The 72,089-nt window shown below is 41.7% G+C and overlaps 1 protein-coding gene across 2 annotated transcripts; it reads left to right on the forward strand.

The window, feature by feature from the left end:
* Positions 1-11,829: 11,829 nt before the first annotated feature.
* LOC147439673 (uncharacterized) lies at positions 11,830-46,611 on the forward strand. Of its 2 annotated transcripts, XR_015184627.1 has the most exons (3): positions 11,830-12,734; positions 14,951-15,738; positions 46,329-46,611. XR_015184627.1 is itself a non-coding variant. In XM_086485493.1 (2 exons), exons 1-2 carry the CDS (start codon positions 11,930-11,932, stop codon positions 15,592-15,594), a joined length of 1,449 nt encoding a protein of 482 aa, XP_086341619.1. In that variant the 5' UTR covers positions 11,830-11,929; the 3' UTR covers positions 15,595-16,015. The 2 variants fall into 2 exon arrangements, 1 of the variants encoding a protein (XP_086341619.1); XM_086485493.1 differs by lacking the exon at positions 46,329-46,611 and having other exon boundaries at positions 14,951-16,015.
* The last annotated feature ends 25,478 nt before the right edge of the window (positions 46,612-72,089 follow it).

Raw genomic sequence — 72,089 nt, forward strand, 5'->3', positions numbered from 1 at the left:
TAACTCCACACACAATGAATATCTCTCACAATTTAAAGATTGTTTCATGCATGATCTGCCACTTGGAATTCCACCATCACGCCCAGAAGACCACAAAATTGACATTTATACCGGGTAGTGAACCTCCTTGTAGAGCACCTTATCGTGTAAATCCAACCGCACACAGGGAGATACAAACTCAAATCACTGATTTACTTGACCGAGGCCTAATCCGACCTTATGAATGGACTGATTTACAAGAAAGCTCATTTAATGCACTTAAACATGCTTTGACTAATTCACCTGTATTGCAATTGCCTGATTTTGAAAGACCGTTCTTTGTGGTAGTCACTGATGCTAGTGGAAAAGGTACCGGTGCAGTCCTTATGCAATATAACCATCCAATTGCTTTTGAAAACCGTAAATTCAAACCTTCTGAAACAAAGTTCAGTACTTATGATAAAGAGTTGATTGTTGTGGTACACGCATTGAAATTTGGAAACACTATGTAATGGGTACTAACTTGATCATTAAAACTGATCAACAAAGTATCAAATACTTACTTTCTTAGCCCTTAATACATGATAGACATATTAAGTGGGCCCAAATTTTTCAGCCCAACAATCAATACCAACCTGGTAAAGATAGCGTTGTAACTGATGCGAACTTCATTTGACACTATGCCTGACACTTATGCACATGATGATGACTTCAAAACGACATGGTTGCATATGCTTGATAATTCAGTGCACACATTTCTCGAATACACTATTCAAGAAAACTTTTATTTCAAACAAAAATTGTGTGTGACTAAACCTTTTGTACATTAATTATTGAAGAATTGCACAAACCACACTATGCTGGACATAGAGGATTTGCTGTAACTTTTTAAAATTTATGTCGTGATTTCTATTGGCCTACTATGAGAATGGATGTTAAACAGTATGTTTCAACTTGTTTAATTTGTCAAAAAATCAAAGCAGCTCTACAGGTAAGAAATTGGGACTTTTACATCCTCTCCCCATTCCTGAAAGACCTTGGGAACACATTTCAATGGATTTTATTACTGGTTTCCCACTCACACTGCACAAACATGACATGATTTGGACTGTTATTGACCGTTTTTCTAAACAAGCATATTTCATTCCTTGTAAGAAAACACTCACAGCACATCAAGCTGCACTTTTGTTTCTTAAAACTATTTTCCCACATCATGGTTTGCCTAAAGTGATTATTTCTAATCGAGATTCAAAATTTTGTAGTGCTTTTTAAATTAATGTGTTTAAAAATCTTGGCACTACACTTGACTTCACTCCTGCCATGGAGTTTGGGGCTAGATTTAGGCCTTTCTCTTACAGATTCTCTCCTCTACTCTCTTATGCTATGTTCTATTTGCAGTGTACTCTCTAATCTAGTCTCCATCTCTTACACATCTCTTACACTCTCTTACAAGCATGTCTATGTCAATTCTATGTTCTCTGTGTGTGTGTGTGTGTGTGTGTGTGTGTGTGCGTGCTTGGAAATTGGGAAAAGAGGTGGACAGGTTGATGGTGATGTTTGGGAGCATGTGTTGAATAGTTGAAGCAATCGATCTCCCCCTCTTGTCCCAACACCTTCAATAATCGAGCTTTTGACAAGGACGAGATGAACGCAGATCACGCCGAAGGAGCCACACTGTATCCCCCTCTTTGTATTTTGGATGCTGCAGGCGATGTAGATCTGCAGTTTCCTTATACTTGGATTGAGCTTCTTTGATATGAATTGTAAGTTCTTTGTGAATTGTAGATAATTGTTGTGCAAGATTAATAGTAGCTGGATTCTCGACTTAATGGTGCCTGTGGATATCCTGTTTGGGATGTAAACCAGAATAGAGTGTGATGATTAGAGGCATGAAAACTGTTATTGTAGGAGAATTTCGCTAGAAATAGGAGCTCAACCCAGTTATCCTGGTGATAATTGATAGTACAATGGAGATACTATTCCAAAACTTGATTACTCTCTCTGTTTGTCCATCACTTTGTGGGTGATCGACTAAGGAGAGGTTGATTTGTACTCCGAGTAGCTTAAATAAGCTTTTTCAAAAGCTAGAGGTGAATTGTGGGTCTTGATAAAAAAAACTATTCATCCGGTGATCCGTGATAATGATAGATATGTTGTAGAAAGATTTTGGCAATACCTTCGTCGGTGATGGTTTTAGTGGTTGGAATGAAGTGTGCCATTTTTGTAAACCGATCCACGACTACTAAAATGGAGTCAAATCCTTGTGACAAGGGTAGCCCTACAATGAAATCCATGGAGATGGATGACCATGGTTTGCTTGGAATGGGCAAGGGATGAAGTAAACCATGAGGACGATGACGAGGGGCCTTTCATCTATTGCAAGTGTCACAAGTGCCTACATACTCCTTGAAAAGCTTCCACATTTGAGGCCACCAAAAGTCACGAGAGAGAAGCTCAATTGTCTTATTAACCCCAAAATGCCCTGCTGATGGAAGATCATGCCATTGTTGAAGTACCTCCAAGCGTGTCGGTCCTGGCGGAATATAGAGAAGACCCTTATAGTAAATTAGTCCATCAATTTCTTGAAAGTTCTCATTAACCCCTTGTCCTTGTAGTTGTTGTCTAATATTCTGAGCAAGTGGGTCCTTAGCAATTAGCGTCTTCACCTTAGAAATAAAAGTAGAATCTTCAGGAGCTTGGCTTATGGTGGCATTTAGCTTAAGTTGCTCATATTTCAAAATCATTGTCTCTTATTTGATCAAATGCTGCGTCGCCTTCTCTAGATGCAAGGTAGGATCTTCTTGATAAGGCATCTGGCTTACCTTGTTGACGGCTAGGCCTATAAGAGATAAAATCAAACTTTGATAGGATACCACTCCACCTGGCTTGGCGACAATTCAAGACACGGGATGCCATGAAGTATTCCAAATTCTTGTGATCTGTATAGACAGTGATCTTATGAGGAGCTCCTTCAAGTAGGTGACGCCAAGTGTTGAAGGAGTCGATGATTGCTAAGAGCTCTTTGTCATGGATTTCATAATTGATTTCTGCAGCTGAGAACTTGCGGGAATGAAAAGCCACTGGATGTACTCGACCATCCTCACCTACTTGGGATAGAATTGCATCAAGGGCAAAATCTGAAGCGTCTGTTTCTAGGACAAAAGGCTTTGTAGGATCTGTGTGAATTAGAATGGGTGCGGTCGTGAAAGCTTGCTTGAGAGTCTGAAAGGCTTTTGCGGTCTTTGAGTCCCAAAAAAACTTATTATGGCATGTCAACCTTGTGAGTGCTATAACCACCTTGGAGTATCCCTGGATAAAGATACAATAGAAATTTGCAAATCCGAGGAAACATTGGACATCTCTTACCGAGGTGGGTGTCTCCCAATCAAGGATGGTTTGAACCTTCTTTGGATCCATGGAGAGTCCCTTTTCAGAGATAACATAACCAAGAAATTCCACCTTAAATTGATGAAAAGAGCACTTCTCCAACTTTGCATATAACCCTGATGCACAAAGCTTTTCAAGCACTAACCGTACATGGTGCTCATGCTCTTCTTGATCCTTGGAAAATATCAAGATATCATCCAATTATATTACCACAAAATAATCCAAATACTGTCGAAAGATGTCATTCATTAAATGTTGAAAAACTGATGGGGCATTTGTGAGACCAAATGGCATGACGATATATTCAAAGTGACCATACCTTGTGCGAAAGGCTGTCTTCCATTCATCACCTTCTTTGATTTTGACTAGGTTGTAAGCACCACGAAGGTTATTTTTGTAAATATTCTTGCCTTGCCAAGGTGCTCAGGAAGCTCTGGGATCAAAGGAAGGGGATAGCGATTCTTGACAGTGATCTTGTTCAGGCCCCTATAATTCATGCACATCCGGAGAGTTCCGTCCTTCTTTTTTACAAAGAGTATTGGAGCTCCTGCTGGGGACTTTGAACGCCGTATGAACCCCTTAGCAACATTCTCATCAATATTTTTTTGTAATTCTACCAATTCATCTTGAGATAGCTTGTATATTGGGCCAAAAGGGGGTTGGGTTCCATCCTGAAGCTCTATAGCACAATCATAGGGTCGATGCTCCGGTAAGAGGTTTGCGTTTTTCTTCTCAAAAACATCATTGTGTAATCTTGATATTGATGTCGCAATGCCTCCATGATTTTTGTTGTTGACGTGTCGGTTAGTGTTGCAAATATCAGGAAAGTTGGATACTTTTTGGTTGCACACATGAAGACCTTGGATCCAAGATATATATGCCTATTATGCCTTCCCTTCTTCTTTTGGACTTTTCGTGGTTCAATTCTCTGAGCCCTCCAATCGATGTTAGGATTATGTAATTCAAGCCATAGTAGCCCAATAACAATTGGATTGCTTGGGCTTTGTATGATATTGAACGCTATTCTTGAAACATGCTCCTTTTATGTTACTTATATGGGGCGAGTTTCATACCTAACATCCCCTGAAAGCGAGGTAGGACGACCATCGATGACTTCTACAGTCGTTGGATTAGACTTCTCCACAAGTGGTATGCCTTGTCTCTTTGCAAATTCTTTGTCCATGAAGCACGCCGTTGCACCTGAATCTAGTAATGCTTCACAATCCATGTGCCTACTCTGCATATAGATCTTGACTGGTAGCATAAAACTTGAAGTGGACTCGGCGAGAAGAAAGAGACCTTCTTTTGCTTGTCTTTTGTCCAACTGGACGGTCTCTGTTGAGGTTGGACGTCCATGTTTTTCGAACACGTTGAGGCCATTGCACCATGAACCTTCATCCTTCTCTTCCTTGGACACTATTGAACAATGTGCCCCTGCTCTCCACGATACATACGTAAGCCATTAATGTGTCACCTTTGCTTCTTCTGTACTGAGAGAGGTTGAAACCGTGCTGAATCAGTTTGCATGGGCTCAATGCTTGATTCATGGCCCTATTGAGGTGTGTAGCCATCATGTGTCACTTCTGTTTGGGATCGCAATGGTGCCCCAAGAAGCCTCTCCTATCGTCTCTCAAATAGTCAATTATCACATTCTATTGCTTGAGAGATGAACTCGCTTAGTGTGTGAACCTTTGGCATAGTCAATAAAAGATCTTTTACGTCATCCTTTAATCCCTAGCAAAATTGGCTATGAAATATTCCTCATGCCAAGTTAAATCATAGGTGAGCTATCGAAATTCGGATGCATAGGCGAAAGCAGGTCTTGATCCTTGGCGGAGATTTCTAAATTTGGTTTCAGCAACCTTGCTCTATCAGTATCCCCAAAGGTTGCAGAGAACTCCCGCACAAAATCTTCAAAGTCATGAAGGAGAGGAGATTCTTTTTCAAGCAAGGGAGCAAAAGAAGAGAGAGCCGTACCCGAGAGGAGGGTCCCAATAAGGCCTACTTGAGAGTCATCATCTGGATAACGCTCTCGTTGCATTCGAATGAAGAGACACACTTGTTGGAGAAAACCTCTAAACTTTAATCTAGTCCCATCAAATTTTTCAGGCATGCTGACCTTCGGCTCCTTCTTCTGTTGTTGAGAATAGCTGGATCTTGCAGCTTGTGCTTGATGTGTGCTTGTCTCTTGAAGCTCTTGAATTTGACATTGAAGATCTTGCAACGCTGGTCCCAAGATTAGGGGTTGCCCTGCTTGAAGTTGAGCATTACTCTCGCGGAGTTCTTGTAATTGAGCTTGGATGCTTTACAATGTGTTGATAATACCTTCCATCGTCGGCTCCATGGTGGCTTGAGAAGATTGAGAGATGCCAAGTCTTGCCAAACTGTTATGAGCGCGTATAGAGCTAGAAGAGAGCAAGAGGAGGCGCTCACAGTGTAGAGGAACTTGGGACTTGATGATAAGATTAATCTTGATTATAAGACTTAATACTTTATTAAGAGAGCTAGATATAAGACTTGGTTTACATGACTTGAGTACAAGACAAGGCTTGATTGCAAGGACAAGACTTGAACATAAGACAAGAACTAGAAGAGGGCTTTCCTCATAGGAGCCTCACAACTGATGTTGGCAAGATTGAGGGGCTTGTTTATATTAGTGCTTGAGGAGGTTAGAACTTTCTAGGTTCTTCTTGAGGAGGTTAGAATCTTCTAGAACCTTCTTGTTCCTTCTAGTTCTTCTAGAACCTTCTTCAACTTTCTAGAGCTTTCCAAAAACCTCTAGATTCTTTTGGAATCTTCTCCAAGCTTCTAGAACCTTCTTGTTCCTTCTAGTTCTTCTAGAACCTTCTAGATTCTTCTAGAGTCTTCTACTGACGATGCGGGCGATGACATAGGCAATGATGCAAGCGATGACATCAACGATGATTCTCAAGCATCCATGAAAACGACCAGACATTGCATTTACAATGGAGTGGCCAATAGGTATATGGCAAACCAAGGTAAAAATCATTGGGAGGTAGTGAAGCATATCTTGCGATACATTAAGGCTTTAGATAGCATTTTGGGAACATTGATACATCCATAGTTGGATACACTGATTCTGATTATGCGGGTTGTGTGGACACTAGGAGACCCACGCCTAGCTACATTTTCTTGCTTGCTGGAGTGACAGTCTCTTGGAGATTGTGTCTTCAAAATTGCACTTCGTCTTCCAGCATTGACGCTGAGTATGTTGCAATGTCCAGTGCCAGGAAGTTGTGTGGTTATCTCGTCTAGTGGGAGAGCTTGGTATACACCAGACTCTAGTGTTACATTGTGACAGCCAGAGTGTGATTGTGCTAGCAAAGAACATGTGTTTCATTCCAAATCAAAACACATTGAGGTTAAGTATCATGTGGTATGGGATATTTTGGCTAGCAAACGCATTGAGTTAGCCAAAGTCCACACGGATGAGAACCCAGCGGTTACTCTGACAAAGAGGCTATCTTCAAAGTAGTTTGCACATTGCATCGAGATGATGGGCATAGGGTGAAGCTACAATCATGCTTCACACTTGCTTCTATAGTTGTACATACTAATCCTTACACTTATAGCCACTTAGGCCACATTGGCCTTCGAGTGGGAGATTGTTAGGGTTCAGGCCAACTAGCCGACCTTCCATCTCTAACTCACTTCATTTCTCTTATACAAAATTAATAAAGAGACACACACAAGAGGCTTCTTCTTGATGATGTGTGTGTGTTCCCCAATAGTGTCTTCTCCCCTCTTCTCCTTCCTTCTTCCTACACACACGTGCACAAGGATTCCTCCCCACATAAGTTCAAGACCCTATAGCTTCTCATGGATTTGATTGCTTTGCATATGCTATCCCCACAACAAATCTATGAACATTTCTACAGGTGAACTTGGTAGTTTCAACTTGTCTCCTTCTATAGTTGTACAACACCAAAGAGAAAGTCATAGTATAGAGCCATGAGCTGTCATTATGTTGGGAAATATCCTTGTTGGGACAACATAAGTTCACAAGAACAACGATTCCTCCCCACATAAAGCCATGATTCACCATCATGTTGAGCAATGATTCCTCCCCACAACAATGAAATTTCCCAACAAGCTATAGGGTCTTGAAATTATGTTGTCCCAACAAGGATATTTCCCGAATTTCCATTAGGTCCCCCAAAACAAATTTTAACCTCATGAGTGGGAGGAAAGTGTTAAAACACAACCCTTTGTTCCAAAGAGTCTTGATCGAGAACGGGAGTTAGTTTTTTGAATTTGGCAAGAATGTTGTGCATGGCCTTGTCTTGAAGATATAGCTTGGGATCAATACCTTGCAAAGAATGATGATTGGGATTGGTTTGATCTTTAGGAAATCCCTATGAGAGTTCATTTGGATAGTCCCATTTCTGCTCAACATTTAGGACCAAAAGAGGTCCGAGACCAGTCAAAGTACATGGAGTCAAATGATGACAAGTTGAGAAGGAAGAATTGTAGGAGCACATCAGGTCCATTCGAAATGAGGATATGCTTTTTATTGTTATTAATGAACCATTTAGCATCACACTTTGAGATCAAGAGGATAGATGATCTATTGACACTTGTTGTGTTGCCAAGTATGAGTTCAAGGGGGCACTATTTCCCACCTTGATGGAATGAGCAACACATGTTGGAGGTCTATAAACAATGCAAAATGCTTATGGTGGGTATGTTTGATAATTTTTACATGCAATAGTCCAAGAAGTGAAGGTCAGGATATGGTTACCTACACAAGAAGATTTTTGACTATATACGAAACCCTCTCCCCCTCTTGTGTTGCACACACTTTTTGCTAAGAAAAACTGAGTGTTGGAAAGTTTTTCTAAATATTTTTGCCACCTTCAGTGTTATGCAAGCCTACACAATCCTTGTAACCCAAGATTCAATATCTGTATCCACGCACCATTTGCAGCAAGATATCACCATTATTTTTGTAGACTTGAAGATAATGATTTCCTCCCCATGCATTGCAAATCCCAAAAAACCCTCCAATAGTTGAGGAGAAGCATCTCGTAACCTTATACTGGAAAAAAAAACAAGTATACAAGAGAAGGGCATGTTCCCTTTGTTTTATAATAGCTAGGTGAGGATGGTGCCACCACCCTGCCATACATACATATGTTTTTTTTTTGTGGCCTTGACATTCCAGCACGTAATGCATTGATCATTATCTTTTCAACCCATGTCTCTAAATTTTTATTACTATTACTTTAATTTTCCCTTCTTGAGAGGTTTAAATGATTGATAACTTGTATACACGTGCTTTGGGATCTTTTTTTTTTGTTTTGTTGGGAAAAAAGTATGAATATATTAGAAAAAGAAAATAATTACTTCATCACAAGATGAAGGTTGTTCCAAAAGAGAGGGCAAATTGCATCTAAAAAGGCACCTTCGTAAATATGTCCATCTCAAATATATATATATATATATATATATATATATATATATATATATATATATATAAAATCATCATCATCCTTTTAAATTTGAAACACCTAAACACTTGCAAACAATTGGGCATAACCATCAAAGATTTTCGGTAGTGTTCTTGATAAATGTCATGTTCCATAAGCAAGGCTCTACAACATCCACAAGTTCACCTTCCCAGTCATGCACCGGCTTGAGGAAAGCATCCACATGGTCCACAAGATGTTCATTACACCTTTTCTCTTCTATCTTCACATATCTTTGCAAATGACGTTGACATGTGAGCATCTGGTTGTGAAGCCGATTCTTTACTTTGGTCGACAATATCAATATAGAAAGAAGCCAATCACTATTGGCTGGCTATTTAATGGCAAAAATTTTATTACACCTTTGAATCCAAATATGCCATAATCATTAAGCATGAATAACATTCTAAAGGGTGGTTGTGAAGCCCATAAAATTACCGAGAAGAGTCAACTACCATGTTAAGTTTTTACATCTAATGTTTGCAAAGTGACTTTGAATTTGTAAATCCTACTTATTAGTTTTACAAAAAATAAATAAATTCAAAATATATTCTCTTGCATAGTTGCACCATTGGCATATCCCATTCCCAATTCCTATCCCTTGAGCTTTATCCCTCGTCCACGTGCTTTGTGGAGGATAAGTTAGAGAAGGGACTAACCCATAGCATGGCGAATTTCCAAGGCTATTGTTGTCTGTCCCTATCTAGGCCCCATTTTTTGTTTAGCTTGAAGTGAAGAGAATTTTTTACAGAGAATACATGTACATCACTACCCTTCCATTGGAGCATATTCAATGGTGATTTACTACATGAGTGTGACTTGAATTGAGCCGTTTATTGCAAAGCAATCATGACACACTAGTTTAGAATAGGTTCACATTGCACAAGAATTTCCCGTTTTCCCATTGCAAGGACCAATGAGTCTAGTTGCCCATGCAAGTGTGGTTCACAATTAGTCTTGTCCACCTACCAACAAACCTGAATTGGCATGGATGGTGACTCATGGAACACCCCCTTCAAAAGTATTCTCCCCTAGTAAGCCCATCCATTTAGTGGGACAAAGTGATTCAAATAATCAACAACATCGGCTTTCTGAACAGCATGAGTAGTTCCAAGGTGTGAGTGCAAACAATGTGTTGGTTACCTTTAGAAAGGCTCTCACTATTTAAGCATAAAAGAGTGCTAGCTTAGTTGATAGAGCAAGAGCCTCTTGAGTCCAGGTCTTGGGTTCAAACCTCCTTATCTTGTGTGACATGTAGCCCTTAGGGGTTGTTCCCCAAGTCTATACGATGGGTTGGCCAAGTTTATCTGGCTCAGCTACTCCAGCTCACAGAGTCAAGTGTGTGAGTTGTAATTTCAAGTTGTAAGTATTTCTCTTTAAAAAAAAAAAACATACCCCCTTAATGCTTGCACCTATTGGCAGACTCAATGCAGTGACTCCCTTAAGACATGGCACTTGCCACACTTTCTACTTAAGGTAAGTTCAGATTGGAAGGGAGGAAGAAAAACACCCTTCTACCACTTCCAGACGGAACAAAGGGGAGCTCAGCTCTTTTGCTACCCTAGTATTCACACCAGGCAAGCAATAGCCATATGTGCTCCCTGTTCTTGCATGGTAATGTGCCATAGGCCGGAGAAGAAATGTGTCAGGGTGGAAGTGCTCAGGAGTGAGGGTTGGGGGGTTGGAAGAGAAACAGGGAAGGGTGGAAGAGAAAAAGCTTTTCTCTTCCTTGACGTGGCTGCCCCGTCACCACCTCCCTATGTGAACAGGCCCCAAGGCAGGGACATAAACGATTTTTGATTGGCTTGCAACAAAAGCACCCTCTTCCTACACGCACTGCGAACCTTAGAGGGCGTTCAAACCGCACAAAAAATGCAACATGTGACCGGCGTGGCGAAGGATTATTTGCTCAAAAGTTTGTGCGCGTTCTTTCGGACCTATGAAGTAGCGGGTGGTCTCAACCCCCCAGAACAGAGACAAGGAGCCCCTGACCGCAACACTTTTAGAGTGCCGGTTGCAAAGAAGCATCGATCTCTAAGTAGAGTCATAGGAGCTAGCCACAAAGGTATACTTGATTTGATGCCTGACTGTTCTCAGATTACAACATGAAGTGCTGCACACACAGTGTGAACATCGCGGTGGAAAAAAATCTTTGATGCCTCTGTGCAGTCTAAACGAAGCCTTAGATCCCCCCCCCCCCCCTTTGCACTATAGAACAAGGGGTAGTAAATGAAGCTAAAGAGCGGTGGGATCAACGACGGAGAAACTCGGGCACAAAACCAGAGGCGTACGCAGACGCTGGATGTTGAAAAGCAAACAAGGTCATGAAAAGTAAAGAAGGAGATGGGGGGAGTAAACATGAACTAACTTTTATAACAATGCGAACTCACAATGGTTTCAACAAACCACACGCACTTGCGTGATTAGCTCGTTGAGCTTCCATGTGAGGCCGTGGTTTCAAATCCTTGATTGCGGACCAACCGTTGACTTTTTTCAGGCATATCCCCACCTTGAGATTTGTCCACTTCAACCCCCACCACCCTCAGGACTATATGGCACGGGCATGGGATCTATGGTGAGAGCATCGAGCGCCATAGATCTTGTCGGCACCACAAAAAGCAATCTCGGGTATAGTACCCGAGATCATTTTCGTGACGCCGACTCACACTTGGTATAAGAGTAATCTCGGTCCCACATCACAAAAAACACGCGGGTGCTCGTGAATAAGGCATGGGAGTCTCAAAGGTGAGGTCAGGGGCTCGAGGCCTTGGTACGAAGTAATCTTGGGTACCCGATATTACTTTGCCATGATCTACGGCTCTCCTACTTCCCACCGTAGATCCCACCCCCTCAATGCCCGTGTCACTTAGTTCCCTGGTCCCACCACCGATCCCACCGCCTTGGGGTCATTAAGACCCGTATTATATAGTGCTGAGTTACCCCCCTCTTCCCCTTTTTCACACACACACGAAAGACAATTTGAGCTTTCTTCGTAACTTTTGAATGGGGGCCCTTATGCTTGGGCAGTTGAAAGATCAAGACGCACCCAACGTCACAAGAGAGTACCTCTCGCCATGGCTATGAATTCTGCTGCTGCAGCAGCAATAACGGCGGTGGCAGCCAAGAAGCCTTCTCCAGAGGAGCAATCAGAGAATATAACCGCGATTTCGAATGCTAGCCCCAATCCTAATCTTAACCCTAGCACGAGACCTTCCCGATGGAGTGATGCGCCCCCAAGCAATGATGCCAATCCTACTGTCGAGCCTCCTCAGAAAAAGGTAAAGAATGATGTGTCCTCTGTTCCCGGTGCAGGTGAGGGGGTAGCCGGCGTGAATGAAACCCCTCCAGGCTTGATGTACATGCAAATTGCATCAGCAACGTCAGCTGCTCCAAGCTTCGCGGGATCTTTGGACCAAGCAACCACTGGTTTTACTGCACTGCAGCAAAACACTAATTATCAAAGCTATGGATCTCAGTATCAAACTCTTCCTCCTGTTCATGGCAGCTTCGCCCCAGGCTCAGCAAAGGGCACAGGAGCCCTCTTTTACAAAACAAAGCTATGCACAAAATTCAAGATTGGGGCCTGCACTTTCAATGAGCGATGCCACTTTGCACATGGTGTTGAGGATCTTCGCAAGCCGCCACCTCTCTGGGAAACAATGGCTGCTGCTGGCTCTGGGACCACAGGGACACCTGGAGGATCATTCATGAGGCCCAAAACCAGGCCTTGCAGGTACTTTGCAGAGGGGAATTGTCCGTACAATGAGCGTTGCAATTTTTTGCATGGGAATGAGGACCCACAAAGAATGCAGGGACCAACTTATGGTGCTTCTGGTCCTTATGCTCCCTCTGGAATGCAGCAATCAGTTATTACACCAGGTAAATTCACTGAAGCTTTTTAGTTGTTTGTGATTTCTAACGATCCCTTTGCATGCATGGGTTCCGTACAATATGTTCTTGAGCTGCGTTGATAATTTGGATAAATACTTCTATGCATTATTAAGATTACAATAGGCGATGCCACTATTGATGTCAAATGTACATATGCTGTAGCCTGTTATCCTACAGTTGAAGCATATTTTGTTGGGGAGTGGGAAATTTTTATTAATTTATATTGGAACTAACATTATGCTATGCATATTGCGTTGGGTAGTGTCACGCAGCGTCACCACGAAACGTGGAGTTTTGGCGTGAAATGTTTCAGCCCCGAAACGTTTCACTCCGAAACGTGGAGTTTTGGTGTGAAACATTTCAGCTGGTAGGAAGAAAAATATGAAACGTTGCCCCAAAACGCACATATATTAAAGTTGAGGGAAGGCAGGAAGCTAGAAGCCAGTGAAAGAACTAGCAAATCCTTCCAATTTGGAGTTTTGACGAGTTGACACTTTGTACTTTGTAGTGTGCATTATGGGACGTGTGGGCACACACAGAGGTACTCCTATTGTGTGTGTGCATGCATGCTAAGGTACTAAACCTTCTCTTGATATGTGTGTGTGTGACCCCAGGTCATAGTAGCCATGGAATTTTGAAACGGGAAGTTTTTGAACAGTTTTAGAGGTTTCAAGAATTTTTGTCAGTGTCTGAAAAGTTTTCCTCCAGGTTTTGTAAAAAATTTCAAGATATATGTTGACATACAAAGATGAAACTCATGGCTTACTTGAAACTTGACATTTCACATTAGAATAGATGGGAGGAACACTAGCAATTTTTTTTTCTTCAAAGAAATGTGAGTTTCGGAAAGGTGAGGTTTCAAAACATTTGTTCGATTAATTTTATCAAAGAAATGGGTTTCTCGGTAAAAGGTGTGTGTGAGAGATAGACAGATAGAGAGAGTGTATGCGAGACAGAGAGAGAGGAAAAACAACAAATCCTTTTTTCAGACGTTTCAACCCACGTTTCAGTTGGGGCATTTCACCCCCTTCTGAAACGTTTCAAGCATTTCGTTGTTTTTGTCCTGTCGAAAGGCGTTTCATGATGGTGACACTGGTACTAGTGTGAAGATTTTATATGTATACTGACACTCACATTATGCTATGCTTAGTGCGAGTGTGAGGAAAACATAACCACAAAGGTGCATGTTTATTATTGTGTAAAGTTTGCACTATCCCCTTTGGTAGTGTCCTAGATTCCCTAAACTTTCACGCCTCAACAAGTGCAGACCTGCATAAGCTATCTACCTACCTCGTTGCACACTACATTTGATTGTTCATTGCTTAGAAAGGTAATAAAGTGTCATAAGTTTCTCGTAAGTGTCTGTGTTTCTCTTTGGTACAAGAAAGTGCAGTTTGTACAAATTTCATAAATCACATCTCGACTAACTAAAATTGTGCACAATCTGAGGGAATCGAGAGTTTGCTCAGTGCTGGTGTTGAGCAGAGCTAAGTAGCTGGTTCAGTTTTCACATATCATGTCTGCCGCCCCTTGAAGGGGCCCTTATTAAGGACACAGCACATGATCTTGCCTGTTGCTATTTTACATGAAAGTGTCCAGTCAATGCTGTACATTTCTCTGTGCTCTTGTTAACCACTGACCTCGGTAGCCTAGGACTTGAATTTCTGATGGTAAGATCACTTGCAACTGGAGTTTATCTTGCTAACAAGCATATTGACCATGTGCCATTCGAACTTTGAGAATAAGTTTTTTGCACTGAATGTTAATGTTGCTGACCATTCCAGAATCTAAGAAGGGAATACAGTTAAAATGCAGAAGTTTATGATGTATGAAATGAATAGAGTGAGCCTCTGTTTGTTTACCAAAGCACAATGGCCCACCAAGAAGCTTCTACCTACCCTTTTTGATTGCTAACTTTTTCTAAAATACAGAGTACAATGGGCTTCTTGAAATGGATTGTGCATTAAAGGTTGCTTGTGTTGAGACCAATAATATTGAGGTAATTTTGGGAGGAAGGTCGTTTTTTTTGAACTGGTTATATGTCTTGAGCACATTTTCTTGACGGGCTACCTGTTTGCGTTCGTAAAATTTGGCAGACAAAGCGCTTTTGACATGCAAGCTAACTGTTGCTACTGTTTCAGTTCTGTGGACATGCAAGTTACTGTTGCTACTAATTTTTTCTTCTTGGAATTGGTTGTATACAGCACAACCTCAAGCATACAGTGGAGTTTCGACCTATCCTAATGGCTCGAGTGTTTCTAATAGCCATCAATATGCCAGTCCAAACCAGGGGTATACAACAGCAACCCAATATGCAAATCCAACTACGGTACCTTCCACTCTACCTGCGCCGTATGGGACTCAGACTGACTATTCATCATCAGGATCTGTGGCACCAAACATGACCCCATATGGTAGTACGCCAGCTACTACAAATCAAATTAATCCTTATCCGAGTGCACAGGAAGGCACAAATGGGGCATCTGCAAATTATAACTCTTGGAATGGTCCTGGCATCTCTTCTAATCCTACTCCTGCGTATATGCAGACAAACCAACAGATGACTAATCAAGGGTACCAGACTGCATCTTGGATGCATAATTATGCTGCAGGTGCCTATCCTAAAGTGGAAAGTTCAACTGTGATGCCTCAGTATTCTCAAGACCAAGCACAACACAATCAGGCTGTGAGCTCAGCACCCTATGTGCAGGGTGCATCTCAACAGACGATGCATTCAGATGCAAGCCATTATCAGAATACATACAGTGGGGCTGTCTATCAAAACCAGCAAGCAGATTATACTGCAAGATACAACATGGCAGAGGCTTGGGGTGGACAAACACAGTAGTACTTGTCTGACAATGAGTGATACTTTCTTTTGTTGCGGCTATTTGTGCGATGGCTTTTGGAATGGGAGCATCTGTTTAGCAATGCCGATTTGCAAAAGTGGCTTCCTCTTTTCCAGTCCTTCAAAAGCCGATTTGCTGTCCAAGTAAGTTGATTCTTGTATGTCAAGCGGCCAAATTTCTTAAGTGATTTTCAAGCAACAGCTTGTGCTGCTCCATTTTATGTATGTTCATTGTGCAGGGGAACCGATACTATTTTAGCACTGAATTAGTTATAGTTCTGCGAAGACCCAGTTAACAGTTTGCACTTATTTAGTTGCAGGTACTGTAGTGTCGTAGAAACTTGTGTTTCCAAGCTGTATTTGTAATAATGACCATGTGAAATTTTGTTTCTGTCGACGTAGTAAAATATAGACTTCTTTCTGCTTTTGTGAAATAGTTAGATAAATTTAGATTGTTTTTAACCTTTCTTTTTGAACCCAGCATCTGCTTGAAAGGTTTGAATAAATCCACATGATTGCCAGGGTGTTGGACAGAGACCATTACATTTGTCATAGAACCTTCACCACAGTTTGAGTAACTTTTACAGCTGCAAAAGAAGGGGCAGAGGCCCATGGGGTGCAATGCTACAGGGAACCATGTGTTGATTGTGTCATGGATACCAGCCCAGACATAATCTTCAGTCGTGGATATACCCTATCAACTACCTAAAATCGTTTGAATTCTTTCTATCTTATGCTTCTTTTAATGCTAGGTTTCATTATGCCTGAGCTTGCCCTGCGTCTCTAGAGTTCAGTAGGAAGATCTTTGTATTGATTTATGCTCGTGTATGTGTGAGCGTAAATGGGTCACAAGCATAAATGGGTCACTGGTGGGCACTGTTGACATTAGTGGGCATGTGGTTAGTACTAGGCATGGCGGAGGTGATGGTTATATTGTCTTTCGAATGACTATTGTGGGTGTCATGTGCACATGCGTTGTGTGCCACGTGTACATGCTACATCGATGTCCATAGCTAATCCTGTGTCTAGTAGAGTCATAGAGCCTAGGCGATTATGTGCCAGCAATTGTGTCAGTTTGCGTGTAGGACCTACATGCTCAACCAATCCATGAGATTAGGTTTTCCAATTTTGGAACCCTCTTGCAATACGGTTGGCACATGTGTTTGACGGGTGTTGTTACACTGCGGTGGGCATCCAGCAACACTAGCATGCAGATAATGGCTAGGAGAATATGTCGGGTTCACGTTCCCATGTCAAATGTATCACTGGTTAGTGAGATACGGCTGAAACAATGCCACAAACTCACATGTGCACATTGCATTTACCAGATGGTAAACCCACTTACTTGATGGCAAATGACTACAAGATTCAAGGTGACATTACTGTAAGTCCGGAGCAAGGTCATGACAATTTTTGGTAAAAATTTGAGAGGTTCTTTGGGTTCTTTTCTTGAGTGATGATATTGAATATTGCCAAAGAGCTTTGATACCTATGTATTCAGTAGCGGAAGTGATTTATGTTATAACTCAGGATGAGTGCCCAATGCGTACTCAAAGTTCCTTTACTTCACGAGAGAGTTCCTATTATTTTGTGAGAGAGATGTGCAATAGACTAGAGAGACAAGAGTGATACTGTGAGTGAAGGTTCTTTGAGTGAAGAGAGAGAAGACTCCATCGGATGGGCCCTGGGGTTCCAAACCCCCCCTCCAAGGGCCCCCCTCTCTATTGCTAGAGAGGTATTTGCTTTAGATTGCACAAATGCTGATACAATGGTCCTAGATGTTAAGATGCTGATGGGATCTTGCTACTAATGTTTGGATTTGCGAGGCTAAGGGCTGAAAATGCAAAACGCTAGTGTATCAACTTGGGATCTGCAACTTGACGAACTCGAGGGTGCTGATCATGGGCTGAAATCTGAGAACCTTGGTAAGGATGACGGCTGAATTCTGAAATTGCTGTGCTTGGGCTGAAATTTGCTAATGCTAGGGCTGGGTTACTGTCGCCAAACTGATATAGGTACATGCTGAAAAAACGCTGGTGAAGGTTTCAACATTGTGGTGGCTTAAGTGCGAGGTTCTTTAAATATTACGTGGACAGATTTGTGGTGAAATTTGCATCAATCTATCTATTGGTTAATTGCCCTTTCTTCCTTTGCCCCTTCCCCCATCTCATGACGTGGCGTTTCTTGTTTCTTCCATTTCAAAAAAATTCCGTTTCCGTTTTCGTTTTCGTTTTTGTGTCCCATTTCCCATGACTATGGTGTTTTGTCTTTCATGTGTTATGTCAAATGTCCGCCTGTGTGAAGACTTATGGTCAAATAAAGCTTGCTGTTTTCTGCACTTCAATAAATTTATGGACCTTAGGATCCTTGAAGAGCTATCATATGGCATATGCACTCATCGGATTGGGAAACCCACTAAGTCAAGTCAAGATCTTGATTAGACATGTTGATAAATGTAGATAGATTGCCATTAACGTGTCATTGGTGTGAATTATCAATTGCTTTTGGTACGAGTATACATGGGTGCTACCAAAGAAGGGTACCATATGGAGTTGTGGGCTTGATGTGAAGTTCATAGACAATGAAGCGTTTGTTTTGGTGAGTTGATTCCACTTGTTTGATGTCCGTAAACTCATGTGTTGTATGGTTATCCAACCGAAACTGATTGACAACTTTCTTTTTTTTTGCATCACAGTTGTTAGCATGAGTTTCGTATGGGTGAAATAGTGTGGTAAGGTGTTAGTCTATGTCATAGGGATGAGCTTGATGCATTGGTATAAGGTCGAAGACTCTCTTGTATGTCGTGTGTGCACCCAAAAATAGTGAACAACTGTCTTGCACGTAAGTAAAAAGTCATGGCGTATGGTTGGTCAAAGTGATAGGGTTGTTTTGTATCATGATTAAGGCTAGAAGATGATGTTATATGATGCATAAAACTTCTAAAGGATAGGTGTGGATGCCTCATATGCATGCGTGCATTGCTTTCCATTCTTTTAGGTCAAAACTAGCTCTATGTGGTAGAAGGATGAGGTGTGGTTGTGGTGTATCAATTATATTCTATGTAGTTAAAAGCTTTTAAGTTGGTGATCTAAGCTTATGTTTAGTCGTTGGTCGGACTCTCTTGTATGAATAAAAATTCCCTCTTTAAGGGAGTTGCAAATAGCAAGTACAATTAAAGCTCCAAGTGTGGAAGTTGGTTTCAGAGATGGTTTATGGTTTATGGACGAGGGCTAAAGTTCCCTTATGAATATGATTATGGTTATGGTTGTGGTAGCTAGTGTGACTCTTGGATTATTTTTCTTTGCAATGGTTGTGCCGTAGAACTGTTGTCGAAATTTTTGCAGCCATGCTACATACTATAGTGGTTTGCAAGATGGTTGTGCATCACCGAGAGTAAGGTGGAGTGCTCACACATGTGATGAGAATTGGATTATGGCTTATGTTTTGAATTTGGATCATGCAGCGGCTTTGATGGATTATGTCAGATGTGTAAGGGTAGAGGTCGTCCTACTGTAGTTTTGGCTTTTTTGGCAGGAGGTTGCCGTGGAGCCTTATCTTCTTTATTCGGGCATACATTGCACGTGTTCTTGTCTAGAAACATCGGCGTTCTTGTTGTAGAGTTTTTTGTTGGCGAAGAGTCAAATGAGGTCTTGCAGGTTGAGGTGAATTTTTGCGAGAATCGGGGGATTTATGCGTTGTTGTCGATGATCGTGAGTGTCTGCCGGTTGATCATCCGTAACAAATTTCAATTTTGCTTCTATAAGTTTGTAGCTGACCGTAACTTTGTCTATAAGTCCTTGTATTGTTGAAACTTGCTTGGACAAACAATATTCGTGCAGAGGTGATGGCAGTCCATTGGTATAGTGTTCATGGTGGTCCTTTAAGATGAGCAACTTAAAGAAAGACACGGAAGATAGATATGGAGGAACTTCTGGTTGTAATCTTCCATGGTTTCCGTGGCCAACATTTTCAAGTTACCCATTCTTCTAGAAGCTGCACTTCAAATAGGAATGTCATGTAACTCTGGGTAAAAATATTCTTGAAAGCTTTCAAGTCCTTGGAGCTTGAGGCTTGGTAGCTATAGAACTCCACCACTGCATAGTATTATCCTTGAGAAAAGCGATGGTTGGAGAGATCTTTGATTCTTCAGTATAGTTCTCCACGGCATAAATATTGTCGAACTGCTACAAGATCTGTAAGCTTTCTTCCTATCTTTCACTTTCGAAATTAAAAAATTCAACCATCCTTGAAGTCCTTGGGCTGATGCGGTGCAAGTCCGGGATGTGGATGATAGGTTAGGCATACAGGATCCAACCTCGTGGCAACAATGATGGCAAAGGCGATTGCATCGGGTAGAAGTAGATGGTTGCACCTTATTCCTGAAAATTCTCCAGATCGGAATAGTAGAGTGTGTAGGTTGTAGAGAGAAGGTACTTGAGCTTTCTGGTGTGGGGGAAGAGAAAACTTGAGGCAACAAAGGTAATTTTTCCGATTTTGTGCTTCTTTTTGTGCTAATTTTTTCGATTTAATGCTTCTTTTAGTGCTAGGCTTCATTATGGATGAGTTTGCCCTTGATCTCCGGAGTCATGATAGAAACTCAGCATGCTGAACTTGTGTGTTGATGTATGCTCATGTGTGTGCGTGTGGTGTGTGTTGTGTTGGGGAGCCTATGTTAGTACCTAGTTCTACACCCACTATTGGGCATTGACGACGTTAGTGGGGATGTCGTGGTATTTAGTCAATACTATGGAGCTGATGGTTATATTGTCTTGTGGGTGACTACCATGGGTCTATACCTTGCACTTTCCTTCAAGGGTGAATCTGGGCTTATCCTGGATTCATCTAGGTATACTTGTGCTTTTTGGTGTGGGGGAAGAGAACTTGAGGCGACATAGGTCACGACATGTAGTTCAGAAACTGTTGAAACCTTTGCAAAATTAGAGGTTCTATTGAGGGTGCCTTGAGTGTGTGTCGTTCGTCGAGGAGAAATTGTAGATATTATGTAGAATCTAGAAGCACCATCTTGTCCTTGTTTGTTCATAACAGGATGGCACTACGTGCCAATTGAAAGAACATACTAGAAAAGGCTTTTGGCACTTCAAAAGAGAGAGAAGAGAAAAAGAAGATAATTTTAACGTCGTAGGAAACTATCCTAAGAGACCTTAAAGATCCATACGTCGAGGAGAATTGAACTCAAGAAAGAGGAAATGGCATAACCTATAAACGTGGTCAACTTTACAGAGAGCCCGAGAAGAAAAGAGAACACAGATGCGTTCAACGACTAGATCATCACTGTGCACACGATGACCGATGTCACAAGACGGGCACCACGTGTCAATAGAAAAGAACAGACTGAACAGACTTTTAGCACTTCCATAGCAATTGAATTTTGAGAGAGATGACACGCAACACAGAGTGGCGGAATTCCACCCCAGAGAGTATTGGCCCCAAACCTTGGCGCCCCTTTCAGTATTTCTTTATATTGCATCAACACAGTACAAGCCGGTGCTCCACGCTCTGCACCTTTTCTAAGAAGTGTCTGCGCGTGCCACAAGAGCTCCCGCACGCAATGGGACAATTCCCCTGTAAATTGGACGAGTTTTCACGCAAGAAAACTCTCCAAATTCGCAATCTTTCGCGATGCAACTATGCGTACCTGTGGGGGATTAGCAATTAGCTAATCTGGTACCTAATCAGAAGGCTCTTGCCTTGGCAAACGTGCATAAAACTCCTAGAACTGTACATGATCAACTGAGAAGCCCAACTAGTGGGGCACGGCATTACGATATGTGCAAAGGAGAGAGAGATGTACGAGAGCAAATCATCGCGCTACATGAGACAAAGGAGAAGACAATCTTTTCATTAAAGCTGTGAATGTGCACCCATTACTCACACACACTGTAGGTCACTTGTAAAAATCAGCTCACATTTTTGGGTGTCCCCTCTTGGGACGAGAGTCTGTAGAGTGTATGTTGGCTTGCAGGTTGCTCTCCTACTGCCATGTGTCCAGTTTGCTCCTTTTGGTTTAATTCCTAGTACCCACCAACTTATAAAATTATAAGTGACTTGCTGAGTGGCCTAAATTCTCTTATGGCGCACACAAGCTTCCATATTCATTAGAATTCAGTGCTAACTAGCTTGACCAGTCCCAGATCGACCGACCTAGATTCCCGATGTGAGAAACCCGTTCGGTTGCATTCGTTTCACACTGGCCATGCAATGTCCACTTGCATCTTTTCAAGGGTTTCGGGAAAAACAAATAAAAATAAATATGTAGTACATATTTAAAGAAGGCAACACGAAAAATACACCTCCTGGTGACATACCCCACCCTTGAAATACTGTAAGCGACCTCGCTTGCATGCCAATAATACATGCTGATATCTTTTGATATCACATATATTCTGTGATGGGAATCAAAGATTTACATGCTTGCAGAAATGTAGCGTTGGACGATTAGACCATCCCACAAACCTAGCTACCACACATATATCAAGCATAGAAGTCTTTTTGGTGTACTCTCAATCACAAACTTCTCTAGCCAAATTCTGTATGGAAAGAGTAGATACAATTGCTAAATTACTCCTTTGAGCATCATGAACCATGCTCTCACCCGGCTCCAAAGAGCTACATCAAGTCACTGTAAGTTTTTCTGAAAGGCTTCAAGATATGGTTGCAATAGGTGAGGTGAATCAACCAATTCAGACTCTTCTATCCATTTAGCATCCAAAGATGGATAGTTCTTGAACTTAACCAAATAATGTCTTGCAACCTTTCCTCTAACCTTCCTTCCCTTATGTGCCAATAATTGTTCAGGAACAAGAATCTCATCCAATTCTTCCACTTTGGCATGTTCCTCATCAAGCATATTCTCTAGCACATCACCAACAAAGAGCCTTAGAAGGTTGACATGAAAAGCATTATGTATTTTCGAGCCTTTTGGTAGCTTCAACCTGTAAGCTACATCATTGATCTTTTTCGAAATCTGAAAAAGACCCTAATATCGCATACTGAGCTTTGGAAACAAACGTTCCTTGCCTTTCCTTTTCCTTAACCTGGCCTTCTCAAAGCGCAAAAAGTACCCAATCACCAATTGAAAATACAAGTTCACAATGGTGACGATCAACAGCTTAATTTTGCTTAGCGTGAGTCTTCTCAAGAGCAATCTTCATCTTTCTGTACGTTTCATCCATGTCTTGCACATACTTGTCTGCCTCAAATATCTTGTCCTTAGTTTGCAAAATGGGTGCGACTTTCTTCCCTCCTTCCACTATCTCGAATGGTGCCTTACTTGTTGATGTATGCACATTGTTATTGTAAGCATATTAAACCAATGGGAGATGGTGTTCCCAAGTTGCTGACACATAACATTTGAGCAGATCTAGGACAATAGAATTTACCTCTTTTGATTGACTGTCCATCAGTTTGTGGATGAAACGAAGATGATAAATTTAGTGTAGTGCCCATGTTCTTAAACAATGCTTTAAGACTCGTCATACATGGATCCTTGTCACTGACAATTGACTGAGGCATCGCGTGATACTTAAAGATATTGCTCATGAATATCTTGATCATGTGTTCTGGCTTTATCTTCTTCCTAACATGAATGAAATGGACCCGCTTACGGAACCTACAAATGATAATCCAAATCCCATCAATGGCTGTTTGTGTTCTTGGAAGATCAAAGATAAAGTCCATCGCTATGCTTCCCCATGGCCTATCACGGATTGGCAATGGCTGCAACAATCCCGATTGCTTTTGGCTGTCAAATTTGACTTTTTGGCATACTAAGCACGATCTTACAAATGTGTCAATATCTTGACGTAAAGCTGGCCAATAGAAGAATACCACAACCCCTTTCACTGTTGCATCAATTCCACGATGCCCAGCATATGGTGGATGACTTTACATCAAAACCTATGGCCGTAACTGTTTAGTAACGCATAACTTTCCATGCATCATGAGAAAGTCATTTCTAAGCATGTAGTGCTTATGATGTTGTCCATCAACAAGCTGATGATCAAAATCTGTCTTCATTTTGTCTAGTTCACAATGGTATGGAATTGACATTGCCGAAATTTGGAGCTTTCGTGACAACGCATCAGCCACCACGTTCTTTTTCCCTTTCACATGCCGAATCTGAAAATGGAACATAGACAAGATGTTTGCCCATTGCATGTGTTTCTCAGACAACTTCGTTTGTGTGAGAAAGTATCGCAAGGTTTGATGATCCGCTTGGACAACAAAATCAGCCCCTAGCAGATAGTGTTTCCAACTAGTAAGAGCGTGAATTACTGCCATCAATTCTTTCTCATAAACTTGCAAGTTCCTTTCGGTCTTCAAAAGAATTCTGCTCTAATATGCGACTACTCGGCCATTCTGCATGAGAACTGCACCAAGGCTGTGGCCACATGCATCACATTGAACCACGAAAGATGTGGCAAAATGATTACCGGATCTGAGTTGGCTTTTCTTTCAAGTGTTTGAAGGCTAGAATTTCCTTGGCTGTTCGCTTGAAAGTAACTATTTTTCCCTTGTAGTGCATGGAATGGAGAAGCAATCTCAACAAAATTTCGGATGAACCTCCTGTAGTAGGAATATAAGCCTAGAAAGCTTCGAATATCATGCAGAGACTCCAAATTTGGCCATGACTTAATTGCTTCCACTTCGGTGGGATCCATACGTACCCCATCCTTTGAAACAATGTGTCCAAGGAAGTGAATCTCTTCCAAAAATAATTCACTCTTCTTTGAATTAATGAGTAGTGTGTTCTTGCGTAGTTCATTGAAAACGGCGGTCAAGTGATCCTTATGCTCCTCTTCAGACTTTGAGTAGACAATCATGTCATCAAAGAATGTACCCACGAAATTTCTTTGTGGTCTAAATATTCTGTCCATCATTCTAGGGGCTTGACCCTGATTCAACAATGCGGTCCACCATTGAAACGCATTCTATCACAAACTGTTGACATGTCAAAGCCTTGAAGAAGGGAGCCAACTTGCAGATGTCGGTCGAGGGGCCTAAACCCTAAGAAGAACAAGTAACAGAAGAAGAAGTCCTACCAACTTATGGGGACCCCGTCCGATGGGGCTCCAAGTGACATAAAGGATTAAAATAAAGCAGGACCCACACACACAGAGGAAAAGCTGACGGAGCAATTGATGACGTGGTAGCTGTACGAAAATTCCGGAAATTGCGTTGACATAATGACGAGGCAGATTGTACAGATTTTCGCGTTTTGTGTTGACTGCTGTACGGAATTCCGTGATTTATGCTGACAGCTTTTTGGCTTTGCTTTTGGACCAAATGCTTTTGAGTTTGACGGCTTTTTACTGTAAACTGCTTTTGGGACCTAGGGCCCTTAAATATGAGGTTAGGGCTCATTCTTTGGCATGCTTCTTGGAGAAGGTGCAAAGTCTGGAGTATCGGCTTGTACTGGGTTGATGCAATATAAAGAAATACCGAAAGGGGGGCCAAGGTTTGGGGCCAATACTCTTTGGGGTGGAATTCCGCCACTCCGTGTCGCATGTCGTCTCTCTCTCTCTCTCTCTCTCTCTCTCTCTCTCTCTCTCTCTCTCTGAGTTCAATTGTTAATGAAGTGCTAAAAGTCTGTTCAGTTTGTTCTTTTCTATTGGCACGTGGTGCCCGTCTTGTGACAGTGGTATCAGAGCATCAGGCATGTGCTTTTTGGAAAGCATACCGGTCCTACAAAAGAGTAGACTGAGCTATTGGAATTTAATTTGAGGTATCCTCGGCCTCCGACCCCTAACCCATTAGTCACTCCCACCCTTACTTCATCGTGCATCGGACGCGCTTCTGTCTTCACCGCTCATGTCTTACAGGGCATAAGCCATTAAGATCACTTGCAAAGAGAAGGATCCGAGATTTGTTTCAAGTCACTGTTTTTCTCAAAAGCAGTGCCATGTAGATGTTGATGTCTACAGCTACCAAGCCGCACACTCCGAGGACTTGGCAAGCTTTCAAGAAAATTTTTGCCCGAAGTTATATGGTTTCTGACATCTTCCTTCGGAGTGCAACTTCAGGCAGAGTGGGGTATCCTGAAATGCTTGCCATGGAGACCCTAGCAGATTATAACTTGGAATTTCTCGACATCTCCCAGTAGATGTCTCTTCACGAGTGGATGACCTTGGAGGTCCAATGCGATTGCTATCTTGAGACTACCATCGTCGCCAAACAAACATTGCTTGTCCAAGAGCTGATGGACCATGCTGTGCTCGACTACGACCCTATGGAATGAACTTAACCCTAATTTTTTGGTGCAGGTTTCAGGATGGAAAGTGAGTCGACTTTTCAAGCTCGACTGATGTTGAGATTGCTTTTTAAGTTTGAAATTTGTTTGAGAACTTGTTTGGTGATCTTGTTTGAAATGGATGGTATCTGTTTTGAACTTGTCTTAGTGCTGATTCGAATTGTTTGACTCTGGTTGTAATACTTGTTTCAATGATTGGTGATTTTACTCCCGGGTGGAGTAGTGAGAAATGATGTTTGAGAATGCTTGTTCATACTCATGGCCCGAACCCTTGTGGTTATTTGCGGGGGGAGTATTGAATGATTGAAAAGTGTTGTTTTTACTCATGGCTCGGACCCTTGTGGTTATTTACGGGGAGAGTATTGTTATTATGACTCCCGGCCCGGACCTGGATGTTATGCGGGAGGAGTATTAAGAAGTCTGAGCAGTGGTTACTCTCAGCACCTGCAAACGACGTAGGCTGCGGTCTGGGGGGCGTTTGGTTGTAAAAGGCCTCTATATCTCCCGACCCGGACCTTTTTAGGTTATGCGGGAGGAGTGCTGAGGGAGTCGTTGAATATCTCCCAGCCCGGACCTTGTTAGGTTATGCGGGAGGAGTGTTCATCGGCGGCTTTATGTTTCTATGTCTTGTAACATGCATATGTGAGCATTTGTGTTGCATTGTGATGTGCCAACCATTGAATATTCCTAATTGGATGAGATTGCCTGGGTATGTAATTTTAGTGTATCAAGACACCCGTAGAAGATCAGGATGGTTTGGGTGTGATGGCTAATTTTACTACGCCGGAATATCAAGAGTTCCGATCTGGATGAAAGGAGAAGCTAACTCCTTAATCAAAAGAGCCGAAAGGAGAAGGTAACTCCTTAACAAAAAGAGCAAATTGATTGTCCCTCGGAAATTTTTGAGCTAATTTGAGTTGTTTTGTAGATATCTGTAATCGCGAACGATTACTCTCTTTCAAGAAGGGGAGATGTCACAAACTGTTGACGCGTCAAAGCCGTGAAGAAGGGAGCCAACTTGCAGATGTCGGCCGAGGGGCCTAAACCCTAAGAAGAACAAGTAACAAAAGAAGAAGTCCTACCAACTTATGGGAACTCCGTCCGATGGGGCCCCAAGTGACATAAAGGATTAAAATAAAGCAGGACCACACACACACACAAGGAAAGCTCATGATGTGGCAGCTGTACGGAAATTCCGGAAATTGCGTTGACATGATGAGTGGCAGACTATACGTTTTTCGCTGACTGCTGTACGGAATTCTGTGATTTACGTTGGCAGCTTTTTGGCTTTGCTTTTGGATCAGATGCTTTTGAGTTGTATTGCGGACATGCAGACTGCACATTGTGAAGTTTTCGTCCGAGTTACGACCAGTTGATATTGTGCTAATTCTTTCTATCTTTTGTGGTGCGTATGCCCTATCAACTACCTCATTTTTGTGCTAATTTTTCCGATTTAATGCTTCTTTTAGTGCTAGGCTTCATTATGGCTGAGTCTGCCCTTGATCTCCGGAGTCATGACAGAAACTCAGCACGCTGAACTTTGTGTTGATGTATGCTCATGTGTGTGTGTGCGTGTGCGTGTGGTGTGTGTTGTGTTGGGGAGCATATGTTAGCACCTAGTTCTACACCCACTATTGGGCACTGACGACGTTAGTGGGGATGTCGTGGTATTTAGTCAATACTATGCATGATGGAGCTGATGGTTATATCGTCTTGTGGGTGACTACCATGGGTCTATACCTTGCACTTTCCTTCAAGGGTGAATCTGGGCTTATCCTGGATTCATCTAGGTATAGCTTTTGAGTTTAAAGGCTTTTTACTGTAAATTGCTTTTGGGGCCTAGGGCCTTTAAATATGAGGTTAGGACTCATTTTCTGGCATTCTTCCTGGAGAAGGTGCAGAGTCTTGAGTACCGGCTTTGTACTTGGTTGATGCAATATAAAGAAGTACCAAAAGGGGCGCCAAGGTTTGGGGCCAATACTCTCTGGGACAGAATGCCGCCACTCCGTGTCGCGTGTCGTCTCTCTCTCTCTCTCTCTCTCTCTCTCTCTCTCTCTCTCTCTCTCTCTCAGTTCAATTGTTAATGAAGTGCTAAAAGTCTGTTCAGTTTGCTCTTTTCTATTGGCATGTGGTGCCCGTCTTGTGACACATTCCCTTTTAAGAAAGTGGCAACCTTGTGTATCTTCGAAGACTCTGTGAAGTTTCATAAGCTGCATCAAACTATTGTATGAAGGTCAAAGCCTTCAATTGATCTTCAGTTCCCCTGAAAGTTTGAAACTTCACTACTTGCTCACCTTCCTCGTAATCCTTAGGCTGACTCAAAGGAGTCAAATTGTCACAAATAGGTGCCCGTAAAAGTAGTGCTCTAGGATTGACCATTCCAGCCCTCGCATCACCTGTTTTATCTGTCATATCTGCATTTTGGGCATATGGTTCCAAAAACCCGGCCATAGCAAACTTTGTTCCAGGCACTGTAAATTGACCATAGGCACCCTGAAAACGTGGTTGGACACCCATATTCCCATACATAGGGTTAACCATGCCTGTTTGCATTGTCCCAAACACATTCCCTGTCATATAACATGTGGAAGGTCCAACCATAGCTTGAAACACTGAACCACCTCCAAAATAACTAGGATGTGAAGTAGGTAACGGAAGGGTCTGACACATAGCTCGTTCATTACTCCCTTGACCATTTACAAACGGTTCCTGTCCAAGTAAAGCAAATTGCTTGGGATCAATGCACACCGTTGGTTGCTCATCACATGGGCTTTCCCTCGAGCATCACGAGACCTTTGTGCATTGGAAATCTCCTTTTCCTGCAACGGCTCAGTCATGCCCTGTGTCGGAGCACGAAATTCCTGTGTAGATGTAATAGACTTGGACACTCCAAGTCGAGAATCTACCACGACACCACAAATAATCACTTCAAAACAGTTCACAGTTCACAATTGATTCGACACCGGCCTGACGGAGTTCCGTGCCTAGAGATATTGGCCCCAAAGATTGGTGCCCCTTTCGGTATTTTTTTGTATTAATCTTCAACTCAAAGTACAAGCGAGTAGCCGGGACTCACTCTCAAACTCTACGTCCAGATGCTCTGAGAAGTAATTACAACTATTTAAAGGTTTACAAGGGATGCTAAAAGCAGAGCCCCAAAAGCTGTCCCAAAAGCTGGTGAATCAAAAGCTTTTAAAAATAAAGCAAAGAGCTCTCTCTCTCTCTCTCTCTGTCTCTCTCTCTCTCTCTCTTTGATAAAGCAAAGCAAATTTGCGTAGAAAAACAGCCTTGCTTTTTTTCGTACACCCTGCCATGTCAGCAGCCCAACGCAAACAGCGCCGCAATTCATGGAAATTCGTAGAGTGTGCCACGTCTGCATGTCCAAGGCGAATTTCGAAAATTTGCCACGAGTCACTGTTGCATTTTCTCGGGCTTGCCAGCCGGGGTGTGTGTGTGTGTATGCTTTGCTGCCAGGCCAGCCACGTCACCGGTTTGTGACATAGCCCCCCTCTTGAAAGCATTGTAATCGCCCTCGATTACGCTTGCAAAAAAGACAGAAGCCATAAACTGTCTTAGCAGACACTGACTGTCAGCACCGACGCACTAGGAACACACATCTAGTACATGTGCCAATCGATAGTCACATCACCTGACATCACAGGACATCACTTGACATCACAGGACATCACGTGACAAATCACATTCAACATTCATTCGGATCCTAGACCATGATTTATCGGCAATGCAGTTAGCGATCGCATCTAGATCCACTCAGGACCTCATAGATGCCCGATTGACCAACCCCTATCGCAACCGTGTCTATTCGAGATCATTCAGACCAAAATGCTGCATTCATTTCGTCTATCAGTTCCTACACTTAAAAACAAGTCAAGAACAAATCAGTTTCATATTCGGGAATTCCATTTCATAAAGTCATACAGCAGAATACTGTCAGCTCTCAGTATCCCTGAAGCTCAAAGAGACATTAGTGACTCTAGTATTCAAAAATCGAGGCATCTGTTGACAAAGGAGCAGAGTAACTCCCCTCTTGTGCATACCCACTGCACCAGATCTCCGGCCAAGCTGAATTTGAGGTTCCATTTGGAATAGACTATGCTAAACCAAAAGCTTCAAGGTAAAGATTCACATTCCAAGGAGTATCTGCTAGGTCCTCCTCCTCCTCCATTCGCTTCACATCCAATGCGGAGTAGGTCTTGAATTTAACCAAGAACCGTCATTTCGCTTTACCTCTTGCCCGTTTCTGTTCTGGAACGAGTATCTGCTCGTTTTCGTCCATTTCTGGTTGTTCATTATCATGCACATCGCCTTCAAGAGACTCACATGAAAAACATTGTGAATCCTCCAAGTATTCTGGTAGCTTCGGTCCAAAGGAGGCATCATTTATCTTCTCGGAAAAATATGGAAAGGTCTACACTATCTCATGCTAAGCTTTCAAAGAAGCCGCTCCTTTCCCTTTTTTCTTTCTCGGGCGTGCCTTCCCAAAATGTAAGAGCACCCAATAGTTCTCCTTCAATTTCAAATCACGACGAAGTCGATCTGCTGCCTGTTTCTCAGATTTCTCGAAAGCCTTTCGGACCAAGTCCCTTGTGAACTGGTCGGCTTCAAAGAAAAATCTTATCTTTCGTGCTAAGGAAGGGTCGAACCTTCGTAGCAAATTCAATAATCTCAAATGGCACCTTCCCCATCAAAGAGTTAATCGTGTTTTCGTAGGCATATTACACCAAACGTAAAAACCTTTCCCATGTAGTCTTTTGATCCAACGAAGAAGACTTCAACAAATCCAGTACCACTGAAATAGCAATTTCTGATTGCCCGTTAGTCTGCGGGTAAAACGATGACGAGAACTACAACCGCGTGCCTATGTTCTCCCAAATAGCTGTCCAATTCAAACTTGTGAACCTGGGGTCCTTGTCGGAGACAATCGTCTCAAGCATGCCATGTAATCTGAAGATCTGAGCAATAAACAATCGTGCCCACGTTGTGTTCTCGGGAGATGAAATCCATTGCAATACTTTCCCAGGGGCGGGTGGGTATGGGTAAAGGCTGTAACAACCCCTGTGCTTTACGCCTGTCAAACTTGACCTTCTGGCATACAAAGCAATTGCGCACAAACTCGTCCACATCCTTCTTGAGTCTCGGCCAAAAGAAGTATCTCTCTACCCCTTTCAAGGTGGTAGCAATGCCGCGGTGACCCGTAAAAGGCGGACAGTGGCATTCGGTTAGAACCTTTTTCCTCAACGGCTGTGTAACACACAACATGGTTCTCTTGATCAAGTAGCCATCCCGAATGGAATAGTCCGCTACTGTCTCCCCTTTCTGTATTCAACTGAATACATCTGCAAAATCTGTAGCTGTGGCGTACCGACCGACCATATCCTTGAAGTTTCTATGATGTGTCGCGGAAATAACCAGAACCAACGGCTTTCGGGACAAAGTATTTGCCACCAATTTCTTCTGTCCCTGCACATGGACAATCCGGAAAGAAACTGTGACAAGATGTTTGCTCACCGCATGTGCTTTTTCTGATAGCTGCTTCTGTGACAAGAAATAGCGTAAACTCCCATCATCTGTGAAAACCGTAAAATCGGCTCCGAGTAGGTAATGTTGCCACTGAATAAGAGCATGGATAGCCGTCAAACGCTCTTTCTCACATATCTGTATTGTCAATTCCGGCCTTGAAAACAATCGGCTCTCATAGGCAATGACATTGGCCTTCTTGCATTAAGACCGCACCCAGACTACGACCACATGCATCACAATATACTTCGAATGACTTTTGCAAATCCGGCAAAGTCAAAAACTGGTCCTGTAGTCAATTTTTTTTCAATTCCTGAAAGGCAGTCACGTCTGTGGATCCCCACGAGAAAAGGACTCCTTTCCATGTCGTCAAATGCAAAGGGGCAACAACCTCTGCAAACTTTCTGATGAACCGCCGGTAGGAAGAACATAAGCCCAAGAACCTTTCAACTTCATGGACATTCTCCAAATTGGGCCAATCACGGATAATCTTTATCTTGGCCGGGTCCATCTGCACTGGTGCTATTGAGACAATGTGTCCCGAACAGGTGTATCTCTTGGCTCGGCTCACACGGTGAGGTGGCCGGTTAGGTGGTGTGATTCCAAGTATCAGATCAATGGTGTGATCCTTAGGACGAGCTTGTGGCAACTCGCCTGGTAGGCCCTCTGAAAAGCAATCGGTATGAGTGTGGAGAAAAAAATATTGGCGATCTTTGTTCAGGTTAAAACATATTCGACCTTCATTCATCGTTCAGTTTTCTCCCAAAAAAGCGAGAATAGAAACTGAAGTTCATCAAGTACAATCTCTGAGCCCTTCTTTTGTCAAAGTCACTTTCTCGGCCCGGTAGTCAACCACGGCGTTGTTCTTGTGGTACCAAGGGATTTCGAGTAGGACGTCACAATCTCGCAAGGAAATTATGTAGAAATCCTGGTGCCCTAAACACCCCTGTCATTGCAAACGAAGTTTGCCAATGATCGGTGTAACGGCAATATCCCGTCCGGGTGCCACTCAAACTACCTTCGCCTGTTGCCTTAGCCTGTCGGGTGTAATTCCAAATCGAGCCGCCAATCTAAGTGAAAAGAAGTTGGCCTTGGCTCCTTCATCAAAGAAAAAAGAGGGCTTCCTGATTCTTCACTTTTCCCTAAAAGCGGCAAAGTTTGTACTTCCATTCATTTGATTGAGTTCAGGCCCCACGCAATGTGGTATTAGTTCTGCTTTTTATCTGCCTTTTCTGCCACGCCCCTCAGCTGCTTTGGAACTTTCTGGCCTTTCTTCATCCTGTTCATTTGGTGCCTTGTTAGGGGACTTCGCGGAGATATGCCTAGTTTCCCTGCATTCAAAATACTTCCCCTCTTTGATATAGCTGATCCTCTCTCGATGAGTGAGCTGGGGTCGTGCATCCTTTTCTCTCGTTTTTGGGGTGCTCTTCTTCTTTCTACTTTGATTTCCCGTAGTCTGTTTAGTTCTATGCGTCATGATCTCATCTATGGGGTAGGTCAAACTGCCTGAGTGAATGGCAAAATCCCGTTTCGCATGACTCATCAGCTCCTGAATGGAAGCTGACTTTTGTTCTAAGCAGTGATCTCGAATCTCTGTAGGAAGCCCCAAGGTAAACCGCTCAATCTGTTCTTTGAACGAGATCTTCTTAAATGAAGACGCTAGTAGAAAAGAGCTTCAGAATCTCTCGCAATAAGCATCCATTGTATCCTTCTTGGTCATCCGAAGATGGTTCCAAGCAATTCCTATGTCGCGTTCATACTCTCGAGTTAGCCAAGAAGAAATACAAAGCCTTTTCAATTTCAGCCATTTAACTAGCGTTGTCTTGTTCAATAGAAGCGTGGACCACCAAGTGCAAGCATTCCCCTTAAAGTAAGAGGCAACCCTTCGAATCTTAGAGTGCTTTGAGTAAGGTCCTCTTGAGAAAGCTCTGTCAAACTGCTGTATAAAAGACAAAGCCTTCGAAGCATCTTTATAACGAGAAAACGTGTCAAATTTTATTGACTGTCCACCTTCCTTAAACTCTCGAACTTTCTTGCTTTTATCTTCCAAAAAGTCATACTGGTTGGCTTTATTAAAATTCTTCTTCTTTGCGTAAAAGCTGCTGTCGTCAGAGTCCGAACTATCTGAAGAGGAGTCCTCTATAGAACTGTCAACCACGGGGCGAGATTTAGGCTTCTTTGCCTTTTTCTTACCCTTTTCGAAGCTTTGCTTTTTGCTTCGCTTTTTGCCTTTTTTGTCTTCTTCGCTCGAGTCAGAGGAGCCAGAAGAACTGTCAGAAGAAGAAGAAGAATTGGGTACTCCTTCAAATCGAACACGCTTCTTCTGCTCTCTTGCCGATTCAAGTGTAGACTGACGACCCAAATAAGTCGGTTTCTTTCTTTTGCTTTTTGTCGTGCTTTTCTGCTTTGTTTTGCGCGTCAAAAAGCTGAGCAATTCGTGCATCAACCACCTCTTCTAATTCTTGCACTGTGTACGTCCTTGGAGTAGGAGGTTTCTTGAGAGCCCGTTTGAGGGGTGGTTCTGTGGTCTGCCGCCACTGTGAGTGCACCTCGTCGAAGGAGGTCTGGCTCATAAATTTTGCAAATTTCGGGTCCTTTGCAAAATTTAGCATCATCTTTGTTGCATCGCCGATCAATCGTTGACGCTCCATCTCTTCGATCTCCGCCTCATACTCCTTGCGTGAATCTTCGTTGTGATCTCTTCCTGCATCTCCGGATGCAGAGGAAGTCTACTGATCTCTGTATGAAGCCATAAGTGTCGCGTAAAAAGGATCGGATTTCCCGTAGAAGAGAAACCGGCCGTGGTCTGATACCACTGTAACAGACTTGGACACTCCAAGTCGAGAATTTACCACGACACCACAAATAATCACTTCAAAACAGTTCACAGTTCACAATTGATTCGACACTGGCCCGGCGGAGTTCTATGCCTGGAGATATTGGCCCCAAAGACTGGCGCCCCTTTCGGTATTTCATTTTGTATTAATCTGCAACTCAAAGTACAAGCGAGTAGCCGGGACTCACTCTCAGACTCTGCGTCTCCAGATGCTCTGAGAAGTGAGGGCCCAACTACTAATTTAAAGGTTTACAAGGGATGCTAAAAGTAGAGCCCCAAAAGTTGTCCCAAAAGCTGGTGAATCAAAAGCTTTTATAAATAAAGCAAAGCAAAGCAAATTTGCGTAGAAAAACAGCCTTGCTTTTTCCGTATACCCTGCCACATCAGCAGCCCAACGCAAATGTGGAAGTCTGCCTTTCCATGGTATCCTTGGATAGTGACTGGAAGAGCACCAATGATAGGTACAACTTTTTGAGTTTTCCCAGTGGCTAGCTTGACTTCAAGTTCTCCAACTTGTGGATTGTACTCACAGTCCATCTGCTTGAGGAAGTTCGGATAGAGCTCCTGTGTCAAAGAAGGTGAGTGCTCTGAAGCTGTTGATTTTTCCATAAGCTCTGTATAATTCATAGGAACTTTCAAGATTTATTCCATAAATAAATGTCTGGGACAAGTCCAATTGCAGTTCTAGCTTGCTTAGGTACTACGGATTTGTGGGTTGTTTGAGTAGGGGTTGGCTTTGTGAGTCTATCTGATCTTTGGGGACAATTAGAAAAATTATATCCCGATTGAAAACTTCCCAAACATCACCCTTCTTGTAATAGAGTTTCTTGTTGTTGTAGCGTCAAACGAGGCCTTTGTGGTTGACTTTCACGAGAATCCCAAGAATTTGTTCGTTGTTGCGGAGGATTCTGATTGTTTCTTGGGGGATCTTTGTAGTAAACTGTAGCTTTCCTTTCATAAGCTTGTATCCAACTACAGCATGGTCCACAAGTTCTTGCATAGTTGATACTTGTTTAGAGAGACAATATGCCCGTAATGGTGATGGCAGTACAATAGCGCTCGTAATGGTCCTCTAGGGGATTCAACTTGAAGAAAGACATCGGCAGGTAAACATCGAGGAAACTTTGGTTGTAGTCTTCCATGGTTTCCGTGGCAAGCATGTTCAAGTTTCCCCATTCAGACAAAATCTGGACTTCGAAGAGGGAGGTCATGTAGCTTCGTGCCAAACTACTCTCAAAAGCGTGCCAAGTCCCTGGAGCATGCAGCTTGGTAGCAATTGAAATCCCGCAGCTTATCTTTGAGAAATCTGGCGGGAGAAATTTCTGATTCTTCTGTGTATTCCCCCAAAGCATAAATGTTGTCAAACTGTTGTAGGAACTGCAAGGCTTTTTTGTATCTTCACTCTAGAAAAGTGAAAAATTTTACTGTAGTCCCACCATCCTTCAAATCTTCCGGTTGGTTTGGTGCAAACCCCGGAGTGGTGGCAACGATGGTGGCAGAGGTGGTTGCACTCGATCAACGTCAGACGGCTGTACCATGTTCTTGAAAACTCCCTCAATTGGAAGAGAAGGCTGAGTAGGTTGTTGGTTAGAGACTCTTGTACTTTCTAGTGCCGGAGGAGGTGGTATCGCTTGAGGCATTAGAGGGGGCAACATGTAGTTCAAGAACTGCTGAAAACTTTGTAGACTCAGGAATTTTTCTAAGGGTGCTGTGAGAGTATATCGTGGAGCTCCTCGAGGAGAATCTGTGGGTACTCTGTGGAATCCAGAAATGCCATCTTGCTTTGTTTGTCCTTGGAAGGATCGGCATGCTTTCAGAAAGCACACGACTGGAGCTCTGATACCACTGTAGCGGGACGGAATCAGGTGCCAATGGAAAGGAACAGACTGAATAGACTTTAGACGCTTCAAAACAACTGAATTGAAAGAGAGACACTTCATACGAGACACGGAGTGGTGGAGTTCCATTCCTAGAGTGCACTGGCCTCAAACTGTGGTTCCCCTTTCGGTATTTCTTTATAGTGCGTCAACATGGTACATGAAACCGGCCTGTTCAATCTAAAAAGGGCGGTACTTTACTTCAAACCTTGATTTAGCTTTCACCCATTATTAGTCGTCTATTTTACCTGTACTTTCAAGACACAACAAAGGGGAGAGGGATACAGGCTGCTAGATTGCACCTGTATGAGTAGACGGACACTAGATTGGCCCCTAACTTAGGTGCCCCTTTCAGTATTTCTTTATTGTTCAAAAGAGGGAATAAACGCTGTGGTTCCCTACAAGCTGCCCCGCACAAACTCGGCTGAATTTCCACTGTTCCAGCCCGATTTCGGCAGCATAACTGTACTAGAACCCTTCACGGTCAGTATTCCCACGCATTAAATGACTTTCCCAACGCATACGGGCACTTTGCAAAACCTGGCGAGAATCTGCAGCACGCTGAATTCTCTGTTTTCAGCCCTGAAAATGCGCCAGATCACCTGTACAGCGGTCCCCTTGCATCCCCGAACCTCCTGGGGGTATTAGGGTCCGTTTATGGCCAAAACCCTAAACCTGCAAAAATACACAGCAGGCTGTAATTCACTGTTTCGGGCTCCGTTTCGCGTGCCGGTCGCATCCGTAGCAAGTCCTCAAGCTCCCGCACCTGTAGGGCTACTTGCCCTTTGAATCGGACGAGATTTCTGGCGTGAAACCTCTCCGAATTCACCTGTACCTACGGGGGGATTAGCCGCTAGCTAATCCAGTACCTGTGCAAGAGGCTCTTGCCTCGGCAATCGCGCATGAACCCACACAACTGTACATTGGTCAAATGAAGAGCCCACTAGAGGGGCATAACATACTGCCAAAGGGGAGAGAGAGGGCAGTGCGTAGCGTGCAGGGCATCACTCCTGGCACCGCACTGTGCATAAGAGGGAAAGCAAGCACTCCATAGCTCTTAACCTGTGACAGAAACTTGCAAAATGAGCCTCCCAGCTATAAATCACGTTTTTGCCTTCTCTATAAGTAGTAAACTGGCCTCATAGTGCCAAGTGTCACTCATTTATGCATTTTCCCGCTTTAGACCCTCGGGTCTAAAAATATCTCACCTGCAGCCTCTGTTGACTTGGCCACAGAGTAACAAAATGATCCCCATGTCAAACTGCACGTAATGACGCGAAGACATTTTCAGGTCCCAAAATAGCAGTTCCCTAAATTTTAGGAGATGCTGCCATTGTATCTTTCTAGGTCATCCGACCCTCTTTGTACACTGCGGCCACATCCAGAACTGAAATGTAGCCTCTGTAGCAAAGGATTCCACTTTGGCTAGTCAATGACCCCACTTGGCTAACCATAGTCCTTGTCCAACCTTAGTGCTCTCTTGCCCTCAGGCCTGGACTCCCTCTGGACAGTTCCACACTAGCTATGCAATGCAGGGCAGTTAGATTTCCCGAGGGGTGTCTCCAAAAAGTGAAAGTAAATAGATAATAAGAAAGAAATCAACAAAAAGGATAGATAGTAGTCACATGCTGGTGACAGTACAACACTCGAGGCTTGGCTCTACATCTCCTGTGGGTAGAATGCCAGAGAGCGAGCCCTTGTACATATTTAAAGGCCCAAGTTGGCCTATCAAAACTAGTTACATGAAAAGCATCAGGTTCTAAAAACATATGGTCCCCAAAAACTAGCGCCCTTAGGGGTTGTTTGTACAACCGTGCCACGGCATCATGTTTCCGTAAAATGCAGGATTCCGTATAGTCGCCACATCAACAACAGTCAGCGTGATTCGTGGGCGTTCGTACAGGTGCCACGTTAGCATGTCTTCTACACAAACTTTGGTGTGTGTACGCGCTTTATCGTAGGCCCCATCGGAGTCCCATAAGTTGTTGGGGTTAGGATTCATTTTAATAATGGCCGACTCGGTGAGAATCATTAAGTTGGTGAAGACTTCATATTCTTCTGCTTTTTCTAGGGTTTAGGCCCCTCATCACTGCTCATGCCATGAGCTATTCAACGACTGTCACAAACTGCTGACGTGTCAAAGCCCTAGAGAAGGGTGTCAACTTGCAGATGTCGGCCAAGGGGCCTAAACCCTAAGAAGAACAAGTAACAGAAGAAGTCCTACCAACTTATGGGGACCCCGTCCGATGGGGCCCCAAGTGACATAAAGATTAAAATAAAGCAAGACTCTCACACACACACACAAAAAGAGACTTGCGGTAGATTTTCGAAAAATGCTCTGGCATGATGATGTGGCAGGCTGTACGGATTTCCGTAAATTACTCTGGCAGCTTTTTGGCATTGCTTTTCGACCAAATGCTTTTGAGTTTGAAGGCTTTTCACTGTAAACTGCTTTTGGGACCCTAGGGCCTTTAAATATGAGGTTAGGGCTCATTCTCTGGCATGCTTCCTAGTGAAGGTGCAGAGTCTGGAGTACCGGCTTGTAGTTTGTTGATGCAATATAAAGAAATACGGAAAGGGGCACCAAGGTTTGGGGCCAATACTCTCTGGGGTGGAATTCCGCCACTCCGTGTCGCGTGTCGTCTCTCTCTCTCTCTCTCTCTCTCTCAGTTCAGTTGTTATTGAAGTGCTGAAAGCCTGTTCAGTCTGTTCTTTTCTATTGGCACGTGGTGCCCGTCTTGTGACAGTGGTATCAGAGCATCAGGCGTGTGCTTTTCTGAAAGCATACCGGTCGTACAAAAGAGCAGACAGAGCTATTGGAATTTTATTTGAGGTATCTTTGGCCTTCGAACCAACACTTATTAGCCACTCCCACCCTTACTTCATTGCAAAGTTTTCAACAATTTTTGAACTACATGTTACCCCCTCTGATGCCCCCGGTGGTCCCTCCTCCTCCGGCATCAAAAAGTACAAGAGCTTCCAACTGGCAAATTTCTCAGCGGTCTTTTCCGATCGGGGGAGTTTTCAGGAATATGGTGCAGCCATCTGACCTTGATCCAGTGCAACCGCCTTTGCCACCGCCATTGCCCCCACCTCCACCACCACCAGGCTACAATGATTGGAGCCGATATGAATACCCTTATTATCCATACCCGGGATATGCGCCTAACCAACCCAAAGATATCAATGATGGCGGCTCGACAGTCAAAATTTTCACTTTTTTTGGGGTGAAGGATCGCAAGAAAGCATTGCAGTTCCTACAACAATTTGACAACATCTATGCTTTGGGGAAGTATACAGAAGAATCCAAGATTTCTCGGGCAGCGGGATTTCTTAAAGATAATGCTATGCAATGGTAGAGTTCAATCGTGACACAACCGCATGCTCCAAGGACCTAGCAAGCTTTCAAGACAGTTTTTGCACGTAGTTACATGACTTCTATGTTTGAAGTCCGGATTTTGGCAGAGTGGGGCAACTTGAAAATGCTTGCCATCGAAACCATGGACGAATATAATCAAAGGTTTCTCGACGTGTACCTTCCGGTGTCCTTTAGATCTGTTTCCTTGGAGGGCCTCGTTTGACGCCTCAACAACGAGACACCTTGCTACAAGAAGGCCGATGCTTTGGATGCTTTCAAACAGGGCATAATCATTCTAATTGTCCCAAACGCACTGATAGACCAAAGGAGCCGGCGCGCGCATCAACGGTCGACAAAACCCCAACGCCACCTCTTGCTAAGAGAGCTAGATCCCCTATTGGACTAGTTCATGATATTTATGGCATATGCCTTGAGAGTGCAAATGAATTGTGTCGAGCGTATGGAAAAGACAATGGCTTCAAAGCCCTTATTTTCTTTGACCCCGGAGCTACACAGAACTTCATCCATCCAGAATTCTTAAAGCAGATGCACTTTGATTATGATGCAGAGGGTGGAGAAATTGAAGTTGAGCGAGCCACAGGGCAAACTCAGAAAGTAGTGCCGCTCATTGGTGCTCTTGAGTGACTGTTCAAGATTATCATGGAAAAGCTGATTTCCACATCATGAAGTTGGACAATTGCGACGTTCTCTTGGGCATGCCTTGGCACGACAAGAATGCGACTCTCTAGGTTTGGAACCGAACCATCACCGTGATGTAGAAGGACAAGCCAATCGTCCTCAAAGTTCGGTTGTCCGAACAAAACCTCGAATGAACTCTCTCTACTTGTTTTTCTTTATAGCTAGAAAGTATTGTTTGTGAAAATTTGTTTGAAATGGATGGTATCTGTTTTGAACTTGTTTTGGTGCCGATTTAAAATGTTTGACTCTGGTTTTAATACCGGTTTCAATGATTGGTGATTTTACTCCCGGGTGCAGTAGTGAAAAATGGTGATTGAAAAGTGTTGTTTTTACTCATGGCCCGGACCCTTGTGGTTATTTTACGGTGGGAGTATTGTTGTTGTGACTCCCGGCCCGGACCTGGATGGTTATGCGGGAGGAGTATTAAGAAGTCTGAGTAGTGGTTACTCTCAGCACCTCCAAAAGACGTAGGCTGCGGTTTGGGGGGCATTTGGTTGTAAAAGGCCTCTATATCTCCCGGCCCGGATCTTTTTAGGCTATGTGGGAGGAGTGATGAGAGAGTCGTTGAATATCTCTTGGCCCGGACCTTGTTAGGTTATGAGGGAGGAGTGTTTATCGGCAGCTTTATGTTTCTCTGTCTTGTAATATGCATATGTGAGCATTTGTGTTACATTGTGATGTGCCAACCACTGAATATTCCTAATTGGATGAGATTGCCTGGGTATGTAATTTTAGTGCATCAAGACACCCGTAGAAGATTAGTACAGTCTGGTTTTGATGGCTAATTTTACTACGCCGAAATATCGAGAGTTCCGATCTGGACAAAAGGAGAAGCTAACTCCTTGATCAAAAGAGCCGAAAGGAGAAGCTAACTCCTTAACAAAAAGAGCAAACTGATTGTCCCTCGAAATGTCCCTCGGAATGACCCTCGGAAATTTTTGAGCTAACTTGAGTTGTTTTGCAGATATGCTGAAATCACGGACGATTACTCTCTTTCAAGAAGGGGAGATGTCACAAATTGCTGACGTGTCAAAGCCCTGAAGAAGGGAGTCAACTTGCTGATGTCGGCCGAGGGGCCTAAACCCTAAGAAGAACAAGTAACAGAAGAAGAAGTCCTACCAATTTATGGGGATCCCGTCCGATGGGGCCCCAAGTGACATAAAGGATTAAAATAAAGCAGGACTCTCTCACACACACAAAAGCGACTTGCGGCAGATTTCTAAAAATTGCGCTGGCATGATGACGTGGAAGACTGTACGGATTTCTGCGTTTTGCGTTGGTTGATGATGTTGCAAGCTATACGGATTTTCGTAAATTATGTTGGCAACTTTTTGGCAGTGCTTTTCGACCAGATGCTTTTGAGTTTGAAGGCTTTTCACTGTAAACTGCTGTTGGGGCCTAGGGCCTTTAAATATGAGGTTAGGGCTCATTCTTTGGCATGCTTCGTGGCGAAGGTGCAGAGTTTGGAGTACCGGCTTGTACTATGTTGATGCAATATAAACAAATACCGAAAGGGGCGCCAAGGTTTGGGGCCAATACTCTCTGGGGTGGAATTCCGCCACTCCGTGTCGCGTCTCTCTCTCTCTCTCTCTCTCTCTCTTTCTCAGTTAAGTTTGTTCTTTTCTATTGGCACGTGGTGTCGCTCTTGTGACAGACTTCCTCATCACTCCTCCTGCAAATAATCTAAAAAGGTCTGGGCCATGAGATATAGAGACCTTTTACAACCAAACGCTCCCCAGATTGAACATGCGTCAGGTGTAGGTTCCAAGAGTAGATAATTCTTTGACTGTATCCAATTTTGTTTTCAATACTCCTCCATGGAAAGCCCGAGCCATGAGTAAAGCACCGTGTTTGAATCATTATCTCCTATTGAATACTCCTCCCAAGAGCCATGAGATATTTAGAAATTTTCAATCATCAAATTTTCTCTTCAGTACTCCTCGTGGCAAAGCCCAAGCCATGAGTAAAACACAACTTTGCAATCACAATCTCCTCTTGAATAGTACTCCCAAGAGAGCCGAAGCCATGAGTATCCAAAAGTGTTTCAAAAAACATTGAAACGAGTATCAATACCAGAATCAAGCATTCTAAAATCCGCATCAAAACAAGTTCAAAACAGATAAAATCCATTTCAAACAAATTCTAGATAGTATTTTCAAACAATTTCTCAAGCAAACTTTCAAGCAAATGGTTCTCCTCATTGCAAAAGAGGGGATCTCTAGCTGCAAAAAGAACCAAAAATATAATATTGACGCATGCTGCAGAAACCTTAATTTGTTGCTGAAAATCCTAAATTTTCAAAACTTGCCGGAATCAAAATCCGCTGGCGTCTATGCGTAGGGCTCGTTGAGAGGATCAACTTTGATTTCTGTTGCATATGCAAATTCTCAACCATTGAAGAGATTGTTAGAGGCCTCTACAACAAAGAAAAGCGTTAAAAAGCATGTTTTTTGTGCTTGTTAGGGCAAAACGAGCTCCTTCTCCTTCATCTCCTCCTCCTCTTGTTTCTTCTTCATCCGACCCCATAGCTTCCATCTGTAGGTTAATGTAGATCCAGTTTTCTCTCTAGAAAAGGGATTTTTTAATTTGGTAGATTTTGGGAGCCCCATCTTGCTCTGTGTGCTCTTGATGAACCGGTATGCTTTCATAGAAGCACACGCCTGAAGCTCTGATACCACTGTAATGGCATGTCACCACATGCCAACGGAAAAGAACAGGCACAACAAACTTTAGACCCTTCAAAACAACTGATTTGAAAGAGAGACTTCACATGAGACATGGAGTGGCGGAGTTCCACCCCTTGAGTGCACTGGTCCCAAACTGTCGTGCCCCTTTCGGTAATTTCTTTATATTGCTTCAACACGGTACAACACTCCAAACTCTTTCTGCATCTCCCCTCTCCCGCAAATAGAATGCTAGAGAGTGAGCCCTTGTACATACTTAAAGGTCCTCAGGGGCTGTCCGTACAGTAGCGCCATGTTAGCATGTTTCCATAAAACGTGGGATTTCGTATAGCGGCCACATCAACGTGATTCGCGGGCGTCCATACAACTCCCACGTGAGCATGTCTTGTATGCAAGCTTTGGTGTACGTGCGCGCGTGCGTGCCGGGGTCCCATACGTTGTCGAGGTTTGGATTTTAATCCTATCCCATTCTAATAATGGCCCACTCGGTGAGAATTTGTACAGGAGCGCCATGCTAGCATGTTTCCATAAAACGTGGGATTTCGTATAGCTGCCACATCAGCGTGATTCCCGGGCGTCCATACAACTGCCATGTGAGCATGTCTTGTATGCAAGCTTTGGTGTGTGCGCGCGCGCGCGTGCCGGGGTCCCATAAGTTGTCGAGGTTTGGATTTTAATCCTAACCCATTCTAATAATGGCCCACTCGGCGAGAATCTTCTTCTGCTTCTGCTTCTGCTAGGGTTTAGGCCCCTCGGCCGAGATCTGCAGATTGGTAGGGTTAGGGCTAAGGAGTCTTAACCCTTTGGGTCTTCAGTGGCTTGACATGTTAGTTGTTTGTGACAACCCCCCTTAGAAGAGTAGTTGTCCGTGATAATATCTGCAAAACAACTCAAGGTAGATAAAAAATATATATGAGGGTCAGGTCAGTCTTGAGGGTCATTCAAGTTTCTCATTCCATATCGGAGTTCTTGATATTTTGGCGTAGCAAAATTAGCCATCACACCCAGATCGTGTTGATCTGTAACGGGTGTCTTGATGCACTAAAGTTACATACCCAGGCAATACCCAATTACATCACAATGCAACACGAATACTTAACAAGACATCACGTTTTAAGGGGCCTAACAATTTTACTTTGCTCAGGAGATCATTGGCCTTTGCAGACGAGGAGTTTGAGAACTTGCAAGACAAAGAACAAAGAAGGGTTAAAGAAGACAAAGAAGATAAGTGCGGTGTCCCATAAGTTGGATCTACCTTGACACCATAACATTCATCGAGTGTTCCACATTAGTTGTCGAAAGGAACGCTTGGGAAGGATGAGCAAGCCGTTCCGCTTGAGGAAGTTCCTAACTTGGAGGGTACTATGTGGTATGTTTGACTTGAACGCGAGTTTGTCTGTGACCAGAAGAGAGAAGGGGTCTAGTAGGACCTCTTATTCAGAGTATCTGATCACTAAACATAGACCTAAGTCAGCAGCAGCGACTTGGGAGTCTGTGAGGTCACTGAAGAGTTGATTCCCTGGATTCGAATATGAGGTAAATACGGAGGACAGGAATTCAATATAAGGGGGAAAGTTTCACGTTCCTGGACATCAGGGTGGGCGCTTTTGAGCAATGTACTGCCAGTGTGAACCAAGCCCTTAGGTTAGGGTGGGTACAAAGTCCAATGCAATTTATCTTGTGTTATCACCACACTTGGACTAATAACCCTTGGCAATGCTTGTCCGGACCCTCGAGCTAAGGTATGGGCTAGTGGTATGGGGCACTGCTCTTTGAGGCGAGGCTCTAGGCTTGAGTAGATGCAGGCTCCTGTGCTCGGGGGGTGAGCCAGTTGGGTTCTATGGCTGGGAGGCAATTCAGATGTATTATCACGTATATTGTTTCATGTGCATGGTTGGCTTGTCATGTTATGTGATCTGTGCAGGATGGTTCCTTGGGGAGCATTAGCCATTTTCATATTGTGGAAGTAATTTACAAGATCCATCCTTGCTCATACATCGTTAGTATTTCAGGCTTTCAATATTCTTCAAATTAGGCAAATTTGTGTGTTTTTGCTTGTTACAGGTTCACAAGCATGAACACACACAACTCAAAGGTCTCTCTGTGTGTGTGTGTGTGTGTGTGTGTATGTGTGTGTGTGTGTTCCTTTACAGACCCATGCGTATTTGCTCCATTTATATGTGAACGTATGCACACGTGCATTATACATGTCTGCTACAACACCTTTCCTGCTCTGTGTACACATACTCAGATTTTTACACCTTTACAAACATGACTAAGGGTGTGCTAAGAGATGTTTGGACATGTCTGCAATTTAAGGCTGTATAAGACCTGGCCTTTGTAGTTTTTTCCTAAGTTTTAATTAGAAGTCAAAGCATTGGGAAATTAACTTTTTCCTATGATAAGCAAAGATTGAAGCTACACATTTAGTCAGTTAAGGTGGTACTCTAGTAGTTTAGACGTTAACATAGAATGTAGATATATTTGATCTTCTTCAGACGATGTAGATATAATTGACCTTCTTCACGTGATGCAAGTGATTCTTTGCTCAAATACATTTGGCGCTTTGAATTCTCTGAAGTAGGCTTTTTTGTGTGCGTGTTTTTGTTTTGTTTGAGCTTGTTGTACATCAAGATCCCCCCCCACCCCCCCAAATAAAAGGAAAAAGAAAAAACCCCTTCCCCTTTTTCCCAAACACCCCTTCCTGGCATCCTGCCCACAAAATGAGGGGGAAAAACCTTGGTAATGTTAATGGGAATCGTGATGATAGCGCAAGCTCCTTGGTAGGAGGGCAATAAATTAGCTTAGGAAGGCACCAGTTGCTCTAGTCAAAAGGCTCAATTTCTGATGTTTTAACTGAACTTGTGGAATAAAAAAATATGATTAATGTCACCTTCATAACTGACATTATGAGGCATATGAAATAAAACATGTAAAGAGGCCTAATAAATTTTATAAAGAGGATTGGGATTGTGGAGGAAAGTCTTTACAAAAGAGACTTGATGATGGTGGGTCCCAGATTTTCCATTCCTAGAAGGGATGTGTTTTATTTGCACGCGTGAGTCTTGATTCTCTAGGCATGATACATTACTGAATCAAGGGTAGCTTACTGACATTTGGGCATATGATCATCGTGTTAACACAACGCAGGCGATATGGTTACGCCCTTGAAGCATGTGTGCAAGCAAGGTTTCTATAATCTCAGTTTTTTCGAAGTCTTTCAAGGTTCTCTTGTGAGAAAGGCTGCCTGTAAAGTCATGTTTTGAATTCTTATAATGTTTTTGTTTCAAAGTACGAATCTGTGCACTCAGTTCTGTTGTTGAGAAAGAATTAATGTGTCAGATTTGACATGAGATAGCCTGTTCTTTTTGTTTTCACCCGTTTAGCTTGCTCCCTATTTTTATTTAGAATCAACGGGTCGATAAAATGTGTCAGAATTTGAAGTCTTACTTCAAATGTGCTTGTTTCTTAGAGAGCCGCTTGCAAAGCTTTCATGGACGTGTTCGAAACACAATAGAAATTCAAGTCTGCTTCAAAGATCTGTTATCTAGTGGATATTTTGTTACATTGTCCTTTGTATAATTATGATTAACCTATATTGCTCTTTGAGCTTACTTGGATGCATATATCTGTATGTGTGTGTTGTCAGCATGTCCTTTTTGCTGCTATCAAAGCTAAACTGTTTTATGTATATCAATTTGAACAAAATTTTACTGTTTAATGTATTTTAGTTGTAACAAATTCGTATTGGACAAGGTGACTGCTTGCACGCCTCTTGATAATTCTTGTCGTTTAAGTTTCAAGGGTTCGGAATATTTTGGTGCGAAAACTGTAAAGCACTGCTTTAAGACTTTGTTCCGTGAAGAAGCAAAATATCCTGTGTCGTGAGAAAAGGGCAAGTGTCGAAAGGACTGGGGAGAATTTGGGAACTTATGTTTTCATTAGCTTCGATTCTGGAATGACTAATTTTTGAAATCTTTGGGCTACTTCTTTCCTGAATTATGGGAGCTAAGTGGTAGTGAGTGACTTTTGAGCACAAGAAATCAGTCTTCTTCACTGAGCCATTTGTACTGTATGGGTGGTCTTTCCTAGGAGGAATTTAGATTGCTTGTATTTGTTGTGTATGAGGGGGGAGCCTTATCTTCGTATTTGAAGTCCTCCCTTGAAAGCGCCGGGCCATGGGGATGGCCATCCGCTGAGTTACTGTTGCATCAAACCTTGGATTGTGTCAGTCTGTTTACTCTAGCTTTCTCACACTGAATTTATGGAAGCAGTCCTGACGAATTGCACTCTTTGGGCTTCTGTAGTGGACATCTCTCACTCTAGTGAACTTCTGGTACCACCATCCACGCATGTATTGTTTGAGCTACTATCTAGTGTTCGGGAAAAATTATTTTTGTAGCCATACACAGTTCCCTTTCATGCCTTTTTCAAGAGGGAATGGAGCTTAAATTTGCAATTTATAAGTCTTAAAATCTGGGGGTGAATTTTTCCTTTTCCTCTTCCATTTGATCGTCGTCTTTTATTTTTAAAGTGGCACGATTGTAATTTGAGATGCATTGTTTTCTGAACATTTGTACTACCCTAGTACTACGGGGATGAGAGAATGCTCAACATGAGGTTAGTGTTTATGGTGAAGCAAAAATGAAGGGTTGTGATGCATACCTTTAAGGAGCCTCTTGACGATCATCACGTGTTCTGTGAGATTGCATCCCAAAAGTATGCACTGAACTAGCTCATCGTATGTGTCAGAGCATGTGGGAGAGGATTCAAGGTTGGAAAGGGACATTTGGTCCTGATGATATTTTAGCTGAGTGGCCCCGTCAGCTCTCTTCTAACCAAAACTATTATAGATACCCATGTAGATATGAGTCTTTGTATGTACCTGGTTTTGCCCTCAAGAAAGTTAAACATGAAGATTAGGATTAAGATTTTGCTGCTAGTGCAATTGGATAATTCGAATAGGTGGGCTCAGGCTCGTTACGATTGAGGGTTAGCAGTTCCTCAAATATTGGGTGTGAGAAGGTTCTCAAGCTTCGTTAACCTCTGATGTAATTGTTCTTACATAAAACTTGTGTCCTGTGAAGCTCTCATGTAGATAATTGTAGTCAAACTTGTGAATGTTTATGAGCCCTCATGTTAGCACAGTTGTTACAGTTAAGAGTTGTAATTAGCTATTTTTCCTTATTTAATTTCTTGCAAGTATCCCTGCTAAGAGGTCGATGTGACAAAAATTGGATATCATTTTGGACCTTTGAACTTGGCATGGCTAAATTAGTCAATTCACAAGTGTCTTTGATTGTGGATCATGCTAGTTGGTCGACGTTTGAATGGTCCATTGCTTAAGAGAAGAGAGCTTTTTAATAAGTTGAGTTGATGCGGTCTTGCAAAAAATTGATGAGGAGTTAAAGTCAATGATTAGCGTGCACATTTCAATCTAGATAGCATTTGTAGATGATTGCTAATGATTATTTTAATGAGGTGAACATATAGGAAATCCTTTTCATTTTTGTTGTTGGGATTTACTCAATGAACTCTTCACCTTGTTATGATGATTGAGACTTTGGAGTGGTGGTAAGCTACCTTTTATTTTACTTGCTCAAAGAATATCATTATCTTCTTGAAATGCTTGATAGATGTTCTTATGTAACAATGTTGCTTTATCGATTGAATTATTTTCTTACCAAATTGCCAATTTTAGTCAATGGACTTGATTATTTTCAAGTTGTGGATCTGATTTTTATCATTTGAAACTTGTTTTCAAGTTGGGTTTGTTGCGACACATTCATTGTCATGCGAGGGGTTTTGATTTTATAAGTTGATTCTAGTAGCATGACATCGATTTTAGTTTTCATGATATTGTAGGAGTTTGATTAAGTTCCTTTGATTAGTGTGGCACACGGTCCTCTATATATTGTCACAATTTCCTATCTAATTTACATTGTCTATTCTTTTGCAGATAGTGGATAAAAGTAATTATGGTATTGGGTGAGCTATGGTTTGATAGATTCCTATCTTGTGCTCTTTGCAAGCAATTTGTGTCGCGGAAATGGAATGGCATAAATGTTCATAGGATCTATGCATGCACATGTAAACCTACAAACCTTCATGTGACATTGCGTGTGCAACTATTAGCAAGTTGTCAAATTATGTTTTTTCATCTATATCATGAAAACTTTTACTTAGAATTTGTTGTTGTAGATGTCAAAATTTGAGTCATGCATAGGTAAGGGATATGGAGACCGTTGAATGAATATCCATTGGCGATATACAACCTCACAAATAACATGTGGATTCCAACCCAATCAAAGCCTGAAATAGGAACGTGAGTAATCTTTTGCAAAATCACTAGCATTACCCCTCATGGTATATATAAATTCCACAATATATATCGAGTTTTTTTTTTTGTTTTCGGTATAATGGTGGGTTTGAACTCTCAGCTAAAGGTCTTCAAAATGTTCGGCCTACTAGCATATAGCGCAGATGTATTGTGATTGATGAGCCTTCCTCTCCCCCTTTGGTTGCAGAAAGAATTGTATGATTTCATGCCCATGTTTTCTCGTTGTACTAGAATTGTTGGATACATGTCTCTATTCATAGTTTGATACTTTGATTATCTTCAATCTGGGTTTGTGAGCATCAAGCATTGTATTTTCAGTAGCTTGAATGTCCATGAGGATTGGTCCCTCAGCTTTTTTGCTCCAAGTTGGCTCTTTTTTAGCGGGAAAAGAAGTCTATTACTAAGTTTCCACTTGAGCTTGCCTTGCTATTGCTTCGCCCTTCTAACTTGTACATACTTTTACTTATAAAGCTAAGTTATTGTGTACGCTCTCCTCTGCCTGTGGTCAAGCAAGCACATACATAGGTATTGAGTCCACTTGGTTAGCTAATGCTTATTTATTTATTTTGCCATAGTATCTGGCTTATCCTCCTAGGGTTTAAGGGTACTCTTTTAAGTGCTTATTAGTTCTATGTTTGCAACTTATCTCAAGAAATTGCGCTTTACGAGTGAAGAGTATAGTATTAACAATTCTCTAAAGATCCATGGTATATTAACATTTTACCCTTGCGATGAACATGAAAAATCAAGCACTAGGTTTGGTTGAGCACATTCAAATGGTTGAATTTTTGTAGTTGAAGAGGATGTTTGAGTGTATTGGTCTATCTGTGCATTCAAAGAGCAAGCTTTAAGATGAGTAGGTGTAGAGGGAATCTTGTCTATGTATGGTACTTGTGATGGGGGGTTTCTTCATATTGTTAACTTTTACTCAAATTATTCTATAGCACCATTTTTGCAATAACTTCATGGAATTCTAATCCCTAAAGGCTTGGAATAGTCTCATGGAATCTCATGATAATTTCTTGTCTTTGGATTTGTTAGTCAAAATTTCTTCAAGCTTGCACCAAAATTTTCCATAAAACCCATTAATATTGGTAAATGACTACTTAACCAATGTGAATTTGAACCTTCAAAGAAAGTTTTTCCATATAACCTATATAACATTGGTTATTGACTAAAGTTGAAAATTTGGATGTTTAAAGATAGTTTTTTAGTGACTTGACTTATGACTATAGCTTGAAGTATGGTGAAAATGTTGGTTATTCGCACTAAAGTTTTCCTTAAAACCCAGATTATTGACTACCTAAGTTGCAAATTTGAACCTTCAGAGTCAGTTTTTTAGTGGCTAAATTTTTGACTACAGATCGAAGTATGGTGAAGGAAAATTCTTTAAGAGTGTCTTAACACCTTTGCCTTCAATAGTAAAAACTTATGTTATAAGGTTGTGTATGTGAAGATTAATTGTCAAAAGGGTCTAACCTTCTAGCAAATGAAATCATATTGCCACTACTTACTTCCAAAGTAATCCAATGAATATTAAAACAATGTGGCTAGGTACCTTAACTTCCAGGGCTTAGCTCTAGGACCATCACTCAAGAGAAAGGAAGATTGTAATAATCTAATTTGATGGTTTTCAACTATTGTGCTAGCAAGTCAAGTGATATTCTACCAACTTTTTTTGTGATTTAAAACAAATTTTTTTTTCATGATTCCCTAGTTTAATAAAGATTAGTGAATTCAGAGCTAGCCCACTTGGGGCAAAAAAACACGGTTAGACTTAGAGTAGTATCAATATCCAAAATATTGAAGTTATGTACAATGGCTTAAATTTCAAAAGCATCTTTGGCACTAAACCATATCTCTATAGGTAGCCATCAGTCTTGAGATAATAGACAAAGTCCTACTTTTGAAAGCGTTTGTGCATTATAGACACTTATGAGGATACTAGCCTTCATTGCCTTTCATGTTGCCTTAGACCAAAGCCATTTTGCTCCTACACTACATGTTCTACCACTACAATTCATACCATTTTTGGAGTCTCCCACCCTAGGAGAAGGCCAATTCACCATTGTAACATGCACAACCTACTTTTTCTTGATGAAGTTTATGCCATCAAGGTCTTGAAGAGGTTCATATATGCTATTTGTACCATTGATGCAAAATTAAATGTCATGCCATCAAAAAATGTGAAAAATCATTTCCACAAACAATCCAACTCAACCCGACGCAGTGGAAATTAAGAGTAAAGCCACAAGCAAAACATAGCTTTTACAACCACTGTAATGACTCCTCAAACTGAACCTTAAATAGTTATTGTAAAGATTATACAATCAAATTGCGTTGTAAACAACCATTTGTATATACCACATCCAAATGCATGCAAAAAGCCAAGATTCCAAAGTCTTGATGAATAATTGGATCAACGAATGGCTCTGGATACCAAAGTTGCAACCTATGACCCGTATACAAAAGGCCAAGATTCCAAAGTCTTAGATGAACAATTGGATCAATGAATGCCTTTCGTTACCAAAGCCGCAACTTATGACCCGTATACAAAAGACAATCCAACAAAAAAAAAGGACCAAAATGCATACAAAATCCCCTTCTCACCACATATTTGAAGACTAAAGATGTTGAAAACACTACCAGATGTTTATCTTATCGTATCCAGTTATAAAGAAATAATGTTTTTCTATTAAAGGAAAAGCGAATGCCAGATCTATAGCCAAACTTTCTTCGAGAGTATGAAGAGAAAGATCTAGAGGGATGCACACAAGAGTAAGTGAAGGAGCACCAACCTAGATGGAGGAAGAGATTGTTTAAAAAGGTTATGATGCTAGACAATACATTAATGCACCTATTCTGCTAAGTTTTGGTGTAAAGAAATTAAGAACTTTATAGAGGAAGTCACATGGGTGTCATACGCATCTCACAATACCTCTGATGAGAGCTCTTCCTCTAAGGGCTCTCTAGCATAGGAGCGCACACACCATAGGTACCCCTCTGGTAGTCCAAGGTCTCATGAGATCTCGTGTGGACTCCAAGTGTGAACTGTATCCACAGTATGCCCTACACACCTATTTGTGCATGCCATAAATGCTTCATGGTCCCGATGCTATAAATGGCATGCTACGTGCTCCTATTTTTATAGGTGAATCCTTTGAAGGGGAACTTGGGTACCTTCTATAAGGGACCACTCTAAACGGCTGAGCTACCCATCTTTGTCAAAACCTACCAAAGGAGTGCAAAAAAAGGGATACATAATTCTCACATTTCATGTATGATTTAAGTGTTCATAGAGGTGCCATATCAGCATATAAACTATGAAAGAAAATATGGAAATGATTCTCATTTATATATAGACTTTCACCAATGTAGAGGAAACACAGGTGCTTTGGCTTTCCTTTCATGAAGGCACAATGGCCTATCTTGGGATCTCTCCATCATGTGGCCAAAAGCGATCCTTTATGGCCTCTTCATGCAAGATATTTTTTTTCCGAATCATTTCAAGTCACATTTTTTAACTTGCTACAATGGATTCTTTGAGTATGACACCAAAATATTAATGCTAGTCAAGAAGGATATGAGAAAGCAAGGTTTGTAGCACATACCATGCTAGAAAAGAAGACACCAGTCATGGAAATCATGAGATGTGCAAGCCGATGCAAGGGTAGTCAAAAGAGGACTCCATGCGCCACCTTAGTACATTGCATTGTGAAGCTCATGTCGAGAACAACATGAAATAAGAGGGGGGGAGTGTTTGAAGATGTCAATGGAAGCCATACATTTTTGTATACTCAATGACATTTTCTCTATTTTTAACCCCTCATTGCTACTAATGAAATCTGGTTATGAGGGGCCCTACAACACTATATGTGTTGAAAATGTAATTTTGGGCCTAGCTCACCCTTAGTCATTTTCACCCCCTAATATAGATACTAATTTTTGAGACTGTATAAGGGTCTTTTATTTTTTTGAAGTTTGTGAAGAGCAAAGAGAACTACCCGCTATAACAATTGTGGTCATCCATGACTTCCTTCTCATATTGGTATTGTTTTTATACTAGTTTTGTTGTTATTAGTCAAGCAAAAGTGTGAATAATTTATATAATCAACTCTCTTTTCCTCCTTTGTGAAGTGATATCTTGTGTTATAGCTTTCCAAATCAGAAAGTTTAAAGAGACCTAGCAATGCATATTGTAACCTAGGTATGAAAACCAATTGGTAGAATGTAAACTCATCTTTTGTGAGAGTTAAATGAAGTAAGGAGCTTGAGAGCTTTGCTGTGGAGTCTCCATCATCTTCTCTCCTTTATCTTCTTCTTCACTAACTCTCTATTTGCTTTTTTTTTTTTTGCACGCCTTGAGTGCATAAACACACTTGTGATCCTTGCATGCTTTGTGTGCTGAACTTTCTTGTTGTTCTTGCATTCTTGCTTTAGGTTGGTTACACATTGCACATGCAAACTTGGCTAGCAAGTTTTCTTGCTTGTGTGGCTCCAGCCATTATGCAACCATTCATTGCGTGAAAAGGGGAGCATTCAAGAGGTTGGACAACCAATATCCCCTGCCCAAGCTTGGGGTGGGGGTGGAATCCGAGTCGTGACATAGACACGGGACACGTGTAACCAATAGGCTACAAGTATTTTCATGAAAATTATTGCATTTACTCGATTTTCATTTTGTAATGGGTAGTTGAGTGTGACACAAAAGGAGGGTGGATGCATACCTATTGATGTGTAAACAACCTTATTCAACATGCTTGCGATTGACCTGCACTTATGCAGCCACTCATCTCCGTGGGGATGGAATCCGAGTCATGTCATAGAGAAGGGACATGTGTAACCAATAGGCTACAAGTGTTTTCATGAAAATAACTGCATTTACTCGATTTTCATTTGTAATGGGTAGCCGAGCATGACACAAAAGGAGGGTGGACACATGCCTGTTGATGTGTAAACACCCTTATTCAGCATGCTCATTTCCATGCATATGTGTGTGCTGAGCAGAGTAGATGTGCATGCTTGGTTGTGTGTGCTGAGTAGAGTAGATGTGCTTGCTTGGTTGAGTGTGTGTGTGTGTGTGTGTGTGTGTGTGTGTGTGTGATTAAGTGTTGAGAGAAAGTAGGAGAGTGCCTTGTCATGGAACTTGACCAATAGCTTCTCTTTTCCAATGCTTCATCTTCCCGTTCCAACCAAAGACTTTCCATGCTCTAGCTGACAAATTAGAAGATGTGTATCCTAAGCATGATACACTATGGTAAGAACTCAAGTTCAACATTAAGGCTGATTTTAGCATGCCAAAATGATGCCTAAAAGAGAGAGAATTTAAACAAATCTTACTAGATTTTTATTGAAACAAGTCCAAGAAATTGATTTTATCTGGACAAGAAGACCTTATAGAACCAAACCAAAGAAGAAAATGGAAAATTAATTGTGTACATCCATGCTTTCTAGTTAAACTTTGCCAAAATGATGCCTAAAGAGAGAGAATTTAAACAAATCTTACTACATTTTTATTGAAACAAGTCCAAGAAATTGATTTTATCTGGACAAGAAGACCTTATAGAACCAAACCAAAGAAGAAAATGGAAAATTAATTGTGTACATCCATGCTTTCTAGTTAAAATTAATGGCCACTATTGGAAAAAAATGTATTGTAATCTGTTTATGTGAGGAATTCTCACAATATCAAGGCATGCCACATATTTTCCAAGACAAATAAGCTGGTGACATTCTTAAGCTAATAATTAAGCTCCAAAGTACATATCTCATTGTGAGATCCATTGCTATGTTATAAAATTTACCTAGAAAGCATTTTCTAAAAATAGAAACTAATTAAAAAACAAGGACCTAAACAATTTATTAAGTTATGCACATGGATTTAAAGTCACAAATTTGACCTTGAAAGTTAAGACCAAATATTTTTTTGTTGTGATTCTAAATTCCAATCAAAATTTACAATGTAAATTGGCACGTGGTGAGATTTACATTGACATAATCCTCCATAGATGCACCTTGTACATCAATGGCCACTGTTCATACTTCCCTATTTTGGTGTTTCATGAGGTTATAATCTTGTTTAGAACTAGTTCGGGTTACTTGAAATAGGTAAAATTATTGAGAGAGAGAGAGAGAGAGAGAGAGAGAGAGAGAGAGAGAGAGCTTTATGATGACCTCACCTCCCTTCTAATGTGCCTTCGTCGCTTATTGTCCTTAATGATCCACATTGAGATCTAGTTAAGGCACATAATGGAAACCACTCAACTATTACATGGGTAAAGTCACCTTTGCTGATCAATGCTTCCACATGAACCCCTTAGTGTTTAAGCAAAATGAAAAGGGAGACCCACAAGCCCTTAAGAAAGATTGAAGGCCCTCTAATTATGTAGAGACGTGTTTGGAGCAGTACTTACGCCAATCAAACCCCTCAAGTGACAAGGTGGCTTTGTGATAGCTGACAATAAGAGGTGAAAGTAGAGCCCACACTTGTTGATAAAACAGGGTGTTTTCCTAGTTCATGAAGGGGCTCTCTATTTAATTGCCTCATGCACTCTTCTTTTGTTTTAGAATGTCCCTGCACAAGTTCACCCTTTTTGGAACTGTGGGGGCTAAGCTGACAAACTTGAATAGGCTAGCAACCTACGTGTGTGCCCCTTCGACGCTACAAGATGGCATTCTCCATAGGAGAGGTTTTAGTTAAGCAATCTATATAATAGTGATGTCAAAATTGTGTCTACACATACATGATAGTAATCTCTATAATAGTGATGTCACAATTGTGTCTACACATACATGATAGAGGTGGTGATCTCTATAATAGTGATGTCACAATTGTGTCTACACATACATGATAGTGTTGGTGGGTGGCATAAAGCTACATGAAATGTTGATGACATCCACCAAGGTAAGTGGAATTGTGACTAGTGAGATGCACCACATGTGTGGTAAGGGGCATTTGAATGATGTGATTAAAGTTGGAATAACTTATATTCTGCTTCAAAGGGTAAAAGCTTCTACCCCACATAGCCTCCTGAGTCCTCATTGTAGGTACATACTAATATAGGTATGCACGAACACTATGTTTAGAATCTTTGATGCGCGTGTGACATGGCGGACCCAAAAGCTGCAGCTCGTCTTTATCCAAGATAGTGATCTGAGGAAAGGGCAAAATCCAACGCTGTAAAGCATCTCTCTACCAAAAGCCAGCAACCGTCCTTACTGCCCACATGCCCAAGGGCGCGCGCACACACACACCCACACACACCTTTTGGATTGGTGGAGTTAGCGTTGCAGGGTTGTACACATGGTGCTCTCCCCAGATTCTCTCTCTCTCCACTACTTAGTGCTCCTATAACACAGGAAATGGAGCGGAGCTATGGCCGCGCCTCGCACGCCTTTTGAAGTAAAAGATGTTGCTTTGCATTTTGTGCTGCGGCTGTGGAGCAGCTGGCGCACCCAGAGAGAGAGAGAGAGAGAGAGAGAGAGAGAGAGAGAGAGAGAGAGAGCGCCAGAGCGCAGCCAGAGAGAGAAAGTTGCAATTTTCATAAGCATGTATATGGGAATTTTAGCATTATTTTTTCCATTTTTCGGCCAAATATTTTCTTTTCCTCTTGCTCCTATGTTCTTATCATCATTCTTCAGGTTTCAAGTGAGACACACTTTTGTTGCACATTGGTTGCAAGGCAAGCAAGAGACAAACTCACTAGCCTTTGGGACTCCATTTTGAAAGGCCATGTGAGTGACTTAAACCTAGTTGTAGGTGTGAATGCGACATTTGAAAAGAAATTCTAGCACGTTTGCACATTTTGGGTGCTAGAATGTTAGTACATTTCTGCATCTGGGCGCGAGCTCGTGGAGAGTTGAGAATTCAATATTTGACAATCGACACTTGCCACAAGCATGGACTGTAAGATTGACACACGTTTTGAAGGTGTTTCATACATTATTTTTCCTTTTATTTTGTTACCATAAGAGCAATCTCTAGCGGTGATGGAACACACCAAGCAGTTCATCATCCTAGTAAGCCCCGCTTAGTACTACCCTTTTCACAAATCAAAATGCAAAAAGGTTTTTTGGAAACTAGTGCACTCATTGGGTTACTAGTTGACCCTAGACCCCATGTAAACACATCAAGGGCTTGGATTGAGTTTAGTTGGGTGCCTCTAGGGATTGAAATCCTAAGAACCACCTTTTATATGTGTTTAAGAATTCTGACATGGTCTTGCCCTCATTATAAGCTCCTGGCTGGTAGATAATTTCGCACAAAAATCTCTCTCTAGAGAAATCTGCCTAGTTGAACTATCCTGTATGGGCATCTACCTCTAGAATACATGGACCACCTCAAATTATTGGTTCAAAATTGGGGAAAGTACGAGTGGACAAACCTTTGAGGGATTACAACCCATCCTGGTATCGATGAACAATTTGAACTTATGCGGGAGCTCTCATAGCTTGGATTCCACTGTTTGCATTTATTTGGCACTTGTATTTGCATTTGGTATTGTTAGCAGTCATGCCTTTATATATCTCACGTTTATGTACGACTATGTTGATACTGCCTTGCACACACTTGTAATTGCTGTATTGGCATTGTGAAATAGTTGATCTTGAGTGGAGTCTGCATAGCCTCCTCGTGAGCTTTTGTGAAGCCAAGCAATGGGGCTTGGTTACCTAACCAATGTTAGATGATTTAGACTTCTTGAGCTCTCCTTGTCATAGCCTCACCATATGGCATATAGATTAGTTCACGTGCTTGTTAGCCATGTGACATGAAAATTTGGTGAGTGAGTATATAACATTCCCAATCCAGGAGACCATATCCAATCCAAGAGACGAAACATCTCTAAATTAAGAGACAAATTTGCACACCTCTAATTCAGGAGGCAAACTATAAACACCTCTCCTCAAACAATGTTTACAAGATTGAGACCAAGCTAATACAAGATATCTCCAACATGAATCCACTATAAGAGGTAAAGGAATAAAGAAAAACTAGAGAATGTCATCACTGGCATATTCACAAGAGACATGCTTTTTACTGTTGACTTCTTCTTCTCCTTGGTATGCATTTGCTACATGAACAAAAGTTTTGGACTTTGTGCTTCTACTAGTAATATCCTTCTTCTTGAAGAATTTGGAAGTAGGATGGTCCTTCTTCCTGCAAGCGGAACAGTCCTTCTTCCTGCAAGCGGAACAGTCTATAATCAAAGACTAATTAGGAGAGTGATCGACTCTATTATGCTTGATAACTATTTAAAGGTCATAACCTCTTCAAAGCTTTGATACCACTTGAAGAATATGGTGGATAGAGAAAATATGCATTCATCAGTTAAGAATAATGGATATTAATAGCTAATTATACACTTAATCAAAGCATGCACCAAGGAGAGAATGGAGAAAAAGTAAACTTGATTATTTGGCTAACAAAGTGAGTATATGATTGCACCTTTTAAATAGGGCCAGAGTAAGTAGTACAAGTGCATGTGAGTCCAAACTCACCTCCAAGTTTGTAATGTGCTTAAGTTTATTTTCTTCAATAAATTTTCCATCCAATTAAGAGTGTAAATTTTTTTTATAGCAACATCATCAAACATATTAATAGTTGGGGCTCTGTCCAAACAATCGGTTCTGAAATTGGATATCGGATGTAGAAGTTATATTAGGTTTATGTTTTAAATCTCAGGGAAAAAGGGAAGGTTTTGGAAGCCACCCCTACTTTTAATAAAGTAGGTGTTGAACATTTTTATGGCCCTTAAATAACTAGGAGAAAAGGACTCCTATTCGTAGTTCGGATGTAGAAGTTATGTTAGGTTTATGTTTTAAATCTTAGGGAAAAAGGGAAGGTTTTGGAAGCCAGCCCTACTTATAGGAAAGTAGGTGTTGAATATTTTTATGGCCGTTAAATAACTAGGAGAAAAGGACTCCAAAAAGAGAGATTGATGTAAACTCGTTTACTAAAAGCGGAGGACAACCAAACATGATTGCACAAAAAGCAATGACATGGGAGGCATGTACCTGCAAATAGCGATACGCAAAGCAAGGAGCCAAAAAGCATGCACCAAAGCTAATGCATCTTAGAGGCCCATATAAAGGGGTAGAGGGTGAGCATAAAAGAGATAGAGCAAGAGAACTCGACAACAAAACTTTTGCAGTGGCAAACGCACATTGTCCGCACACTTTTGGCCCCACCACCTCCTTCAACTAAGTTGGCGACTAAGGCATAGTACTTGGTATACTTAGCAACAAGGCTACAAAGGCTTTGTTGGAGGTCACCCACTTGAGTAGTGTTTCGATTGGAGAGCGTTTTAACCACAAGGTAATTAACCACTGACTTAAACCTGCTTGTTGCATATATCCTTAAAAGAGTATGGGGATAAGCTTGGATTTTTTGTCTACTTAAGCTAAGTCAAGTGTGTATGTAGGTGAGTATATTATGGACACACCCACTAGTAATTAGGGGATATAATCCCTTGTTTTTGTGTGACTTTGTTGACCTTACCCACCCTCTACATTGTTACTATCCCTCTCTAATTTCCTCCTTTTTGATCACTTGAAAGTCATATGTGAAGCATGGTCCTTTTCAATTATGGTTGCCTATGAGGTAGGATGTGTTCCTAGGTATATAAAATACATAAACATTGTGCTAGGGTCATATTGTTCTGTATTTACCTCTTTGTTCATTTGTATACCTCCTTGTTACAATTAATATATAAGTGATTTTAATTGATTCTAGTATTACACTGTTTTGCCTTTCCTGTGTAGTATATGAGAAATGGCCCCACCAAGGAAGAGAATGCGAAGTGCCCATGCCATGTCTAGAGCTTTAGTGAACCCTCAACCTATGGCAATGGTAAATGAAGGTGTTGATGGTCATCCTCAATTGTATGTTATCATTGCACCCGCTCTTATCTTGGGGTAAATGAAGGTGTTGATGGCCATCCTCAACTACATGTTGTCTTTGCACCCGTTCTTGTCTGGGTAAGTCAAATTGTCAATTTTTGCATTGTTCATACATAAGTTGACCTTAGTATAAAAAGCCTAAGATGTCCCAAAAACAACTAAGAATGTGATTATCATCACAAGAGAGACGCATGTAATATCTAAATCAAATTGAAAAAGTTTAATGGGCAAAAGTATTGTTTGGTCTAAGTAAAACCTATTTGATGAGTATTGAAAGTTATCCCTTGAAAAGAAAATGATGGATTGGGCATCTTCCTGTCAGATGGAACTCTTGGTTAGCAAGAGGATCTTATGGTTAGCAAGGAAATAGGTCACAATTAGTGGAGAATAAGCTTTGTGTCAAGAGATAGAGAAAGAGTTTCCTGGGAGACTGCATAAACCGACTCACCAATCCAAATGTGTAGCTCAAGTCTGGACGTGAGATAGTCAAGTAGATTAATCTACCCACAATGCACATGGTAGCATTATCAAGCACTTGACCTGTATCATTTCCCAACTTCAAATTCTGATCTAAGGGCATTGCAATTGGCTTACAATCAGTCATACCATACTTTTTCAACATATCCAAAGCATGTTGCCTTTGTGACAGCCATACACCTTCTTTGTGCAAATAATTTCAATGCCCAAGAAGAACCGCAAGTCTCCCAAGTCTTTCATGTCAAATTCTTGCATAAGTAGGGCCTACACGGCCTCTACTTCAGCCACATTATCACTTCCAACAATCAAATCATCCACATAGATACATACTCCCACACTTCCTGCCTCATTCTTTCGCACATACAATGAATGGTCTGCATCAGACATCTCAAAGCCTAATGAAATAATGAACACCACAATCCTCTCATACAAAGATCTAGGTGCTTTCTTGAGCCCATACAATGCTTTTTTTAACCTGCATACAAGGTCACCTAGCCTCATATTTTCATAACCTTGTGGTTGCTCCATATACACAGTTTCCCCCAAGTCTCCATTCAAAAATGCACTCTTTACATCCATTTGTTTCAACACCCATTTTAATGCGACAGCCACTACAGTAAACAAACAAGTATTAGCCATCTTAGCTATAGGGCCGTCTCCTCATAATCAATCCCATAAGTCTGTGCATAACCTTTTGCCACAAGTCTAGCTTTGTACCTACTCACACTGCCATCAACATTATGCTTTATTTTGTAAACCCACTTACATCCAATTGCCTGCTTATCCTTTGGTAATGACACCAATTCCCATGTTCCATTTTCATCAAGTGTAGCCATCTCTTCATCCATAGCTTGCCGCTATTTTTCATCCTTGACAACATCCTCAAAACATATGGGTTCTACTCCCTCTGTAATCTTTGCCATAAATGCACAATGACGAGTCACATAACTGTCATAAGTCAATCCTACACAGGATTTCTTGCTCTTTCTGACTTGCATGGTCACGAGGATCACTTCCAAGTGCCCTATTCCTTGCTTGCATTCTTCTTGCATTTGGAGTCTTCATAGAGGGTATGCCAAACTCCTCATCCAAACTCTGCTCAAAAGCACTGCTATCGCCATCATCGTAACTAGCACTCAAATTTGGCAACTTAGGGGCATCATCAACTTTTTCCTTTCTTTTCCTTGATACATTTCAAGAGTTTGTAGGACTCACTCTTTCACGTAACCTGCCACTCCATGGATTCTCACCATGACTATGCACCTGTATTTTTTGCAGCCACATTCTCTCTTACATCAGTCCCCAAATCATCTTTTACATGAGCATACCAACTTTCCATTTCATCAAAACCGACATCCTTGCTCACCTTCACTTTACCCGCCGTGACACAATTGTAACACTTGTATTCTTTTTGCTCAAGGGAATAGCCAATAAACACACATTTTTCAGCTTTTGGATCAAGCTTACTTCTTAGCTCATCTGACACATACACATAAGCAATACATCCGAACACTTTAAAATCTGATACATTTGGTTTTTCACCACTGAACTTTTCTTCAAGTTTCATATATGTAGTAAAACAGTAGGGGTCCTGTTCATAATGTAGATACCTGTAGCAACAACCTCAGTTCAATAACAATGAGGCATGTTCTTCTCATTCAATGCTCTAGCCACTTCTACAATGTGCATGTTCTTTTGCTCAGCAACACCATTTTGTTGCGGAGTACACCTGCATGAAAACTACCTCTAAATTCCATGCTTTTTCAAAAAATAATTGAATTCATTGGAGAAGTATTCTCCCCCTCCATCTGACCTCAGGCACTTTATATATTTCTTAGTCTGTTTTTCAACAACTTTGAAATTTTGAAAATGCATAAACACCTCACTTTTTTGCTTCATGAAGTACACCCATACCTCCCTCATGTGGTCGTCAATGAAACTCACATATTATCTACATCCACCCATAGATGCAGTCTTTGTCGGAACCCATACATCTGTATGCACTAAATCCAAAACATTCTTGCTTACATGCTTATCATGAGGAAAGGATGTTTTTGCCTGCTTTCCAAATCGACAAGCTTCACATACTTTCTGCATTTTAGCAACTCGAGACGTAGGTAAACCTGTAACCATCTCCTTAGTCTGCATCATTTTCAGCCTCTGCAAATTTACATGACCAATAGATTTGTGCGAAATCTCTATATTTGGAACAACACCTACACCTCGTGCAAACATGACATTCACCTCAGACACATTTGCATCTAAAGTAAACATTCTGTCCACTTTCTTTCCTTGCACAATGAGCCTTCCATCCTTCTTATGCTCTTCAACAAAGAGACCATCGGAGTTAAACCTGACCTGTAAACCCTGCTCAACCATTTGCCCAACAGAAACCAGGTTCTTTGTAATGTTGGGTACATATAGTACATCAGCTAGGTACTTCACTTTAACATCTATCATAGACAATGGTACATTTCTTGTATGCATAATAGGTTGTGCAATATCATTCCCAATTTCTACATGACCAGACTTTGTAAAGTCGGCATTTCCTTAAACCATTCACCATGACTGGTCATGTGATTAGATGCATTAGAATCCACATACCAGACATTGTCACTAGATTTTTCCACATTTAGTTTTCAACATGTGATGCATCACAAATAGCCTCTCGAGCTCATCTGCATTCTTGCTAGTAGTTGCATAATTGTTTTGCTGCATCCTGTCTGGATAGTTACGTTCAAAGTGACCATGTCTTTCACAGCCCCCACAAACTACATTTCTGTGTTGACTTGCATTATTGTGTTGCACATTTCCACGACCTCTTGGACTCCCCCTACGTCGAAAGTTTCCTCGACCACCACCTGTGTTCTGATTGTTATTTTGCTGTTGTGCTTGGTGTTTTCCTCTTCCTCGGCCTCGTCCACGACCTATACCACATCCTCTTCCTCTTCCTTTGTTGTTGAAAATGACATGTTCAAAATTGTTTCCACCCTGCATAGAGGAGTATTCCTCAAGTTCCTTCTCTTCCACAATCAATAAGGGTACCAAATCTGTAAACGATGGAATGTTCTCTTGAAGATGGATGCCAGTTTTAAACCTGTTTGTGTTCAGTACCCAGACCTTGCAGACAGACTTCTACTTTATCATCATCATCGACTGTAACACCAATCGATGCAAGTGACTCACATATGTTCTGTATCTTCAGTGAATAGTCATTGATGGATAAATTTTTCTTCTGCACAGTATTCAACTCAGTCTTCAACTGCAGCTTCCTTGCCTTAGTATTAGTCACATCCAATCACAGCAAAGTGTCCCAAGCCTCCTTAAGAGATTGAGCACCTGTATATGCCCAATCATAGTGTCATGTACACTGACAGTAAGCCAATACATGACCTTTCGAGCTCCCGGGTTCCAATCTTCAAATGTCCTAATTTTTGTAGAACTCGCACCTTCCTCTGGCAGTAGTAGTACTACCTCATGCTCTCCATCAATGTAGTCCCAATAACCTTTGCCCATAAGGAAATTAGTCATTTTGAACTTTCAAGCATGGAAGTTGTTCGTGTCCAGCTTCTCACTGACAACCTGGTTAAGCCCATCATTCTTGGACGACATGTTTCAACCCTTTACACAGTCTTCGAGCAACCTGCTAAAAATAGTCAATTACCACCTGCAACCACAATCTACGTACATACACTTGTTTCATTGTACTAAACAGTATTTGTGCACACTGCAGCCAAACCAAAGCTTTTTGCACCATCTATATGTAGATCTGCAGAATCCCAAACCTTAGAGTTTCTATACGCGAACGCACTCTAACTCTAAAACGGAGGTTGAAATGTCCCCAAAATGGAAGTTTGGTTGCACAGTCATAGTCCAAAGAACTAAATAGAACCCTGAGATGCACACTCTCCAAGTGGAATCACGTGAGTTGGAGATTGTTGGCGACGGCTCCTGAGAATACCGAAGCCGCTTCCTAGGCTGCTCTTGTTTGCTGCTCCAAGCTCCTCACACACAACCAGGCTCTGATACCATGTCAAGAGATAGAGAATGAGAGATCTTGAGCTCTTGCACACACACACACACCCACACACCCACACACCCACACCCACACCCACACACACACACACACACACACACACACACACACACACACACACACACACACACACACACACACACACACACACACCCACACCCACACGGAGATGGAGGCAAAACACTGTACTTCTTCCTCTTCACAAACTCAAGATAAGAGGTCTACAAAACATAAGGGAAAATACAACATAAAAAGGAACTAGTACAATGATCTAGTATGAACCGCAAGTGAGTGAGTTGTGTAGGCAAGTGTGCCATGACTCGGGAAGATAGACCAGCTCGGTGTAGTCCAGCGGTGTAGTCCAGCTGTAGTATCAGTGGCGAAGATATCCGTATCCACCAAGGCCTGCTAGTGATGATGACTGTCAGTGATAGTCATCCAGGAGTCGTACATGTTGAGCTTCATATCTTGTAATGGAAATGGCCTATGAACTTTGGGAATAGGGGAATTAAGAGAATTAAAGAGAACATTTTTGTGGGACTACTTTGAGAACATAGAGGGTGAACTTATTTAGCAGTAGCAACTTAATCATAATACTTAATTAACTTGGCATGCACAATACTTTTTCAAAGAGAGAGAGTTTAGAGAACTTGACAACAGGAGCCGGTCCCCCCTCCAATAGGCTTTTGTATTATAGATTCTCCTATCAAGAGAGACTTGGTACAATACAATCTTTGTGTTCCTTGTGACCTAGGTGATGCAATGAAGATGGAAAGCTTCATGCATCACGAGCATAGCATAGACTTTGTAAAAAGCATTAACTATCCCTAGCCTCAGTCCCAAGGCCTCAAACACCTTCAAAGGTGGAGAGAGCTACCGGAGAATGAGGGTAGGGAAGAGGAAGAACAAACATTCATAGGAGAAAGAAATAGTTCCTCACTTATCATCACTCTTCTTGCTAGCATACATAATAGCATAGTAATGAAGATGGAGAAGATGGCAAGCTTAAGCATTGAGGCATGGCTCTTGGTTGAATTTGCATTCCATTGCCAAGAGTGTTGGTGTAGGCTCTCAACTTCCCTACTAGCTTGGAGAAGGAGATGGAGCTCTTGCACTTTGTACTTCACACTGAGAGAGAGAGAGAGAGAGAGAGAGAGAGAGAGAGAGAGAGAGAGAGAGAGAGGAGAGTATACTCCCCAAGAAAGCCCCCTCCTTGCTTTGGTCGACCCCCTCTTCTAGCACTCACTTGCACTTGATTGGACCTCCTCAAGCTTGGCCAATCACATGCTTAGTGCATATCAAGCAACAAGGGTAGCCTTGGGACAAGTGTCCCCCTTTTCCCTTTGAGAGAGAGGACTTGATAAATGCATAAACAATTAATTTAATTAACTAAATTATCATTAAACCCCTTGGAAGGCCAACCAATAGGCTTTAGGCACACCATGAGAGCAACATGAAGAGGAGCTTGACAAGTGTCCTAGATGCTTTCTTTGTACAAAGCTTGCCTTGTGCGAGGGTGTGTGTGTGTTCTCTCTCTAGCCCCCACATGAGGTCTCCCTTTCCCTTGAGTAGGGATCATGTTGACTTTGTGGAACACCTCAAACCCCTCAAGCACCTTAGTCATGGAACACCTTATCACCTTAGTCATTAAGCACCTCAAGCACCTTAGTTAGCAAGCACCTCAAGCACCTCAAGCACCTTAGCACATCAAGCACCTTAGCCATCAAGCACAACAAGCACCTCAACCACCTTAGAACAAGAAGCACATCAAGCACCTTAGTCAATAAGCATGACAAGCACGTCAAGCACCTTAGCCAGTAAGCACGACAAGCACCTCAACCACCTTACTCAGCAATCACGACAAGCACCTCAAGCTTGGGCCGGGTTCCTATCTCTGGGTTCCTACCTCAAGCACAATCCTAGCTTACCTATGGTCAAAGGACTTTTAACACTAACCATTGGAGGTCTTTAATGAAGATTACCCTAAGGTCTTTAAGCTCCATTAGCTAGCCTTGCTCTTTGACATATCATCTCTCATTTGGACCCCTTTACCATTGGCCCCCTGTTGAGATAGACCTCGTGTTGAGACAGATCATCTCTCATTTGGACCCCTTTACCATTCGCACTTAGCGATTCATTACTTTATCGTTCTTTGAATTCCTCCTCTCGTATGGGAAGAGTCTTGTTTTGGGGGTCTCATCAATAGGCCTCCTAAGCTCTCTCTCCTCTTGGAGAGAAAGGGAAATCACACAACCGCAAAGTTGTTGAGTAACTTCGACTTGCAAAGCAGGGTTGCCCATAGCTTGCTGCAACCTAGTATTAAGATAATTGACAAACATGGGGGAATTATCATTAGCACTTTTATGTGCAAAATCAAAGTTATCAATGTTCATTCTACTCTCTTAGTTATTGTCACCCATGCAAATTATACTTATGTATAGAATACTTTGTGCTTAGGTACCCTCAAAAACCTTAGTTGCTACTCTTCTTTGCCTTTCAAAATCAGTTCTCAAGTAGCCACACCCGTGGTTTAGACGCTGTCGATTGCAAAGACTAGTGGAGAGGGTCTAACATTGCTTGGTTGATTATGGTTCCTGTTGAGCTTGCTCGTAGCTCAATAATGGGTAAGCCGAAGCCCCGAGAGGCTCCATTATTAAAACTATAGTTCACAACGTTGTACCTCGAGCTGAGTCCTTCTCAACCAATATAATAGATCCCTGACCCACTTACCCTATTGCAATAAACATGCCCAACCTTTCATGGAAAACTTAAGGACCTCTCTTCTTAAGCAAGAAGAGAGAAACCAATAGCTCTGATACCAATGTAATGGAAATGGCCTATGAACTTTGAGAATAGCGGAACTAGGAGAATTAAAGAGAGCATTTTTGTGAGACTAATTTGAGAACATAGAGGGTGAACTTAATTGATGGTAGCAACATAATCAAGAGAGAGAGAGTTTAGAGAACTTGACAATAGTTGAGGACTGGATTTATGTGGACCCCCTCCAATAGGCTTTTGTATTAAAGGTTTTCCCATCAAGAAAGACTTGGTACAATTTAATCTTTGTTTTCCTTGTGATCTAGGTGATGCAATGAAGATGAAAAGCTTTATGCATCACGAGCAAAACATAGACTTTGTAAAAAGTATTAACTATCCCCAGTCTCATTCCCAAGGCCTCAAACACCTTCAAAGGTGGAGAGAGCTAGCGGAGAATGAGGGTAGGGAAGAGGAAGAAGAAACATTCATAGGAGAAAGAAATAACTCCTCACTTATAATCGCTCTTCTTGCTAGCATACATACTAGCATAGTAATGAAGATGGAGAAGATGACAAGCTTAAGCATTGAAGCATGGCTCTTGGTTGGATTTGCATTCCATAGCCAAGAGTGTTGGTGTAGGCTCTCAAATTTTCTACTAGCTTGGAGAAGGAGATGGAGCTCTTGCACTTTGCACTTCACACAATGAGTGTGTGTGTGTGTGTTGTAGAGTATACCGCCCAAGCTATCCCCCTTCTTGCGTTGGTTGACCCCCTTGTCTAGCACTCTCTGGCATTTGATTGGACCTCCTCAAGCTTGGACAATCACATGCTTAGTGCATATCAAGCAACAAGGGTAGCCCTGGGACAAGCGTCCCCCTTTTCCTTTGAGAGAGAGGACTTGATAAATGCAAAACAATTAATTAAATCAACTAATTTATCATTGGATCCCTTAGGAGGCTCATTAATAGGCTTTAGGCGCACCATGAGGGCAACATGAAGAGGAGGTTGACAAGTGTCCTTGCTGCTTTCTTTATACCAAGGATGCCTTGTGTGAGTGTGTATGAGTTCTCTCTCTAGCCCCTATAATGAGGGATCGCCCCCCTTGTGTAGGGACATGCATTGACTTTGAACACCTTACCCCCTCAAGGACCTTAGTCATGGAGCACCTTAGCACCTTTGTCATTACGCACCTGAAGCACCTTAGTCAGCAAGCACAACAAGCACCTCAAGTACCTTAGTCAGCAAGCATGACAAGCACCTCAAGCTTTGGTCCAGGTTCCCACCTCAAGCTCAGCCCTAGCTTACCTAAGGTCAAAGGACTACCAACACTAACCTTTGGAGGTCTTTAATGAAGCTAGCCCTAAGGTCTTTTAATCTCCATTAGCTAGCCTTGCTCTTTGACAGGTCATCTCTCATTTGGACCCTTTTACCTTTGGCCCCATGTTGAGATAGACCCATAAGCATATGTCTATATCCTAACCCTTGTTCTTGTCTATTCTCCCACATTAAATGATCAGTTTAATATGAGAAAGTCATTTGGGTTGGTTAGATATTAGATTTTATGACATTACCTCTCTCTTGAAATCATACTCATCCTCGACTACTATGAGATAGAAGAGATAAAGACTTAGTCATTATTCAATGTTTCTTAGTGGGTAGATGATCCCTTTTTATCCTATGCCATAATTCCAAGATGAATGAGAAATCCATTTGGTGCTTGGGAGACATAGTTGCTGCAAGCATTTCTGCTCTTTAGTCCATTTCATTCTTCCACATAGAGCGACAAATTCTACTTGGTGTTTGAGAGACCTCGTCATCACAAACATCATTCTAAGTATGCATACTACTTTAATTTGTGCACAATAAAAAGATAATTAGTCTTATAAGACAAAAACATTGGTCATTTAAAAGAAACATGTACATTTGCTTACTCTAATGTAGCATTGTAAGCATTGACAAGGTTCATACTATCCTTAATGTGTTCCTTGCATCCATCTAGCATCTTCAAAAGGATAAATTTTGAACTTAATAAGATATGGTGGGATAATCTTACCATGTTGTAGTACCTTGTCTTCATGCCGAAGGATAGCTTCTGGTTCTAGCACCTCTTCTTGGTCTTCAATTTTGGGAGGGTCTTCAATAATTGGTTCACTTGGTGGCTCTCCTTTGTAGGGCTTAAGTAGGCTCACATGAAAAGCGTTGTGTATGAGCCAATTGCTGGGCAACTTGAGTTGATAAGCCATATCATTGATTTACTTCAAGATTTGAAGGACCATAGTATCTTTTTGCTAGTTTAGCATAATACTTTTGATGGCCCATAGGATTTTTGCCTGTTGTTTGCCTCAATCAAGCCTTGGGAAACTTAAGTAAGACCTAATAATTTTCTGTAAACGGTAAGTCCCTTTTGTGATTGTCAACAACAGCTTTTTGCCTTTGTTGAGAGATGGATATAGCCTCCTTAATCTTTTGGAAAGATTCTTGTAGGTCACGACTATACTCATAGACAACGAAGATCTTCCCATGTACTTTAAGTAGCAAGGGACTTTTAGGTCTTCCCTCTATGATTTCAAATGGTGCTTTTCCTGTAGAAGTATGGATAGGTATGCATACTCTACAAGAGGTAAATACTTTTCCCATTGTGAGCGTTGATCTACTTCTGTGACATAATTCTTAGTAGATCGAGTATCGTAAGGTTGGCTATCTCACTTTGGCCATTTGTTTATGGGTGATAGGCCAAAGAGAATTTCAATCTTGTACCTAGATTTTCAAACAGACCTTTCCAAAAATTACTGGTCATTTTAGGATCTCTATCTGACACGATGGATGTTGGCAATCGATGGTGTTTGAAAATCTGGGATATGAAGATAGTTTCCATTTGATGTGCCTTAATAGTCTATTTGACAGGAATAAAGTGTGCTTGCTTGCTAAAACTGTCGACTATTGTTTATATTCCCATGGATAGACTTGGGTAATCCAAAGATAAAATCCATGGATATACTCTCCCATGGTGAATTAGGGATTGGCAATGGCTGGAGTAATCAAGGTTGCTTCTCTCTATCATATTTAGTCTTTTGGCATACCACACATTTTGACTCTTGTATGTCCACTTTCATGGTAGGCCAATAGAAATACGTCTCTACTCCTCGGAGAGTAGGTTGAATGCCTCCATGCCTCGCATAGGGAGGAGCATGGGATTCATACATGACTTTCTCACAAAGGGAGTGGGTAACACATAGTCTATTTCCATGGAGAAGATAACCAGCCTGCAAGGTGATTGGTTCCTCTTTCTTCCCCAAAGGAAGTGCTGAAATTATTTCCTTAAAGTCAAGGTTAGTGGTATACTCATCTATCATAGAGGATAGATCATTGTGAGTAGCTATAGACACCGCATTATCTTTTGGCCGTCCTCGTGAAAGTGCATTGGCCACTTGATTGTCATTACCAGCAATGTGAGCAATATGAAAATAAAATTGCGAAAAAAAATTTCTCCACCTCATTTGTTTGTCAGAAAGCTTGGTTTGCATCATGAGTACTTGAGACTTTGGTGGTGTAAAATAAATGGAGTCCCCAATAGATAGTGCTTCCATGTGTCTAGGGCATTTAGTACAACTAAAAGCTCTTTCTTATAAATGCCTAAGACCCGTTCATCCGTATTGAGCCTTCGGCTCTCATATACTATGTCATGCCCTTCTTGAAGAAAGACCGCTCCAAGGTAATCACCACAAGCATCACATTGGACCTTAAATGGCTTTGAGAGATCTGTAAGCATAAGGACTGGTTGGGAGGTAAGCTTCTCTTTGAGCTTGTCAAAAGCATTTTGCTACTTAGCACTCCATGAATACTTAACATTCTTCTTTGTCAAGTCATGTAATGGTCTTGCTATTTGAGAGAATTTTGCTATGAAGCGTCTATAGTATGCACACATACCAATAAAGATTCTTAGCTTATATAGATTCCTTGGATTAGGCCATGCTTTTATTACCTCCAACTTTGATGGATGCATATGAATAATATGACCTAAGTATTGAATCTCTTGAAGAAAAAAATTGCTTTTCTTTTGATTTTTGATGAAAAGCTTTTTCTCTCTCAAAGCTTGAAAAATCACTTGGAGATGTTGCTTGTGCTCCTCCAAAGACTTGGAGTAGATGATAATATCATCAAAGAACACTCCAATGAATTTGCGATAGGTTCTAAAGATTTTCTCCATTAAATGATTGACGTGGCTGGTGCATTAGTCAAGGCTCCAAAAGACATGACTAGATATTCATAAAGGCCAAATATTGTACGGAACATGGTCATATCTTTATTCACTATCTTTTCTTGATGGTAGCCACTTTTAAGGTCAATCCTATTGAAGTAGGTAGAGCCTTGTAGCTTATCAAATAGATCTTCTACTCAAGGTTTGGAAAATATATTTTTGATAGTGATATGGTTTAGTGCACGATAATCCACACACATGCAGTATATACCATATTTCTTTTGCACTAAAAGGAGTGGAGAACAAAAGGGAGAGGAGCTAGGCCTCACCATACCTTTGTCTACCAATTCTTGTACTTGCCTCATGATCTCTTGTTGAGCTTGGGAAACTTGATAAGAAGGTTTGTTAGGTGGTGAGATTCCTGGTAGGAGCTCAATTCAATGGTCATCATCCACGTTTTGGAGGTAAGTCCATAGGGATATCATCAATGAACACATCTTGGAATCTTTTTAGAAAATTAGACAAGT

This window comes from Adiantum capillus-veneris, chromosome 16 (assembly GCF_014529385.1).
Source record: "Adiantum capillus-veneris isolate H3 chromosome 16, ASM1452938v2, whole genome shotgun sequence".
In the NCBI taxonomy this organism is placed as follows: Eukaryota; Viridiplantae; Streptophyta; class Polypodiopsida; order Polypodiales; family Pteridaceae; genus Adiantum; species Adiantum capillus-veneris.

Bases quoted from the DNA above. Each gene is read 5' to 3' on its own strand.
- LOC147439673 (XM_086485493.1), top strand. From the start codon at position 11,930: ATGGCTATGAATTCTGCTGCTGCAGCAGCAATAACGGCGGTGGCAGCC. The intron at 12,735-14,950 runs GTAAATTCACTG...GGTTGTATACAG, and splicing joins GCAATCAGTTATTACACCAG to CACAACCTCAAGCATACAGT.